We start from the raw sequence: 72,089 nt of genomic DNA, 5'->3' as shown, positions 1-72,089 counted from the left end.
AGACACCACCTGCTGATGGGGGAGCAGGGGAACGCCGCAGAGGTACACTCCCTACGTTCATCATGTCTCAAGTTACTGGGACTCGTGGTAGAGCACTGTTGAGGCCAGAACAGTGCGAAGAGGTGATGTCGTGGATTGCGGACAATGCTTCTAGCCATTTGTCCACCAGTCAGTCTTCCACGCAGTCCACCCATGTCACCGAAATCGGCACTCCTCCAGCTCCTCCACCTCAGCCTCCTTCCCCCCAGTCTGCCCCCTCCCACCAAAATTTGGCATTTGAACCGGCATACTCTGAGGAACTGTTTTCTGGACCCTTCCCACAGTCACAAACCACTTGTCCTGCTGCTGCTGAGCTATTTTCCGATGCCCAGGTTTTCCACCAGTCGCAGTCTGTGGGTGATGATGACATTAATAACGTAGTGGAAGAAGTGTGTAAAGAGGTGTCGGACGATGAGGAGACACGGTTGTCAGACAGTGGTGAAGTTGTTGTCAGGGCAGGAAGTCCGAGGGGGGAGCAGACTGAGGGATCGGAGGATGATGAGGTGACAGACCCAAGCTGGGTTGATAGGCCGGGTGAACACAGTGCTTCTGAGACGGAGGCGAGTCCTATAGCAGAACAGGTTGGAAGAGGCAGTGGTGGGGCCAGACGGAGAGGCAGGGCCAGAGCTGGTGCATCAGCGCCGAATGTTGCCCGTAGTCAAGCTCCCGTGGCGAGGGCTAGATTTTCAGAAGTCTGGAGGTTCTTTAAAGAAACACCGGATGACCGACGGACTGTGGTGTGCAACCTTTGCCAAACCAGGATCAGCAGGGGTTCCACCACTACTAGCTTAACTACCACCAGTATGCGCAGGCATCTGAATGCTAAACACCCCACTCAATGGCACCAAGCCCGTTCACCTCCGGCCGGGCACACCACTGCTCCTTCCCCTGTGTCATCTGCTAGTCAGCCCCCTGCCCAGGACCCCGGCCCAAAAACCTCCCGTGCGAAAACCCCATCTTCGCCTCCACGATCCTCCACAGCATCCACCAGCGTTCAGCTCTCCATACCCCAGACGCTGGAGCGCAAAAGGAGGTATAGCGCAACCCACCAACACGCCCAAGCCCTCAACGTCCACATCTCCAAGTTGCTTAGCCTGGAGATGCTGCCCTATAGGCTGGTAGAGACCGAGGCCTTTCGAAACCTCATGGCGGCGGCCGCCCCTCGGTATTCGGTCCCCAGCCGCCACTACTTTTCCCGATGTGCCGTCCCAGCCCTGCACAAGCACGTGTCAGAGAACATCCTCCGTGCCCTGACCAACGCCGTTTCTGACAAGGTCCACCTGACCACGGACACATGGACGAGTGCTGCCGGGCAGGGCCACTATATATCGCTGACGGCACATTGGGTTAACTTGGTGGAGGCTGGGACCGAGTCTGACCCTGGGGCTGGTCATATACTGCCGACGCCGAGGATTGCGGGGCCTACCTCGGTCCAGGTCTCAAAGGCCTACTATGCCTCCTCCTCCTCCCACCCCTCCTCCACCTCCTCCTCTGAATTACCATCCGTGGGCGTGGCACCATCAATCGGTAGCTCTAGGCACAGCAGCAGTGCCATCGCTAAGCGACAGCAGGCGGTGCTCAAACTGCTGAGCCTAGGCGATAAAAGGCACACCGCCCAAGAGTTATTACAGGGCATCACAGCGCAGACTGATCTGTGGCTGGCACCGCTGAACCTGAAGCCAGGCATGGTTGTGTGTGACAACGGCCGTAACCTGGTGGCAGCTCTGCAACTTGGCAGACTGACACATGTGCCATGCCTGGCCCATGTGTTAAATCTCATAGTTCAGCGTTTCCTCAAGACATACCCCAATCTGTCTGATTTGCTCACGAAGGTGCGCCGCATCTGTGCGCATTTCAGGAAGTCCAGCACAGATGCTGCCACTCTCAGGGCAGCGCAGTGCCGCCTCCAACTGCCCGCTCACCGACTGTTGTGCGACAAGCCCACGAGGTGGAATTCAACACTAACCATGTTATCCAGAGTTTACCAGCAGCGCAGAGCGATTGTAGACTGCCAGATGTCAACTTTCACCAGAACTGGTAGTCAGGTCAGTCAGCTTCCTCAAGTCTACAATGAGGAGTGGACGTGGATGTCTGATATCTGTCAGGTGCTGAGTAACTTTGAGGAGTCAACACAGATGGTCAGTGGTGATGCCGCCATCATCAGCCTCACCATCCCGCTGCTTGGCCTGTTGAAAAACTCTCTGGTCAGCATGAAGTCGGAAGCTTTGCGCTCGTCACAAGAGACGGGGCAAGAAGATTCCCTTGTTGATAGCCAAAGCACCCTTAGGTCTGTTTCTCAGCGCATATCGGAGGAGGTGGAGGAGGATGAGGAGGAAGAGGAGGAGAATGTTGGCGAGACAGAAGAGGGGACCATTGTTCAGTCCTTCACTGTTCAGCGTGTATGGGCAGAAGAAGAGGAGTTGGAGGAGTTGGAGGAGGAGGAAATGGACAGTCAGGCCAGTGAGGGGAGTGAATTCTTGCGCGTTGGGACTCTGGCGCATATGGCAGATTTCATGCTAAGCTGCCTATCCCGTGACCCTCACGTTCAAAGAATTTATTACAGCACCGATTACTGGGTATTCACTCTCCTGGACCCACGGTACAAGCAAAATCTTTCCACTCTCATCCCTGGAGAGGAAAGGAGTGTGAGAATGCATGAATATCAGCAGGCCCTGGTGCACAAGCTGAAACAGTATTTCCCTTCTGACAGCGCTAGCGGCAGAGGGCGTACTTCTGCGGGACAAGTAGCGAGGGAGAGTAGGCGACCAGGCAGCTTGTCCAGCACTGGCAGGGGTACGCTTTACAAGGCCTTTGCCAGTTTTATGTCACCCCAGCAAGACACTGTCACCTGTCCCCAGTCTCGGCAGAGTAGGGCTGATCTTTACAGAAAGATGGTGGAGGAGTACGTAGCTGACCATACCATCGTCCTAAATGATCACACAGCTCCCTACAACTACTGGGTTTCAAAGCTGGACATGTGGCACGAACTGGCGCTGTACACCTTGGAGGTTCTTGCCTGCCCTGCCGCTAGCGTGTTGTCCGAGCGGGTTTTCAGTGAAGCTGGTGGCATCATCACCGATAAACGTACACGCCTGTCGACTGACAGCGCTGACAGGCTGACGCTTATCAAGATGAATAAAGCCTGGATTTCTCCGCATTTCAATTCTCCACCAGGTGAAAGAAGCTGAACCTGAATAATGTATGCACTCCTCCTCCTCATTGTCCTCCTTCTCCTCCTCTTTTTACACTAAAGCAGAGGAAACTGGCTATTTTTTTGCCAGGGCCAACTGGCTCTGGCTATAGTACTCTATGTATTCAATTTTTCTGGAGGGCCAACTACCCTGTCCTCTGTTTTAAACAATTTTTGGGATTGCCACATACAGGCACTCAATCTATGTAGTTTTTCTGGAGGACCAGCTACCTGCTCCTCTGGTTTGAAAACTTTTTTGGACTGCCACATACAGGCACTCAATCTATGTAATTTTTCTGGAGGACCAGCTACCTGCTCCTCTGGTTTGAAAACTTTTTTGGACTGCCACATACAGGCACTATCCAAATTAAATTGTCTCCATAGCAGCCTCCACACGTCGTCTTTTTAGCTGCCTTCACACGTTGTCTCCATTGCTACCTCCACACGTCATCGCCATAGCTGCCTCCAAAAGTATTCCATATAGCTGCCTCCATACATGGTCCCCTTATCAAACGAGCTGTGTCAGGCAGAATTTTGGATTGTTTTTATGGCTTCCATGTTAACTTTGTCGCCACCCTGCTGTGTAATCCACAAAATATACTGGCAAAATTTTATCATTTACCAATATTATTTCAGCGCTTCTTGCGCATCTGTCTACATTCCCCTCACCCGCCAGAACCCAAACTTATAAGAACGCTACTACACTTGATCTTATACAAAATGTTCTTAGAAGTGCTGTTTGGGGAGTAGCCTAGAGACAGGGGCTTGGATTGGCGAAAGCTCGCCTGGCAGCGGAGCGCCAGCTCCATGCCAAGAACCAACTAACATAGTTTTAACTGCAGCACCTTTAATCTACTACTAGTTCACTGCCTCCATACATGGTCCCCTTATCAAACGAGCTGTGTCAGGCAGAATTTTGGGTTGTTTTCATGGCTTCCTCATCAAACTTGTTAACTTTGTTGCCACCCTGCTGTGTAATCCACAAAATATACTGGCAAACTTTTATCATGTACCGATATTTTTTGAGCGCTTCTTGCTCACCTCCTTTGGTTACTCTCTGCCACCCATTGGTTTTAAGCCTGAGTCCATTTGGGGTATGTTGCCAAGACACTCTCTAGCCTGCCGCTGCCTCTGCATAGTCCCCTATAGTGTCAGGGTCAATTATTGGATGTTTTAGATGCTATCTAGCTTCATTCTGTCACTCTGTCATTGCCATGCTGTTGCCCATACTTTTGGCATAATGGTGCGATTAAGCAGCCTCAGAGGCATCCATGCATGCTGCCCCTGCTGTTTCCTGTCCATTTCCGTGGTGTTTCCATCCTTTTCTGAGGTTCCCAGGTGTTTGGCCAAGCTTCCCTGTGCAGAGCCTTGGTCCCCTTGAAAAATGCTCGAGTCTCCCATTGACTTCAATGGGGCTCGTTATTCGAGACGAGCACTCGAGCATCGGGAAAAGTTCATCTCGAATAACGAGTACCCGAGCATTTTAGTGCTCGCTCATCTCTAGTTCTCACCCATTATCGTCCACATCTGGTTTTGGCTTCAAAAATTGCATCAGAAAAAACTGAACGTGGGAACGCACCCTCAGCCTAGTGCTGAAAGGAAAAACTCAGGGCATGTACTATTCTAATTTATTTTTGTTGCTCAGATAGTCCGATAAAAGTTGGGGTTGTAGGAAAAAATGGTTTGCACACGGTTGCACTTGGTTTTCTGTCCGTTTTATGGTTGGGTGCTAGGAAACAATCACACAACCTTATTGGGCTAACGCAATCACTGGCATCACGGAAAACATGGATTCCACGGGGATTACATGGTCTGAGTTTACAGACATACAGCCATGACACAGGTTAAATACAGATTACACATGACCCCCAAATATGGGCATCACGGCCGCAGACTGTGCGATCGAAAATTTATTCATCATTCATAGATAAATAAAAATACTGGGTCACATTTACTATGGACCTTGCTCCAGTTTTCTGTTGGAATTTGCACATTCTTTTAGTGTAAACTGCCTGCACAGGTATTTAAGAAGTGTCCACGCCACATTTGTGTCACACCCGACCCATCTGTTGTTAAAGATGCACCGAAAAAAAGTTGGTGCCCTCTGTCAGGGAAGTGCAGGAGACACCAGATTCATGAGGGACGGACACCAGAAATCCTGAATCTGGTGCCCCCTGCACACTACACAGGACACTGCACATAGTACACACTGCACATAGTACACACTGCACATAGTATACACTGCACATAGTACACAGGACACTGCACATAGTATACACTGCACATAGTACACAGGACACTGCACATAGCACAAAAGACACTGCACATAGTACACAGGACACTGCACATAGTACAAAAGACACTGCACATAGTACACAGGACACTGCACATAGTACACTCTGTGCAATACACAGGACACTGCACATAGTACACCCTGCACAATACACAGGACCCTGTACATAGTAAACAGGACACTGCACATAGTACACCCTGCACAATACACAGGACACTGCACATAGTACACACTGCACATAGTAAACAGGACACTGCACATAATACACACTGCACATAGTACACAGGACACTGCACATAGTACACACTGCACATAGTACACAGGACACTGCACATAGTACACAGGACACTGCACATAGTACACAGGACACTGCACATAGTACACACTGCACATAGTACACAGGACCCTGCACATAGTACACAGGACACTGCACATAGTACATAGGACACTGCACATAGTACACAGGACACTGCACATAGTACACACTGCACATAGTACACAGGACACTGCACATAGTACACACTGCACATAGTACACACTGCACATAGTACACACTGCACATAGTACATAGGACACTGCACATAGTACACAGGACACTGCACATAGTACACAGGACACTGCACATAGTACACCCTGCGCTGTTCTCAGTAAATGTGCCCCAATAATGAGCCATGTGACATGACTACATCAGCTCTGCTTCCCTATACTTAGATCTGTTAACCCCTACATTGTACATTTTTGTGATTAAAACGTTAATAAAGTAGGTCTTAGCAAAAAAAAACTGATACCAAAAACTCTGATGTTGGAGCAGGCACGGGAAGTAAATGAGAACATTTAATTTTAGGGGCAAGAAAAAACAGGATGATTAAAAAAACGCGTCTAACACGTGGACGTTCTCTTCTCCCTTAATGGCCTTCTCCAGCTCTGATTAAATCACAGTCACTTAATAATATTAATGGCCTAATTTAGCCTTTATTTAATCAGAGGAAAGGCAACCTCAGGGACAGAATGCGAGCAGAAGATCGGGAAATGGATAGCCCTGCCGTCCCCCCCTCCAATACATCTCCATGATTAGTGTAATGTGGAGAGACTTGATAGAATCGTATTTGGCGATATTTTAATTTTTTCCCTTGGATTAATGACCCGGGTTTCGTGGCGTGCCGAGTTCCGACTTCATATAAACTCAGTTTACAAGAAAAAGTACAAGAATTGTATTTACAGCCGAGAAGATTTGGAAAGATTTCCAAGAGAAATTGTCCGAGCGAATCCCATAGGATGAAATTAGCGGAGCTCCGTCTTCTCATACACTGGGATCATTTGGAAACATTTGTGGAGTCGTCTCTCTGCAAATATTTGTGCATTTGCTTTTATTAGCCGGTGTTTGTATTAGCGTTCGTTCCGATGTCTCCATGCGGAGTGACCGGAGGGATTTGTTGCGCAGCACATTATGGTTCTGATTATATAGATAATGAAAACCTTAATAGCCGATCTAATAATCCAGGGAAATCCTACAATGTAAACGTGTAGCCATCAGTCATCGTCTTTAGGGGGCATCTGCACCACCTTGTCCTCAATTACTCATTATAGTATAATTACTAGGGATGGAACACATCTACCTCTGCATTTCGGGTCCTATATTGTGGGCCCTGTGGGGGGATAGAGGGATAGGGATAGGCATTGTCACTCTCAGGAAAGTTGCAGAAGTGCAGTCCATAGATTTTTCTCCAAACTATTTTGCAAAAACAATTATTTTTTGTATTCTATGATATTACACCACAAAGTAATCCAAGGATCCAAGGTAAAGAAGAATAAAGACACTGAGAAGGGAAGGTGGTGGAATATTTAATGTACCGAATTTTATGTTTTCCTATGGGCTCCATGAATACCCCTTTGTTTTTGCATAATTACTTCTACATCAGTACATTATTCATGTATTCTGTACTGGAATATTATATGGGAATTTCTCCCGCATGTGATATCATCGTATTATGTGTTTTTTCCTTTTGCTTGATGTACAGCACATTAAAGGGAACCTGTCACCAAATTTTCCCATATACAACTGGTGACAGGTTCCCATAGAGCCCTATTCACTATATGCCACCCTTCTTTTAGCTAAAAATTATTTCCCTCACATCCCCAAAAAATAAAATTTGTTATCTTACCTGGAATCCAGCAAGATCCAGCAGTGAGTGAGAGGGGCTGTGTCCAGTGGTCCTTCCAATTCTCACTCAGTTCTAAGGTCCTTTACCCACTAACATTTGCAAAATATGCCTTCCATCCTCACTCAGTTCTGCTCCTTTCCATGCCCCATACCTCTTTTCACCATTTACCATTTCATGTTATGTGACCAGGGTGATGTCATCTAATGTACTTTGCCAACTAACATTTGCAAAATCTACCCCATGTATGTATCTGATCACATGAAATCACAGCATGCCTAAAGGAGGATGGGAAGGATTAGAAGTCCATGGAGGCATGTTGGGCATAGGACATGGTGGGTGGAGAAGAGGAGCGTTAGCACTTCTTCCAGGGGCAGATTAGGGACAGACAGTAGGTGTTCTCCTTAAGGAGACAATGCCAATTAAGGCCACCTTAAAGGCGTGTGGAGACTTAAAGCCATAATGCTCCACTAGGGAATTCTGGGAAGAATGCAAATAAGTTTTCCAGGGTGTTAAATGCAAAAGGAGGTATTGTTTTCCATTTAACACCTTGGAAAACTTATTTGCATTTTTCCCAGGGGCAGATTAGGACAGCCATGGGCTCTGGACTGTATGAATATTATAGCCCCTACAAGTCTGGAATCACTTTCTATACCTGGTACTATAATCAGCTTCTTGGGGAATGGTGGATGCTTTCAATCTGCAGTTTCAGGGACTTCAAAAGTTCTAAAGTGGCTCTTGTGTACATGTGTATTGAGAGCAGGAACAGATGTATAAGCATTTAGTGGATGAAGATCCTTCTAACTATCAAATTTGTTGGGTGGTTTTGGTGGCTATGGGCCCCCCATCTGGCTACCACCCAAAGCACCTTTATTATAATTCAATACTCCTTTTGCTATAGAAAGCAGTGGACAAAAATAGGACCTGCACAATGAATGGGTGCTATAGACAACTATGAAGACAGTGATTTGGCTGCAAACTGTGCGGCCTGATCACCGCCCAAGTACAGTCTTGTGAATGAAGCCCTAGTCCATTCCCTGAGGACCCTGCGTTACAGGAGATGAAATAATAAAATATTTATATGATTTTTCTCATCCTACTGCTGATCTTGGTGACATTGGGGTGGTTCTGCAATTCAAGCATTGCTCTTGGGTTCTGGAGTTACTTACTACACCCATGCCAATCCCTTAACATTTCCATTTATGGTGCCATAACTCCTTCGATAGAAGGTACAAATGGTGTGGAAAAAAACAGTCTGAGGAACATTCGAGACATGTCTGACCAAGAAATTCTTCTCGGGGTCTGTGATCTCGGTAACTTTCTATGTTAGAACTTCAGGCAACGAAATTGTCAATTCCTCCCTCTAATCTAATTTTGAAGGCATTGAAAGTTGTGGAGCGATTACCAGCCGCACATTTCATCACACTGTCCTGTCTTGTGAGCGCATAAACTTGGAATGGGAACAGAAAGATTCCTTCCTTCTAAACACCAGATGTTCTTAGATAAATTAGAGCGCGGCTTAATCTATATTTATTTTGCGCGGAGCAGTTTGCTTATCAATACTTACAATCTAAATATATTAAAGGAGTAATGCGCTAAAGAAGAAGATTTTGTGTTTCCTCCAACGGGGGGAACCTGAAATAGATTTAATGTGCGTGTGTGCGAGTCTTATGCAACCGGATCTGATATATATTATTCCGACACCTGCAATTTCATCTGCTGAAATAAAGGAGCTAATATACTGCTGGATATAAAGGAGGAGGACGCGAGGGAAGCGCATACATCTGCGCTGGATAATTTCAGGTTGTCAATACTGTAACCGCTCTTTAATTCTCTAGCGTGCGGATATACATAGTCAAGTTTGTCGTGTGGTACAATTATATTTCCTCCTCTGTTTTTCATAGGATGCCAACTGATGTAACTGCTGCAATCTTACTAAATTTGGTGACGCCACTTCTTACTGTTATGGCAAATCATTACAATTTCTTCCATCTGATAGCAGTGGGGACAGTGGAAATATCGGGTTTCAGCACTCAATTATCTTCTTGAATCCGTAAGATATTGGGGAACATTAACTTACCTGTCCTGACGCATTCCCCGAAAGTGCATTGACCGACCGGAATGCACTCTGCCGCAATCCACTAATATCGTGCCTCCTATATCCTGCATGTGTCGCTTCCCCGCTCAGGTCCCTGGAGTTCACCTTCTTCTTCCTGGTGCATGTAAGTGCATTGTCCGTGTATAATGCGCTGTGCGGGGAGTCACTAAGATCGTGCGCCCGATATCCTGCATGTGTCGCTTCCCCGCTCAGGTCCACCAGAGATCACCTTCTTCCTGGTGCATGTAAGTGCATTGTCCGTGTATAATGCGCTGTGCGGGGAGTCACTAAGATCGTGCGCCCGATATCCTGCATGTGTCGCTTCCCCCGCTCAGGTCCACCAGAGATCACCTTCTTCCTGGTGCATGTAAGTGCATTGTCCTGCCACACAACTCCAATCTTAAATCCCACGCTCAGTCCGAATCAGTTGGATCGTCCGATGACCCGCCCCCCGATTCCTGTTGCATGAAAGCAGCGCAGCTGCACCACAATCCGATCGCGTGTGTCACAATGTGGGGCGCCTTGTTACTATTAGCAACTGAGGGGAATGTGACTATGGACTACAAAGGAGCCCTGTGACTATGTGGTTCTGGGGGCACTATAACTATTGGCTGCTGTGGTGGCTCTGTGACTATTGTCTGCGGGGGGGGGTCTGTGGCCATTAGGAACTGTGGGGGGCATCAGGTTATTAAAATGTGTGGGAGGGCATAACCTTTGCTAGTCTGCAAAGTCACTGCTAGTCAGTGACACATGAGGGGGCATTGCTGTCCTCATGTGTCACTGCTCTTTAAGTTCACTGATAAGGGGCCCACTGAAGCTCTATCACCGAGGGACCTACTTAAACCTTGTGCCGGCCCTGCTCCATGACAACCTCATTCTCATATTTATACACATCTCAGTATTTAACTGAAAGGAGATGCAATACCAAGGACACCCAGAACACTATGCATAGCAGTGCGCTACACTTTTCTAATTTTTTGCAGTCTCTTCATTGTCTGAACCCCAGTTAATCCCTTTTAATAAACTGGGAAGCAATATGAGCCAAAAATACCCAAAAGATTGAAACGGCGCTACCCAAAAATTCAAAGATACAATCTAGAAGCTCGTTAGTATTTCATTTTAATATTATGGTCAAGATAAAGAATGTACAAAAAAGTTGAGTTACGATAAAATGGAGTAAAAAGATACAATAATAAAAGAGAGAGTTTTTGGGTAGCGCCACAAAAAGTCCTTATTTTCCATCTGATATCCATTGAGGAAATTCGATTCCCATATCCCTGGATCCACTTCTCTCCATATCTGAAAACCGGAGACACTTCACCCGGCAAGGACGTGGCAGCACCCGGATTGTGACGTAACATCGTTGTGCCTGTCTGCGCAACAAATAAAGGTGAGCGCAACAAACGCACAGATCTACGGGCACCTTCCAAGAAACCACATTTATTTGCACTAGGAAGCGCCTGTCTTTTTTCTGTCTTATTCTAGTTTTATAACAGCCAAACATAGAGATGATCACATAACCTGCTCAGGACCTGTGATGTGGACATGTGACCAGCGGCCATCTCCTGTCCTGTTTCTGCTCCGCAACGTAGAAAATCAACCGACTGATTAAAGGGCCATTTTTAATTCTTCATTACAGCATTTTCTGCTACAAGGAGCAAGATTTTAAATAACAACTAATAATATATTAACTTATATTTTAAGGACCTATTTGTATATGAATTAGGCTTATTCCTGGAACTCCCCTTTAAATATAGTTTTTCATAGTATTTTATACTAAGCTTTTTATATGAAGTACTTAAAATGTGCTGAGATGTAGAATACTGGCCGGTCACACGCTTGTTTGTATCATTACATATTTTTTGGAGGAAAAGAATTGTATTTTTTCCCTTCCTATTACGTTTAGGCTGATTGTGTTTGACATATTGTCTGGCAGGCTTCAGTACTGTTTGATTTCGTTGATATGCCCATAGGCTCTCGGTATGAAATGCCGGCTTATGATACAGGAGCTAATGATGACACTACAACTTCAATTGTACCGATGCCAATCATCGTTTATTATGGGAACAGCAGAGCCAAGGTTTCTATAAGATGGGGGAAAAATAAGCTATTCCTCTAAAAATACAAAAAAAAATGAACTCTAAATATAAAACAATCCGTAGTGAAAAAAATTTTACTCCAGAAACAACAAAAATTAACCACTAGTATTATTTCTAGACTTTTTGGAAGGAATTTTCTATGATCCGCTGCTTGGTAATTAGTATTTGCATCTACATGGAACTGGCGGAAGAGTTACGGAGTAGTAACATCATGATGCCCCGTCTGATATCAAATTTGATTGGCATTGAATTTTTCTTGTATTTGGTTTATTTTATTACTTCTATTTTGAATATATTTCTCTATGAAATGCTGAGCAGGAATAGAGAGTGATTCCATCTAACGTGTTTACCATCCATGCCATCCGGAATACTCGCCATATTTCATTATAGGCTGTCACTGCTAAGTCATAGTGACATTCTTACTATAAATACACGGTATAAGTGAATATTGCTGCCAACTCGAGTTTTACGATGCATAAAGTAGAATTCAGCAAGTAACAGACTATTCACATGCAACAGAATTCTTCTAGAATCGATGAACGCTCTATTGGAATGAAACATGCAGAAATACCCCCATGGGGTAGATGATCTCTGCCAGTGTTGCCCATACACACCAACTTCTTAGATGCCACGGTTCACAATTGTTGAAGTATCTAAGGTCTTAATAGCCATACTCAATGTCTGACTGGCCCACCAGAGCATCAGAGAATCCTCCGATGGGCCCCAGGTTTTAATATTTTGTAATGGGCCCCAAGAGTCTTTATTAGGAAGTGAATGGAGTATTAATTCTATATTATAATTATTGTTATCAATTGCATAAAGGATGATTCCAATATTATAGATCATTAGATCTTGCTGATGATTCATGATATGATTTTTCAATGGTATTTTATGGTTGAAGGGTGGGCTCTCAAGATCACCACCTCTGGTAGACCCAACATATGCCGGTATGACACTGGCCATACTCTGTGCCAACACTGGTCACTGCTGTTAGCAGCAGGTGTTTGCTAAGGATCTAACTATCTCCTTCTCCATCTCATGATGTTAAATTATGCCACATGTAGGGAAGAGGTCAATAAAACCTGAATCGACGTAATGAAAACCATAATGAACCATTGGCCAAAAGGAAATTAGATAAATATATTTAATTTCCACCGCAGGAAATTAGTGTTGACGTTGGCTACATCTTGATAGCAGAGGGTTCTGTAGCGCCTCATCTTCTTTGTGGCATTGTCTGACATGTGAAAAGTATCAAACACTTGAGAAAAACACTCTTCTGTCCCAAAAGTGTTGTGAACTTGTCACCATAGTCATCATAATTTACCTTATTGAAATGTGGTGTGTGCCGTATCCCATTGTTCCTCCTCCCAATAATGGGAAATGAGACACTTATTTATGTTCTAGTTTAAGATAAAGAAACAACAATGTCCGTTGTATCTTTACTGCACATTGACTTACAAAAATAAACGTTGATACCCTACAGATCATACCTTTGATAGCCTACAGATCATATCTCTGATAGCCTATAGATCATAGTCCTGATACCCTACATATCATACCTTTGATAGCCTACAGATCATACCTTGGCACCTGGCAAGTATATACAGTCTAGGCCCTCCTCAATCCCCATGAAAGAACTATATACAGCCTGGGCCCTCCTCAATCCCCATGGATTAACTATATAGAGCCTGGGCCCCCTCATCCTCCATGGATTAACTATATACAGCATGGACCCCCTTTAGTCCCCATGAATAAATTATATACATCCTGGACCCCCTCACGCCCCATGGATAAATTATAGGAAGCCCGGGCCCACCTCACCCTCGTAGGTGTAAATGTGGCCAATAAAAAAAGAAAACATTAATTCTCACCTCAGTCACCAGGTCCAGCCTTAGATCCTGCTCTCCTGTTATCTGGTCTTTTGCCCGCAAACACAAAGAGAAGGATAAAATGCCGGCATCCTGCAGTGCACATAGTGCTGCTTTATGGCACCAGCACCCAGGCACCGCCAAGCTGCTGGGGAATGAGATGTGCCTGCAAATGGGCCCTTCCAGCAGCATTGGGACCCACCCCTTGGTCGGGTATGCTGGGTACTGGCGTCGGCCGTGGTCGGAGTGGCGGTGCTGTACAGGAGGGGCATGTGTAGTGATAATCTTTTATGACATTGTCTTCTGCTGATTGCACAGCGACACAGAAAATTATCATAAGCACATGTCACCACCTTCATTACGTAAACACGGTGCAATTTTAATGGAATGTTAACATGATGTAAGCATAATGTGTGAACACAGACTCTAGATGAGCATAGAGAGATCACACTTTGAACATAGACAGCAGCTTCTCTGACACTGTCTACTGCTGATTGGACAGTGTTTGGATTATCATAACAAATGCCCCCTCCTAGGCTCCATCACCTCCTCTCTGACAGTGGAGAGGATTATAATGATCAGTTACGAGGACTTATATCTCAGCAACTGTAGAGGCTAGAGAGAAAATTTAAAGTGCCCCCAAATCTGTGCCGAAACCCCTACAATGCAATGATGATTTCCACATATGTCTTTTTTAATTTCTATGGAGTGTGCTGGCTTTTTTATACACTGCTTAGCTTTCGAGAAATAAATAATGTCCCCTGTTAAATTTGTTTAATTTTTTCATTCATTATGGAAAACCATATAATTTACAGGGGTGTCCTCTATTTTTCTTATGCCTATATACGTTACCTTTACTTGTCCTTGGGACTGAAAACAGGAACTTCACCCGGGTGTGAAAACTATTAATATGTAACATAAAATCCATGCATTGTTTAAATTGTGGCTCGCCTATAATTCAACTATAGTGGCATGTGATTAAATAAAACTTTCAATTTGAAGGGATTAATCCCGGAGTATTGAATCAGATGTATTTTCTCGGAAGCAAAGTCATGGATTAAAGGAAATATATTTGTGTTTGCTTCAGGTGCATAAAGCCGATGTATTAGTCATGCATGTGCTAAGGTAGTTAAAGAGAGAATATATTATTAAAATTAAGGGAATTGTAATGGTGTTTTTACCCGAAGCCATTCATGTTCATCTGAGCAGTGAAAGTGGAGGCTGCTTGGTCTTAGAATGCGTTGATTATATTCCAGTTACTTATTTTTAATGGGAATTACGGAATGTACAAGGAGCAAGGCTTTCATTTTTATCTGCTTCTCCCGCCTTCCCTTCCGTACAGGATGTCAATTTATTAGATGCCATAAAACATGTTGAGATCTGTGAACCAATTATCAAAATGGTCCCATTTATTTGGATCAACCAGAGAGCAATAAAAATATTAATAACAAGTGAAAAAAAAAGATCCTAATGAAATATACAAAATCTTGTTATTTCCCGCGGGATTTTCAGTTCCATGTTGGAAATTTCTCCTGAAAAAAAATGAATGAAAATTAAAACCGATTATAAGATGCTCTAGAGGTCAATACCGAGTCCCCAAACAAACAACCAAGTACATTAGTAAATTAAATGCTGTATAATTCCCTCACTCAGAGGTACAATAATAAACGGCCATTTCACTGGTCTCATGTCCGGAAAAAAATAGTACTTATTATACACAATGGGGGTCATTTACTAAGGGCCCGATTCGCGTTTTCCCGACGTGTTACCCGAATATTTCCGATTTGCGCCGCTTGTACATGAATTGCCCCGGGTTTTTGGCGCACGCGATCGGATTGTGGCGCATCGGGGCCGGCATGCGCGCGACAGAAATCGGGGGGGCGTGGCCGAACGAAAACCCGACGTATTCGGAAAAAACGCCGCATTTAAAAACCGAAAATGTGTCGCTTGGGGAGCGCTCACCTTCACCTTCTATGGGATGGTGCATTCCGGGGCGTTAAGATTATTTTCGGCGCTGCAGCGCCACCTGGTGGACGGCGGAGGAACTACCATCTTAAATCCCAGCCGGACCCGAATCCTGTGCAGAGAACGCGCCGCTGGATCGCGAATGGGCCGGGTAAGTAAATGTGCCCCAATATATTTATACAAGGCCTAAAGCTTCATGTCTCCATCTACACTCCCATATAGATTGTGACCTCACCTCGTGTCTCCATCTTCCCTCCCATATAGATTGTGGCCTCACCTTGTGTCTCCATCTACCCTCCCATATAGACTGTGTCCTCACCTTGTGTCTCCATCTACCCTCCCATATAGATTGTGACCTCACCTCTTGGCTCCATCTACCCCCCATATAGAATGTGACCTCACCCCGTGTCTCCATCTACCCTCCCATATTGATTGTGACCTCACCTCTTGTCTCCATCTACCCCCCATATAGATTGTGACCTTACATCGTGTCTCCATCTTCCCTCCATATAGATTGTGAGCCCTCACCTCGTGTCTCCATCTACCCTCCATATAGATTGTGTCCTCACCTTGTGTCTCCATCCACCCTCCCATATAGATTGTGAGCCCTCACCTCGTGTCTCCATCTACCCTCCATATAGATTGTGACCCCTCACCTCGTGTCTCCATCTACCCTCCCATATAGATTGTGAGCCCTCACCTCGTGTCTCCATCTACCCTCCATATAGATTGTGAGCCCTCACATCGTGTCTCCATCCACCCTCCCATATAGATTGTGAGCCCTTGCCTCTTGTCTCCATCTACCCTCCCATATAGATTGTGAGCCCTCACCTCATGTCTCCATCTACCCTCCCGTATAGATTGTGAGCCCTCACATCGTGTCTCCATCCACCCTCCCATATAGATCGTGACCTCACCTCTTGTCTCCATCTTCCCTCCCATATAGATTGTGACCTCACCTCTTGTCTCCATCTACACTCCCATATAGATTGTGACCTCACCTTGTGTCTCCATCTACCCTCCCATATAGATTGTGAGCCCTCACCTCATGTCTCCATCTACCCTCCCGTATAGATTGTGAGCCCTCACATCGTGTCTCCATCCACCCTCCCATATAGATCGTGACCTCACCTCTTGTCTCCATCTTCCCTCCCATATAGATTGTGACCTCACCTCTTGTCTCCATCTACACTCCCATATAGATTGTGACCTCACCTTGTGTCTCCATCTACCCTCCCATATAGATTGTGTCCTCACCTCGTGTCTCCATCTACCCTCCATATAGATTGTGACCCCTCACCTCGTGTCTCCATCTTCCCTCCCATATAGATTGTGGCCTCACCTTGTGTCTCCATCTACCCTCCCATATAGACTGTGTCCTCACCTTGTGTCTCCATCTACCCTCCCATATAGATTGTGACCTCACCTCTTGGCTCCATCTACCCCCCATATAGAATGTGACCTCACCCCGTGTCTCCATCTACCCTCCCATATTGATTGTGACCTCACCTCTAGTCTCCATCTACCCCCCATATAGATTGTGACCTTACATCGTGTCTCCATCTTCCCTCCATATAGATTGTGAGCCCTCACCTCGTGTCTCCATCTACCCTCCATATAGATTGTGTCCTCACCTTGTGTCTCCATCCACCCTCCCATATAGATTGTGAGCCCTCACCTCGTGTCTCCATCTACCCTCCCATATAGATTGTGAGCCCTCACCTCGTGTCTCCATCTACCCTCCATATAGATTGTGACCCCTCACCTCGTGTCTCCATCTACCCTCCCATATAGATTGTGAGCACTCACCTCGTGTCTCCATCTACCCTCCATATAGATTGTGAGCCCTCACATCGTGTCTCCATCCACCCTCCCATATAGATTGTGAGCCCTTGCCTCTTGTCTCCATCTACCCTCCCATATAGATTGTGAGCCCTCACCTCATGTCTCCATCTACCCTCCCGTATAGATTGTGAGCCCTCACCTCGTGTCTCCATCCACCCTCCCATATAGATCGTGACCTCACCTCTTGTCTCCATCTTCCCTCCCATATAGATTGTGACCTCACCTCTTGTCTCCATCTACACTCCCATATAGATTGTGACCTCACCTTGTGTCTCCATCTACCCTCCCATATAGATTGTGAGCCCTCACCTCGTGTCTCCATCTACCCTCCATATAGATTGTGACCCCTCACCACGTGTCTCCATCTACCCTCCATATAGATTGTGAGCCCTCACCACGTGTCTCCATCTACCCTCCATATAGATTGTGAGCCCTCACCTCGTGTCTCCATCCACCCTCCCATATAGATTGTGAGCCCTTGCCTCTTGTCTCCATCTACCCTCCCATATAGATTGTGAGCCCTCACCTCGTGTCTCCATCCACCTTCCCGTATAGATTGTGATCCCTCACCTCGTGTCTCCATCTACCCTCCATATAGATTGTGAGCCCTCACCTCGTGTCTTCATCCACCCTCCCATATAGATTGTGAGCCCTTGCCTCTTGTCTCCATCTACCCTCCCATATAGATTGTGACCTCACCTCATGTCTCCAACTACCCTCCATATAGATTGTGACCTCACCTCATGTCTCCATCTTCCCTCCCATATAGATTGTGACCTCACCTCATGTCTCCAACTACCCTCCATATAGATTGTGACCTCACCTCATGTCTCCATCTTCCCTCCCATATAGATTGTGACCTCACCTCGTGTCTCCATCTACCCTCCATATAGATTGTGACCTCACCTCGTGCCTCCATATAGATTGTGACCTCACCTTGTGTCTCCATCTACCCTCCATATAGATTGTGACCTCACCTCGTGTCTCCATCTTCCCTCCCATATAGATTGTGTCCTCATCTCTTGTCTCCATCTACACTCCCGTATAGACTGTGACCTCACCTCTTGTCTCCATCTACCCTCCATATAGATCGTGACCTCAACTCATGTCTCCATCTACCCTCCCATATAGATTGTGACCTCACCTCTTGTCTCCATCTACCCTCCATATAGATTGTGACCTCACCTCATGTCTCCATCTTCCCTCCCATATAGATTGTGACCTCACCTCGTGTCTCCAACTACCCCCCATATAGATTGTGACCTCACCTCATGTCTCCATCTTCCCTCCCATATAGATTGTGACCTCACCTCATGTCTCCAACTACCCTCCATATAGATTGTGACCTCACCTCATGTCTCCATCTTCCCTCCCATATAGATTGTGACCTCACCTCGTGTCTCCATCTACCCTCCATATAGATTGTGTCCTCACCTCATGTCTCCAACTACCCTCCATATAGATTGTGACCTCACCTCGTGCCTCCATCTACCCTCCATATAGATTGTGACCTCACCTTGCGTCTCCATCTACCCTCCATATAGATTGTGACCTCACCTTGTGTCTCCATCTTCCCTCCCATATAGACTGTGACCTCACTATATGTCGCCATTCACCCTTCCATATAGATTGTGACCTCACCTCATGTCTCCATCTTCCCTCCCATATAGATTGTGACCTCACCTCATGTCTCCATCTTCCCTCCCATATAGACTGTGACCTCACCTCATGTCTCCATCTACACTCCCATATAGATTGTGACCTCACTATATGTCGCCATTCACCCTTCCATATAGATTGTGACCTCACCTCATGTCTCCATCTTCCCTCCCATATAGATTGTGACCTCACCTCGTGTCTCCATCTACCCTCCATATAGATTGTGTCCTCACCTCATGTCTCCAACTACCCTCCATATAGATTGTGACCTCACCTCGTGTCTCCATCTACCCTCCATATAGATTGTGACCTCACCTCGTGTCTCCATCTACCCTCCATATAGATTGTGACCTCACCTCATGTCTCCATCTACCCTCCATATAGATTGTGACCTCACCTCATGTCTCCATCTACCCTCCCATATAGATTGTGACCTCACTATATGTCGCCATTCACCCTTCCATATAGATTGTGACCTCACCTCATGTCTCCATCTTCCCTCCCATATAGATTGTGACCTCACCTCATGTCTCCAACTACCTTCCATATAGATTGTGACCTCACCTCGTGTCTCCATCTACCCTCCATATAGATTGTGTCCTCACCTCATGTCTCCAACTACCCTCCATATAGATTGTGACCTCACCTTGTGTCTCCATCTATCCTCCCATATAGATTGTGACCTCACCTCATGTCTCCATCTACCCCCCATATAGATTGTGTCCTCACCTCGTGTCTCCATCTACCCTCCCATATAGATTGTGACCTCACTATATGTCTCTATTCACCCTCCCATATAGATTGTATCCTCACCTCGTGTCTCCATCTACCCTCCATATAGATTGTGACCTCACTTCATGTCTCCATCTACACTCCCATATAGATATAGATTATAGAACTCTGTCGGACCTGATCGTGGAAGCGATCGCGCGCAGGATCTTTGTGAATCGCAGCAGGGTGCATTATCGTCGGACAACGTGACAGGACCGGGTAAGTTAATGTGCCCCACTGTTTCTAAGTTTCAGGTCCTGCTTTGTAGCAGCTGACTGCACCTCTGATGCTGCCCCATCTTGTTGTAGGTGGTGGTGCCTGAGCCAAGAGGGTCAACTCTCCCTCTGATAAGGAGATTGCAGAAAGTCATAATAAATGACAACTTAGATCCACCCCTTGATGGGTAAAAGGGATAAATGACACTTGGGAATAATGAATTATGGGAATTATGTGCAACTTTCTGAATGAAACGTTTTATTTTAATGATCTAATAACATATACAGGCAGTCCCCAGGTTACGCACAAAATAGGTTCCGTAGGTTTGTTCTTAAGTTGAATTTGTATGTAAGTCAAAACTGCATATTTTATAATTGTAGATCCAGACAAAAAATTTTTTTTCCCCAGTGACAAATGGAGTTTCTACATTTTTTGCTGTAATTGTAGCCAGACACCTTACAGTTGATCAAAGCTTTCAGAGATCTTCACCAGAGCTCACAGTGGGCAGAGGGGTCCGTCTTTAACTAGGGATCGTCTGTAGGTTGGGTGTCCTTAAGTAGGGAACCGCCTGTATGTAATTCCATACCTCAAAATGTGTTCAAAGGGAATATAAATAATCTTCTATACGGGTGGGAGTTTAAAAAAGGTTGGAAAGTTACTGAAATCATTTGCATTCTAGATCAGTTCAGAAATTCTGTGTAATTTTATGCGGCGGGGGAAAAATCCAATTGCATCAGCATAGCATGTAACAGCTCTGATCCCCTATGTGCAACTTAATCAGCTGAGAATACTACATGATTATAGATACAACACAAGCTCGGAAAGTTCACAGCTTGATTAGTAAAGTACATACCCCAATCATCAAAGCATGCAAGGCGAATGGCTAACAGGCGGCTGACTGAATACAAATACATTGCTGGAGCATGACTTCTGCTTTCTGCATGTGCTTCACTATAATTTGCCGTCGGTAAATCTTGTGTTTGCATTTAGAAATGATTTGGAAGATCGATATCTAATATCACTTTTCATACATCAGAATTCTGTTGAGTGTTTTTGAAAACATTGACATTTTTTGGTGTTTGTCAATATGAGCCGGAACAATATTTATTCCAACATATGTATTTAATGGAAAATGTAATGGAAAAATTTTTCAATAGTGATGAGTCGACCCAAACCAAAATGTAGAATTCGGGCTCAAGCAATATAGGTGGGGGTGGATATCCAGGGGAGGAGCCCGAACTAAAACTGAAATGGTACAACTTTAGCCTTTTTATGGGAGTCATTCATTTTTTTCCCTCTTTTTGTGTCTTTAGTGAGTCTTGTTTCATTTTTTGCACCTCATTGGGCTTTGTAGTCTGAGCTCTTTTTCAAATGTAGTGTTTTTGAGACTTTTTTCTGTAACTCCTACCATTGCCTTTCATAAGCATGGTCAGGACTAGAGTGGTTTTGTGCAATCATTTGTGCCCTTTTAGGTACAAATCAATGTTAAATAAGGTGCAAATATCTGAAAGGAGAAACACAAATACAAAATTAGGTGCAAACCAGGAAACTGCTACATGACAAACTAGAGCACTGCTGGGAAAAAATGTGTAAATTCCCCAATGCACCCAGAAAGGCGCAACATTACAACCAAAAAAACATGCATCAGACTAAGATACATCTGCCCTTAGTTGTGGTAAATCAGAAAACAGGTCAGTATAAATTGAGACTTATTAGGGCACATCTTTAATTTTTTTTATTGCCACATTTTTCTTAAATTTTTTGCGTCTTTTTGGGGCAGAATTACTTTTTTTTGTGCCTAAGACAACCTCCATACAATGTTTAACACCATCACTTTTGTTTTAACCTTATTACGTTTTACTTTAATTAAAAAATCACAAAAAAGTGCAACTTTTTGCTCAAATAACACACAGTCCCCGCCAGATGTGGCAGATAGATCAAAGCAGATTGCGACTTTTTTTGTCACACTTTTTTCTTGGTTTTCTGCTGATCACATGTAAATTAGTGTTTGAGAAGGAAAAATGGAGCAGCACTTGCAGGAGAAAATATGGGTGGGTGCTTTCTAGAAGAATCACCTAGCCTTATTAATGATACAATATAATCTCAGTAGAAGCAACACTCCAAAAAAATCACCCTTTTAATTCCACCAAAAAAGCATGACGGTGACAACTGACAGCTCCGGCAACACTGGAGAAAACTCAACCATGGCAAACTGAGAAGTTTTCTTAAATGCTAAAAAGGCACAAACTAACCACTGTGTCCAAAAAGGTCAGAAAAAGTAAGAAAAACTAAAGTAAAAAAATTATACGGGTGCCCCATTGATACGTTATGACTACTGTATTTAATCCAGTTTTTCATTCAGTGGTTTAATCCACAATAATATTTAAGTTTTTGCATATTCCAACAGATTTAGTTTTGCTTCAATTTAAGAGTCTAGAAGTTTATGGGTTAAATGTAAAAAATGTTGTTTCATTCTTCCATATAAATGAGGTTTTCCTTCCCAGAGCTAAGTTCAGGTCAGTCAGAAACTCTTTAGTTGGGATGAATTTCTGTTTCAAACATCAACGCATTTGAGGGAACCCCTTTTCCAAGATAACGACCCTTCTTGTTAGGAAGTGGAAAGCGTGGATCAGAGACTAGGAGAAGTCCTGTTACCGTGATATTAACTTACAACTAATAAAAAAATCCTAATTAACATAAATTGAGATCTGGTTTTGCGCTTTCTTTTCCAACCTGAATCTATCGGTATCCAAACTGACATGGCCACAATGTTGAAGGCTATTCCTCAGTGATCTGGGCAATTCAACAGCTTGGGGCACATTTACTAAGAAATGTTCACATGTGGCTTGCCTGTGCGTAATACAGGGGGCGCCAGATTCAGGATTTCTTACGCCAGTTCTTTATGAATCTGGTGCTCTCTGAATGGGCCTGACAGAGTGCACCACTTTTTTCTCGTCTATGTTTAAAACGGGGCGTGCAACACACTTTTGTCAGACTTTGCATGCTAAATTCGGTGCACGGACCGACTGAGCACCGGAATGCCCCCTCATTTGTGTCTCATGATGCCTAGTGGAGCTGCGCCACTAAAGACTCGCTTGCAACACAAATGTGGTGTGGACACTTCTTAAATAGTTGTGCAAGCAGTTTGCCCTAGAAAGAATGAACAATGGGGGGGGATTTACTAATTCTGGCGCAAGCACGACAGCCGGCATCGGAGATCAGTCTCCAGGAAAGCACAGCCCTATGTATTAAAGTGGTGAATAGCTGTTAGTAATTAATGGGAAGACGCTAGAGAAGAGCGAGTATACTCGTCCGAGCTTGATGCTCGTTCGAGTATTAGCGTACTCGAAACGGCTCGTTGCTCGGACGAGTATTTCGCCTGCTCAAGATCGAGCTTTTACTTAAGAAAACACAGTGAAGAACAGTGACACCGTTCTGCACTAATGTCTTCTGATAAGTTAGCAGATGTACGGAAACATCTGCAATGTGTTCTTCACTGAACTAACTTATCAGAAGACACGAGTGCAGAAAGGTGTTCTTCGCAATAGTATGTGAAGAACAATATGTGTGAAGAACACATTGCAGATGTTTAACACGGGTCATTCTCCTTTTGAAAGTCCAAGAATATTCCATTGAATTATAAAAACCAAACAAACAGGACTGACTTCCTTATTTCTCAATAAAATGACACATTTTATTGCAGAGCCTTGGTCCCCTTGAAAAATGCTCGAGTCTCCCATTGACTTCAATGGGGCTCGTTATTCGAAACGAGCACTCGAGCATCGGCAAAAGTTTGTCTCACATAACGAGCACTCGAGCATTTTAGTGCTCGCTCATCTTTAGTAGGCAGAACTAATCAGTCGTGCGGCAGAAAAATGAAGTGTGCACCCAAATCTTACATGGACCGCGCCTTAATTTTGCTCTCTGACCATTTTATTCCTGGTCTATGGTTCGCCTAAATTTGTGCAAAAAAATGCAGACAAAATACACATAAATGTGACAGCTAATGTGACAGCTACTTGCGCCTAAAAAAGACGGAGGAGTTGTGATAGTCGGAAACATCTGTTCTTTCTGGTGCAAACTCATTATAAATGACACAATACACTTTTGCGCCCCAAAAAACCAACAAAACCGACAATTTTTGGGCGCAAGTACGATAATACATCTGCCCCAAAGTCTGAAAGAAAACTGGTGAAAAGCCCTTAGTAAATGTGCCCCAATGCGATGTCTTAGTGTATATTCCTACAAGGGGAGCATTTGTTTGGACCAATCCATTGACCATCAACTTGTTTTCATATTCATAAGTGTTTTATTACCTAAGATCTCCATTCAATAAATAAAAATTTAATGAATTCAATTATGTTAATTGACATCAAGAGAAATAAAAAAAGAATCCTTTGCTTGTCTGCACTGCTAAGAGACAGGGACCGTATCCCTTGGAACACACCCCCTTCCGATTTATATTGCCACCACAATGGGGGTCATTTACTAAGGGCCCGATTCGCGTTTTCCCGACGTGTTACCCGAATATTTCCGATTTGCGCCGATTTTCCCTGTATTGTCCCGGAACTTTGGCGCACGCGATCGGATTTTGGCGCATCGGCGCCGGCATGCACGCGACGGAAATCGGGGGACGTGGCCGAACGAAAACCCGACGGATTCGGAAAAAAAACGCCGCATTTTAAAAAAAAAATGTGTCACGGGACTCGCGTTTACCTTCACCAGGTATAGGCCGGTGAATTTCAGGGCATTCCGGCGGGCCTCTGGGGAACTTCAGCGCAGCAGCGCCACCTGGTGGATGTCGGAGGAACTACCTTAGTGAATCGCCGGAAGACCCGAATCCACCGCACAGAACGCGCCGCTGTATCGCGAATGGGCCGGGTAAGTAAATCTGCCCCAATATGTCTGAATCACGTTAGGATTTTTTTATTCCGGATTGCCAATATCAGACTGTGATTGTTAAGGACAATATCTTGCATTTATTTATTTAGCCACACCGTACTGCTCTGCACCCCATAGAAAGACAGGACATCTCCTACCTTTCAACAGAATACGGCGCCGTGCATTCCTATGGAGCGGGACGGGGGTGAGCAGCGCTCTACCCACCTCCTCTCCCCGGCACTGCCGTGTGCCCGCCGTGCTATGGTATGGGGAACGGCAGTGTGAATGTAGCCTAAGAGTGATGATTCAACATTGAGGATATTTTTGCTTATCTAAGAGACATTGAAATTAAACATCAAAATCCATCCTGATAAACCAGGGACATTACTCATAGTTCCAGGCACCGGGACTGTGGTATCTTCTTATATTTGTTATCCATGGCCTCCTTCCTTCAAAAATCAACTTTTATAATTATGGTAATGACTTAGAAGGGCTTTGGGGTGTTACCTGAGTCCCTAAAGGGCAGCTTAACAGACTGTTACACTGTGCATGAGCATTTCCTCCCTCCCACTGAAATTAAAGCAGACAGAGAAGGGGGAGTGCTGTGGGAACAGGTAGGAGGGGTGACAGTGTAACAGCCTGTGAATATGAAGCACGGAAGGGTGTCGGTTACACCCCCCACAGCCCTTCTGGCTCATTAGCATAAGTTTTTTTAGAAGGAAGGAGGCCATGGATAACACATATAAGTAGATACCACAGTCCCGGTGCCTGGATCTACGAGTAATGTCCCTGGTTTATCCTAAAGGATGTTGATGGGAGATTTCCTTTAAAAATTCTAATTTCCCCTATTATGATCTATTCCACAGAGATGACTGAATACCTATTGTTTATTTAAAAAAAAAAGATAATAAAACTCGAAAAATCCTGAATTTGCAATTATTGGGACTCTTATTGTCTCAGTGTAAGGGGTCCCTGGATGGTTTTAATGGAATTATCACTGAATTTCCCCCTTCGAGGATATCGTGATGGCGGCTTAGTAAGAACAAGAGAAACAATTTGCTATTTAGGATGAATAAACACCTTCCGGGGACGTGATAACATTCTGGAATTAAAACATTTCCTGCAGTTTTCTATCATTGTTATCTGTATTATATGTATAAGTAACAAATATAGTATGGGATTCAAGTTGTATTCAGTTGTATTCAATGAACAAGTAACGGAAAAATAATTTTTTTTTTTTTAAATTATAAAAGTTTTCTTTTTTTAACTATTTAGTTTTTTTCAATAATAATCCTTGAGCATTGTAGTACCGTATTTTTCTATAAGGCGCACAAAAAATCCTTTGATTTTCTCAGAAATCAAAGGTGCGCCTTATAGTCCAGTGCGCCTTAAATATGAACCGTACTTACAGACAACAGCTGCCACCTGCTGGTCATTCATCCTTACAATCAGGTTCACCTTATAATCCAGTGCGCCTTATATATGAACCTAGATGTTTTAGCAGGCATTTATTGATGGTGTGCATTATACTCCGGTGCGCCTTACAGTCTGGAAAATACGGTATCTTTGATTTATCATATGATTTCCACAACTTTTTTGGTGTGAAAGGCGGTCATGTACTTTATTTTTCCTGCTGTATTTTCTTTCATTTTTGAGACTTTTTTTGCGCTTTTTTGTGGACATTTCGAAATGTCAGCCGGACATTTGTTTTTTGTCAGTAAGACACATTTATCTTCTATTCCAGATTTGCTGAATGGCACAAAAAACTCCAGACAAAACCATACTTAATGAAAACTTATCAAATGTGACCTGAGACATTTGTGTGACATTTTTGCAACACTTGTAAGAAATGTCTCAAAAAGAGATCAGAAAAAAATAAAACATTTAACACAAGGAAAAAGTGAGATTGATAAATTACCAAAGAAGCAGACAGAAAAAAAAGACAGGTAAAAACAAACCAAAAGAAACAGAGATAAGATAAATGACCCCCCAAAAGTTGCAAAAAAGTTTTATTACTGTTTTGCCAAATAGTTGTCCGGAGCATTTCATGCCAATAAGATATAAAAGCATCTTATCTCTGATTGTTTTAGCTAGTTTTTGGTTTAGTCTTTTCTCTGTCTACTACTTTGGTCATTTATCAATCTCACTTTTTCCTTGTGTTAAAGGGAACCTACCACCACGAATCTACCTATAAAGGTAGATCGGGTGGTAGGTGGATCAATAGGATGTGAGTATAGCCCTTTTAAGGGCTAATCCTCACGTCCCCGCAATGTTTTGAAAAGTTTTATTGCCCCAATATTAAAATTTCCTTATGCGGCTACAGGGGCGTGGAGTAGCCGCATCTGAGGTTACACGGGGCGGCTACTCCACGCCCCGGTAGCCGCCCAGTCCGACGAATCTGCTGTCTGCGTATGGGCAGAACAGCAGGCCCGCGCCTGTAACCTCAGATGCGGCTACTCCACGCCCCTGTAGCCGCATAAGGAAATTTGAATATTGGGGAAATAAAACTTTTCAAAACATTGCGGGGACGTGAGGATTAGCCCTTAAAAGGGCTATCCTCACGTCCTAATGATCCACCTACCACCCGATCTACCTTTATAGGTAGTTTCGTGGTGGTAGGTTCCCTTTAAATGTTTTGGTTTTTTTCAGAAATTGCAGACTACAGTGCACATTTTAAAAGATCCCCAAAAAGGCACAAAAATTGCAATGCCAAATGGCAAAAAAAGTTGCAAAAAGGCAAAAAATTGTTTTTTTTTAAAATAAAGCTAAATGACCCCCATTGACTGACACATGTATCATTCTACCAGTTAGTGTAAGGCTGGGCGAGGCTGGTTTTACGAACTGTGACTTTTTAAAAACTCTCCCAAGGAGTCCTAAAGCCATTCCAGCCCACCCCTGCAATAATTAAAAAAAACTCTTCAGTTTAAAAAATCCCCAAACTGTGAATAATGAAATGCTCTTCAAAGTTTGATTCCCAATGAACTGCTGTATCGGCACATGGTCGGGCGTTGAATAAAAGAAGTGACCCTCGGCAGATTTGCAGATTGTACAGTTTTACCCGTATATACTCGAGTATAAGCCGACCCAAGTACAAGCCGAGGCCCCTAATTTTACCACAAAAACCTGGTAAAACCTATATATTTTTTTACTCGAGTATAAGCCGAGTTAGGGTTTTCAGCACTGGGTAGATGGAGATCCGAACTTCTCGTTCAGGTTTTGGGTGCGCTCTACGAATCTAAGCCATGGATAGTTGCTAAGAGCGTTAATTTACCACATTGACTGTTCAGCAGCCAATCTGGCGATATGTCCGGGTCTCACAAGGCGCACCAGAACCCTGAACCCAAACAGAGAGTTCGGATCCGCTCATCTCTAAAGAAGGTAGGTGCACCATGCACAATGTAGAGTAAAAGAATTTTGTAAAGTGGTAATTGTTTATGTTTATTGTTATGTTTATATATTTAAGAAATTGGACATTTGAAATGGCACATTAAAAATTGTCACAGATGTGCCCCGCCTCCGACCCTGCTGTAAAAAAAAAGTTATCACTCAACACCCTGTCATGCAACTTTTGTGTGCGATTTGACAACACTTAAAGGGGTATTCTCGTCTGGGCACTCACATTTAGTTTCACTAATCTTCCATGTATAAACATTTCTTCAATTGGATGTTATTAAAAAAAATGTTCCTGTGTGAAGATAATTTCTCATAAATGTATCCATGTTGTCCCTTAGAAACCAGATAGTTTCCTCGGATACGACCACGTCACGCTCTGGCAGCGGTGGCCAGACTTGCGCTATAGAGTCCTGCCGGACCTCCTGGATTCAGCGATCATTACCACAGGACGGCTGCAGGACATGCTATAACTCCCGGACATTTCATATACAAAAACTTTTTGTTTATTTGTGCAATCTCTCAGGCAGAAGTGGCCGTATCCAAGGAAGCCATCTTGTTTCTAAGGGACAAAATGACTACATTTATGAGAAATTATCTTCACACAGGAACATTTTTTTTTAATAACATCTAATTGAAGAAATGTTTATATATGGCAGATTTATCAAACTGAATGTGAGTGCCCAGACGAGAATACGCCTTTAATGTGGAAGCCTTGTTTATATTGTGGATAGTGGGGAGTTTACTATAAAGTGTTAACAGAGTTATCAGGAGTCCTAGTGGCCAAAGCAGGGGTAGCAAAAAAGATGACTTCATCTGCTCCAGCTCCTGATTTCAAGGGTCTCAGAAGTCTCCCATTCTCCCATAGTTCAAGTTTGGCGAGAACTCTTGGTGGTAACGAGACTCCCTACGGCCAATCAATGGCTGCCACTGCCCCTTGAGACTTCAATTGGAATAACTGGACACCTCTGCTGGATAACTGGGAGTCTAAGCAGGGTAAGTACTGCTTGGGTTTTTTTTTTTTGTGCTGAAAAACTAGGCTTATACTCGAGTATATATGGTAACTTTCTCCATATGAGGAGTGTCTGTAGCTGATTCATGAGATTTTTTAACTTTTTTAACTTAAAAAAATCATCAATTTTTGTTTTACATTTTTAGCCATTGTTTTGGTCGCTTACCGTAACATAAAAATAATATTTTACCTTTATTCTCTGGTTCACTACGGTGATGCCTCATTTATATTGTTTTTCTTATCTTTGCTCAATTTTACTGAGCAAAACCAAAATCGCATTTGTTTTAGTATCAACAACTTTTTAGAACGTTCGTATTTATATGTTGACAGATCTGGTTGAGGGCTTATTTTTGCAAAAAGAGTTGTTCTTTTCAGTGGTAGCATTTTGGGATACGTAACTTCTTTTGATCGCTTTTTGGAACATTTTTTGTGAGGGTATTTGATGAAAAATTATATATTACGAGAGGTTTTATTTAACGCTGTTCACCGCACGGTTTCAATATTTCTTTACATTTATTGTAGGGATTGCTATGGGAACAGTCATACCAAATATGTATAGGTTTTTTTTGTGTTTTTGTGCTTTATATACTTTGTTTTTGTTTGTACCTGGGGTGATTAGAGGACTTTCATTTTATTTATTTATTATTATAAAATGACCTTTGCTTTTTTAAAAAGCTTTTTAAACTTATTTCACACTTGGCTTGGAGAGACAATACTATGGAAAATGTTGTGTGCACCGCTAACATTTATATACACTATGGGCCACATTTATCACTTTTGTGAGCCTAAGTGTAGTAGTTGCGCCTAAATTCTGGCGCACTGTTTTGCCAGAATTATCACAAGCTACAACCATCTGTGATAAGTTAATTTCCTGCCTCTTATTAATCACTTTACTTTAACACAGTTTAGGCGCAATTTTGGCGCAGTTAAGGCGCAATGTTAGATTCGGGCACTTACATGTGATCCTGCTACAAGCTCCTCTCTGCTTCTCCCACAGCCCAGAATGAAGATAACACTCACAGCAGCACCCAGGTGTGTGACACCCAGCACCCAGTGACCTCCTCAGCAGCACCCAGGTGTGTGACACCCAGCACCCAGTGACCTCCTCAGCAGTGGCTTCTCCTGGAGGGGATCCCCCAGTGCCGGTCTCCTGCTGCACCCCTGTAATTCTGCACAGTATCCCCCTCAGACACACTGGTGATACTGTGCAGAATTACACGGGGGACACTTGTCTGTAGTATCTGCAACATTCTGCAAAGTTCTCTTCTCTCTTGGTCTGAGCTCAGGATTCTGCAGAATGTTTTGTAAATAGAAGGTGATGAACTGTAAATAGAGTCTGCAGCTCCTGTCTGTAATGTATCTAATGTATCTATTATATGTTCTAGTGTCTGCAGTGTATCTAATGTATCTATTATCTGTTCTAGTGTCTGGCTGAGCTTTGCTGCTAGAAATGAGCTGCTGTGCAAAGGGGCTCAGTGCTTTCTTCTCAGTTTACGCCACCTTCGGGCTGGAGTGTTTTTGCGCCCGTTTTTGCGCCTAAATGAAAAAGTTGCAAGTGATGAATATAATTAGGTGCAGCAAAACATCTGGATTGCTAGGATAAATGAGGGAAAGCTGCTTATTTTTGCTGCGCAGCTAATTTGGCATTTAGTCTCAAAAATGGCGCAAAAACGGTGCAGCTGAATAAAAAGGCGCAAAAACAACAGAAAAAACGAGTGATACATGTGGCCCAAAGCCGCAAAACCACTGCATATAAATAAAACAATGTTACCAGATTTATTAAAGTGATAAATCTAAGTGGCATTGGAGGAACAATGGGTTCTTTTATCATCTCTGTTTGTTTTGGCTTGTTTTTGTCTATTTTCCGTCTGCTTCTTTGGTAATTTATCAATTTCACTTTTTCCTTGTGTTAAATTTTTTTTTTCAGATCTATTTTTGAGAAATGTGTTACAATTGTCGCAAAAATGTCTCACAAATGTCTCAAGTCACTTCTTTCCATTTTCTAAGTTTTCCTTAATTAAGGTGTCATCTGGAATTTTTTTGCGCCAAAAAGTATCTCAAATTTGAGACAATCTGAAATGATAAATGCCATTTGCCTCATTTAGCTCATCTGGGATGGAAGATAAATGTGTCTTACTAAAGAAAAACAAATGACCGGCGGACATTTCAAAGTCTCCCCAAAAAGACGCAAAAATTGCAATGCACCAAGAAATGGCTAAAAAATGACAGAAAAAGTAGGAAGAAAAATAAAGATAAATGACCCCCAATGGCAGACATTGGGGGTCATTTACTAAGGGCCTGATTCGCGTTTTCCCAGCGTGTTACCTGAATATTTCCGATTTGCGCCGATTTTCCCTGTATTGCCCCGGGATTTTGGCATACGTGATCGGATTTTGGAGCATCGGCGCCGGCATGCACGTGACGGAAATTGGGGTCGTGGCCGAACAAAAACCCGATGGATTCGGAAAAACATTTTTAAAAAAAATGTGTTGTGGGACTCGCGCTTACCTTCACCAGGTATAGGTCGTGCATTCCGGCGGACCTCGGGGAACTACAGCACAGCAGCGACATCTGGTGAACGGCGGAGGAACTACCGAATCCACCGCACAGAACGCTTCGCTGGATCGCAAATGGGCCGGGTAAGTAAATCTGCCCCATTAAGTAACAAGGTGCTTGCCAAATGATTAAATGTCCGCTCAGAATTTTTTTCATAAGCTTTTCTAAAAAATTGAGTCCTGGTACCCTAACCAAACTTTTGTTCATACAGGCCGTCCCCTACTTAAGAACACCTGACTTACAGACAACCCCTAGTTACAAACAGTCCTCTGGATGTTGCTAATTTTCTGTACTTTAGCCTTGGGCTACAATAATCAGCTGTAACAGTTATCACATTTGTCTGGAATCAAGCTTTACTGTTAATCCTGGTACTGATGACAATCGAACATTTTTCAAATCCAATGGTCAGAGACCAAAACCAATTTTGGCTGGGGTTACACTTACAGTACATACAAATATACAGTTCTGACTTACATACAAATTCAACTTAAGAACAAACCTACAGAACCTATCTTGTACATATCTCGTGGGCTGCCTGTATTTCGATTCAGCCAACCCTGAACCAAAACATGTCCGTTCATCAAGAGTGTCTTTGTTTTTCTAAGAAAACTTAGCCATCTTTTGTTAAATTCCTTAAAATACTTGATAAAATTGTGCATATTCTGATGAATTTGAAATGAATGTATCAGGGCGATGTACAAGAAACATAAAGAAAACTAAACACTTCCTTCCCCCGTAAGATCAGATCAAAGTTTTAACCCAGATACAATGTATCTAACGCCACAGTATCATGAATCCACATCACATAAGAGATTAAACTTCATGGTATAGTCAAAGACGAAGGCTTTTACGCTCCGCCGATACAATCAAAAATGTCTCCTTTTCACGCATTATGTGATAATTACATCCAATCCAGCATGAGGTTTTCTTTTAACATCTCCACTAATATCAGAACTGTAATCTACCTTATTGCCGACTATGGCGCTTCCCTTCTTCCCTATCTTACAATTTCTTATCCCCCATCTCCTTTGAATTTTTAATTCTTTTCTAATATTTTTCACCCTGAAGGAATAGTTGAGAAAAAAAAAAAAAAAAATGTGGCGTTGATAAAATATATTTGATATTCATGGACGTCGAGTCACTTAAATAGAAAACAAGACATGTGCTACCATAAGATAACATATGCCTTCAAGGCAGTATAAAGCTTTTCACAAAGAGTGCCCTCCGTATCGCAAAAATGTCATTTATCTCACGCTGTCATGCACCTTCGTACTTTTCTCCATTTAGACTAACCTAAAAGTTTAAATAAGTTGAAGTCGCTGGCTTAGTTTATTATGAAATAGTTAAAAAATTTTTTAAAAAAACACAATACAGGCAAGATAGGTTCCAAAGGTTTGTTCTCAAGTTGAATTTGTATGTAAGTCGAAACTGTATATTTTATAATTGTAGTCCCAGGCAAAAAACATTTTTGCCCCAGTGACAATTGGAGTTTTAAAATGTTTTGCTGAAATGGGACCAAGGATTATCAATAAAGCTTCATTACAGACACCTTACAGCTGATCATTGCAGCCTGGGACTATAGTAACATCCAGAGAGAGGTCACCAGAGGTCACAGGGGGCAGAGGGCTCCGTCTTTAACTAGGGGTCGTCTATAAGTCGGGTCTCCTTAAGTAGGGGACCGCCTGTACAAGTTAAAGTAAATAAACTAAATTAAAAAAGTGTTGGCCAGGATGCTATATGGACTTTTGTTTTGTTTTTTTTAGCGTTGATGGTTCAACCTCCTGAACCCCCACTTATCAGTAAAAGTTAAGTGCAAACATGGACTTTCTAAGAAAATATCAGGTTTTATCAATAGTTGTAGCCTAGGATGGAGTAATGTTTCATGGTGAAAAAATACATTTTGAGGGTTATTTTGAAACTTTTTGGAAGGTAGATGGAGATCCGAACTTCTCGTTCAGGTTCAGGTTTTGGGTGCGCTCTATGAATCTAAGCCATGGATAGTTGCTAAGAGCTTTAATTTATCACATTGACTGTTCAGCAGCCAATCTGGCGATATGTCCGGGTCTCACAAGGCGCACCTGAACCCTGAACCCAAACCTAGAGTCCGGACTCGCTCATCTCTAAAGGTAGGTGCACCATGCACTATGTAGAGTAAAATAATTTTGTAAAGTGGTAATTGTTTTTGTGGCTCATCGAAAAGTGTTGGACTTAATAAATTTGACATTTCAAATGCCACATTAAAAATTGTCACAAATGTGCCCCACCTCCAACCCTGCTGTAAAAAGAAGTCATCACTCAACACCCTGTCATGCAACTTTTGTGTGCAATTTGGCAACACTTAAGGTAGAAGCCTTACGTGTGTTGTCTTGTTTATATTGTGGATAGTGGGGAGTTTACTATAAAATGTTAACAGAGTTTTTCAGGAGCCCTGGTGGCAAAAGCAGGGGTAGCAAAAAAGATGACTTCATCTGCTCCAGCTGCTGATTTCAAGGGTCACAGAAGTCTCACATTCTCCCGCACTTCAAGTTGGGCAAGAAGTCTTGGTGGTAACCGAGACTCCCTATGGCCAATCAATGGCCTCCACTGCCCCTTGAGACTTCAATTGGAATAACTGGATACTGTTGCAATGCTAGAACTGGAAGTCTAAGCAGGGTAAGTACTGTTCCTTAGCAAAGGTCATTAATATCAAATTGGTGGGGGGGTCTAACACATAGGAACCCCAAACAATATACTGTTTGAAGAGACTGCTGCACTCAAAGGAACACTATGGCCTCTTCATTTCTCAGTGATTTAATGAACTTTACATTCTACAGTGACTCTGCTTGTTTTTGAACATCGTGACTGAACATGATGTCACCGGCTTAAGAAGTCTACACCTTGGTGCATTGCTACTTCAATCAGTAGAGCTGCAACTAATTTAATCATGATAAATAAGAATGGTTGTACCCAATGGAACGTTCACTGCCACCGTTAACACCTGCAATTGTTGTTGGCCGTTAATGAGAATATTTTCCCAAGAATCATTCCTAATGGGGAACGACAATCCAAGAGTAAATGGTGGCAGGCACGCATTGTTAAACATTCATGATCAAAGCCAATAGCAATTGTGGGTGTTACCACAGGGAGGGCAGAACATCAAACTCGAACAGCCAGAATTCCAGGTTCAGGTTTGAGGACCTGAACCAACGATGTTCAGCACAGACCCAAAGATTGTAATTTTGGTTTGTCCATCTCTATTGATGACCTATCCTAATTAGAGATTAACGGACTTGATGTTCGCTTTCGAGTTCAGCCCTAGCAACTAGGCCTGGCCAATCATAACCATGGCTAGTAGCTAGCGATTTGGATGGATTGTCGGCTGAACAGGTCGCATTGCCGAACCTGGATCCCAAACCTAAATGCGGACATCAGGTCCGATCATCTCTAAACCTAATGTTTTTTATGTGTATGTCTGTATGTGTACCATGAAAGGTTCTAAATGTGTTGTATTTTTTTACTGAATATAGTTTTCCTATTCATGACTGTTGTTACTCAGTAATGTCTTATTTTATTTATATGTTCCCCAAAATCTGTAAAGCGCTAAGGAATTTGATGGAGCCATATAAATAAATATTATTGTTATTATTATTATGTATCCAATCATAGGTGTCCAGACTATCATATAAGAGCGTTGGTTGTATTTTACTTTTTTCTTCTCTTCTATTTTTGTCAGATTATTTTGCTGGAAGGTTTTTTTTGGTCATTTTCTACATCTGTGACCTGCTGATTCCCTGATAAATTAGCTGGTCAATTAGAATCTAATTTGGACCGATTTAATGGCGAATGCCATGCTTACAAGCAAAGGAAATGTGTTTTTAATTAAGAAAACTTAATGACTCATTTTGTTGTTGTGATTTATTCCATTAGTATTTGTTCTGTTTACTCTAATAATTTATTTTAATTGCAAAATTTAGATATGACATGTAGACGTATGGAAGAAGGTTAAAGACTTTATTAAGACTGTTTCAATATTTAGTTCTCCGTGATATCTATATTTTATAATTAGAATTCTATTGTTGTTGATACAGGTCATTCAAATGACCCCTTAGTTTGGAATTGAGTTAATTAGTAACACAATGCTAATATCAAAAAGTATTGTAGAATTTTATACCAAACATCAATAACAATAGTGACAAATTTGGAGAATGAGTCAACAGACAACCTGAGAATAATACCAGGTAATGTCCACTAGGACCTCTCACTATGAACTAAACAAAGCAAACAAAGAATTGAGATGAAAGAATCCCAAAATGAACCAAAATAAGGTAAACCAACTTTATTGGGTATATAAAATTCATAAATATAGACAAACGTGAAAAACACAGAAAATGGGACAAACTATGTAGTGAGTCCAGAAATTAGTAATAGCATAACTGAAGTGCAGACATAGGGGCTCATTTACTAAGGGTTTGCAGATCGCATTTCCGTCTGATTTTCCAACGTGTTAGGGGATCGCGCCGCTGGGACAGGTATTTAGCAGGCGATTGTGTCAAACAAGAACAGATTTTGCCGCAATCGCGGGGGCGGGCCATCGGATGATCCGACGGATTTGGACAAACTTCAGAATTTACCATAAAAATTGTGTCTGTAAGATATAGATTAAAATTCCAACAGACAAATTGTTGGTGACATTTAAACCATTAACACCTGTGATCGGTACCAGAACAAATCAGAATTTCAAGCCCTGGTTTGGATAAACATGGCAACTAAATGTATTTAATGCTAAATTACTTTCAGAGAGAACACAAGGCTTCATGGGATCTGTGGGCAAGCTAACTGGCCTCAGCTTGGGGGCATAGACAGACAGACATTAGTCTCCGCCCTACTTCACCTCTGGTGAGAAAGATTTTTGTCAAACACTTTCAGGACAGAAAATGCAAAAACTTTGGAAAGAAAATCTGTGGAATAGCCTGCCTCAGGCGCTGGTCACAGCAGGGATAGCAGAGAGCTTCAAGAAGGGGAATTGTTTCCCCTAAATCCCTTCCTCATCGAATCCCTTCCCTTCCTTGGTGGAACTTGATGGACAAGTGTCTTTTTTCAACTGTATAAACAAAAAGGACATGCAGCACCAAGGAGGCATCAAAGGGGGAATCACATATAATAATTTTTTAAAATCATAACTTTACAGTTACGCTTTAATAGTTCTGCTCATCACTAGGACATTAGTAATGTGGAACTTAGTTTTCAGTTTCTAATTATTAAAAAGTGTCAAACAATATGGCCAGTGACATATTCATAGAGGTTACAGTGATACCAGTGACCCATGAGACAGGGGGTCCTACAAGCTGCTGTGCAACATTTTGATCTCCTTGGATATCTTTGATGTAGTTTAGGTATCATAAATCTGTATTCTGTGCACTGCGTCAACAGGTCATGTAAATGTCTAGGAATGAGGAAAAGTTGAGCGAGGACCAACAGGTTAAAGTTTTGCCCATGAGTTTTAGTCAAAGTTCATTACGCAAAAACTTTTTTCGTCTTCTCCAACTAATTTCTATGTCATTTTTCCATTTGGAGTGGATTTCCTCTTCTCTTATTCTTTTGGACGTCCTCTTCACTGAATACAATGTATTAATGGTGGAATGGACAATACATGCTGCTCTTTTCACACGTTTTATGTAATTTATTCCGATCTCCCACTATAATAATGACTTTCCTAATTAATGTAAGCGTGTTTGTGAAGATCACCCTGACATGCGAAAGATTAACCACTGGAGACGCCGCAATGTAAATCACATCACAAGATATTGCCTTGGAAATTCATTATTGCTTCACTCACTGGAGGCTCCTTGTTAGCTTTGGTGTATTCCTGGAAGATGACAGGGAAGTCAACAGACTCATAGATGTGTGTCACATATGGGATCATCTCTTCTTATAGAAGTTGTCAATACAATATATGACCCATGGAAGCAGCCAGGAACTTGTAATGAGCAATAGAGAACCGGCAGTGATTAATGTGCACTATGCAAAAAGAGACAGAAATGAATTATTTATGTTAAAGTCCAGGGTTTTTTTTTTTTCTTCACATCATCTACAGTTTTGAATTCCGTCTATTAGTTTCCTGATATAAATAAAAACATGTAGTCACCATAGGATTCAGTATAATCGCTTACCAAGATGCTGGTTCGGTTGAGGAATCGAGAACTCCACGACTGTAAATTTTACAAAAACTTTGAGTATTTCCGATTTTACTAAAGTTTTTCCATGTTTTATTTTTGTTGCAAGATAAAACTTTGATAAAAAAATCTAATATTTTTTTTTATTACATTTTGAGGTGAAAAGAGTTTTCCAGGCTCTTCTTTGTTGACAGGAAGTTGACCAGTGACCCAACAGGAAATGCTCCCCTTCCCTTCTGACACTTGAGATACCTATAAATATTACCTCAAATTGTTATACTAGATTGCAGACAGAATTTGCTCTGTGCATCCTTTTCATCAGAGGCAACAACATTTTATGTGGTGATGGTGAGCAAATGCTCCATGAATGGTATAATAAACATGAGACATTGGAAAACTGTTTTAAACTCATGTTAAATTATTTATGTCCTCTCAATTTATCCTATGCATATTTTTTCTTAATTAAGAATATCTCTGGGTATCCCAAAGGCTTAGCTGTGCCCCCTCCCTCTTCCTCATATCCATGTGTCTGGCTATAAGACCAGCTAAAGTAGACCCACCCCATCTTCACCCACAAAACCTATGGGTAGGTCACAAGGTTCTAGCCCATTGTTAATTCTACAATAAAACACAAGAGTAGACTGTTTGTTTCAGGAACCTAGAAAAAATTCTAAAAACTGAGTCCAACTACAGAGGGAGGATTTAGCACAGCTTACACGCCAGTTTTCTGATGTGTGGTGGAAGTGAAGGGTCTGTCCCTGGCTGTGTAGTGGCACCGGTAATATTGCAATTCTACACCAGACAGGACCAGGAGTAGAAATACCCGGCTGGCTGCTGGATAAATCAAGAGGCCATGGCCAGTAGAATTCGCTGGCACACCGCGCCGAGAGTGTGAAAAATCCTCCTTATATTTCTCATTTACTTTTGCGCATCATCTGTAACAGACAGATCATGGTTGTCAGGGTGGAGCTTTGGGACAGGTACGAGAGAGGAACGAAGTCTCCAGAGGTGGCTATCAAAGAACTTTAATCATCACGTCCCGGCACAGTACTGGAGCTCGTAAATCCAGGTGACCAACCGGTTGGCCATGTCATTCCTCATTCAAACATAAAGTGACCTTTTTGACGCATTGTTCTCTTCCTCTTTTCTCATTAAATCGTAAAAATATATAAATTCTACTGTCAAATAGGAGCAAACTGTTGAACATAATGGGGCACATTTACTAAGGGTCCGTTGGACGCATTTTCTTCAGGTTTCCTGACTTTTTACCGCTTTGCGCTGAATTGCCCCGGTCTTTTGGCACGCGTGATCGGATTGTGTTGCATCAACGCCGGCTTGCATGCGACACAAAATGGGGGGTGTGGCTGTCAGACAACCTGACGGATTCAGACAAACCGTAGAATTTAAAAACTAAATTGTGTCGCAAGATCAGCACTGACATGCAACGGGAAGAAGATGGTGAACTCCGGTGGACCTCAGCGGGGGAAGTGATGGATGCAGGAAATCAGGCGCATGAGCTATGTGGATCGCGTAAGATCCGAATCTTTGTTGGACAACGCGCGGTGGGATCACGGGTAAGTAAATGTGCCCCAATGACTCAACACACACCATATTCACTGTATAATAATGGTTACAGATGGTCGAGGGTCGCCATAGAGGTCATTATCTCAGATCAATGAATTTCATGCTTATTTCTCTCTTACAATTTTTAGTTCTTGTTTCCTTAATTCAATACATTTAGGGTAACAGAGCCACCACCACCACCACCACCACCACTGTTGGGCCCCTTTGCGCCTCAGGATGTACTAATGTTCTGCCTGGCCCTGCCATTAGTCACTTTACATTGAGTTTCAGAAACCAATCAACAGACTTAGAATTTTAAGGGAGATGAATAAATCGCTTTACTCACTCATTAATTGATTTCTATTGTCCTATTTCTTCTATATAATTTTCCATAAATCCCATTGTCAATCACTCAGTCGGGTTATTTGTTTGCCAAGTGATTGCTTTCCATCTGAAACATAAAAGATGTCGTTGTTCAGTGAAATCACGTATATTTATGCAATTATCCTATGAACAAAATTATCACATTATGGAGGTTCAAAGAGGTTAATTGGCAAACAAGGCACTTACATATGCAGATACGGAATGAAAGATGTCATCCGCTAGAAAGCGTTACTAATAGCGCATTCACGTCCCTGCCGGTGATTTTATACTCCTACCCAGGTGTTAATCATTCGACCTCCATCTATTGTCTTTTACTGATCTTATTTTCCTGTCTATTATAAATTCAGTTTGAAGGTTACGTTATTTTAAAAGCTGAAAGTCTACAGTAGAACAATTTTTCAAGATAAAATACTAAAATGAAAGTTACAGAGGAATTTGGTTAAAACCATAGCTCATCATTTATATACTGGATTATTTCAGTAACAAGTTATTTAGGGGTATTTAGATGTAGTGTTTGAAATTTAAATAAAATATTACATCTGTCTGAAAGCCACAAAAAAAAAAAAAAAAAAGAAAAAATCAAAGCCGCATATCAGCCACCGTTGGTGGTTTGGGTACCTGTGCCTGAAGCCGGCGTCACTTTGTGTGCACAAGGAAGCTGGTTATGCTGGTTTCATTGTAGCAAACCGTTGGTACCAGAGTCAATAGTGATGGGTCTAATGTGGCTCATTGGTCCTACCCCTAGGTAAATGTTTGTTTAAGTATTATGGTCATGGGCAGAGGTTAGATAAGCTGATTAGGACCTGTGGGTCATTTAGTTCCCCAGATGGCTCCTGGCTGGGGTTGAGCAGACCTGAACCACAATGGACTTCAGCCATTGGCATTCTGCTTTCAGCCTGACCACAATCGCAGGTGGTAATGTTCAAAATGCCACCGGTAAAGACGGTGTTGGCAATGAACGCGGGTGATAACCCTTTATATTGTCGTGGCATTTAAAGGGTTAACGCCTGCAATCGGTGCCTGGAACAATTGTGGACTGACGGATGTTCGGCCAAACTCGGCAAACCTGAACAGGTCCGCTCATCACTTGCCCTTACAGGTTCACTTTAAGCTACAGAGCTTAGTGATGACCTCAGCAATCGAACAATCTCAATATTAGGGTAAATACAGCTGATTTGTAGTGGTACAGGATGTATCTCACATCAGTCAGATATTATGATCAAGGTCATCAATATTTTTAAACCAGAAAATTAAAATGTTATTGTAATGCCCCCCCCCCCCCTACCTTCCCCACTATGAAATATGTCAATAAAACACTGGTTTTAGTATTTGGACTTAAAAATATTGTAATACCCCGACTTCTACAGAGAAATTTGTCAAAAAACCCTAATATTGGACCTAATATTATTGTTATGACCACCCCCCAGCCCCCCCCCCCCATTATGAAATTTGTCAATAAAACGCTGCTCTCAGTTTTTCCCTTCACTTGATCATTTGAGAATACATTTCACAACAATCCCGTTTGGCATCACTTCTTAAAAATAGCTTCTACATTTTACATGGCTCCGACCTTTCGATTTTGTGTTTCAATTAAAGTCTTGAATGCAAATGTATTGTCCCGGCTCCTGCTTTATACTTCAGCTAAATGTTACTGCTTGTTTACTTCTTCTCTGCATTCACAATCTAATCTTGAGGGGTCTTGTTTAGCATTTTTTTCTATTCTTTGTAGAAAATGCATTTAAAATGAACCAAAAAGGAAAAAAAGTTTGATGGATCAGTAGCTGAGAACAAAGCAGAACATTTATGTCATGTTTCTCTTTGATTCCACGTTGTGGTGGCTGATTTCTGTTTTGGTGGAGTATATACTATAGGATTTGCTGACTCTTAAAGGAATCTTTCCATCTGGACATAAGTATCCCATACTTCACCAAGACCATGCTAATTTGCATGTAAAATATATAAAAATTTGGGGGGCACTGGGGGCATGTATTATTGACTTTCAAACAGAAAACTGGCAGAAACTTTTTTTTCCCATTGATTTACCTCAATTATGAAACGCGGGAGGCACAATATTGGTGGTTTTCCAACTGGTTCTTTTGTGGCCCTGCTTGTGAATCCTATTCTTTTCCGGTCCTTCTATTTCTCCAACTGGTTTCGTGGCAAAAGTTGGCGCAGAATTAGAGCAGCTAAAAGTCGGTCTAGGGAGTTTGATTTCATTAACCATAAAGAAGGGTGCAGGATAGTGTTTGAAACGCGTAGGTTTTTCTCAGTATCGCATTGTTTTGTGAGCACTGGTGTATACCCTTGAACCTATGTAAATTTCTAGATCTTGTAGAAAGCTACAAGCCATGTTTTAACCAAATGCTGAGTCTGGTGCTGGATAAAATCTTTTTCTGCTGAGTTCTTTTTCACCTTCATGGCTGGGGTTACAGTTCTTAACCTTTTTTGTTTGTGCACCAAATCAGTAATTTCTGACACCACAAACTTACCGTATATACTCGAGTATAAGCCGACCCGAGTATAAGCCGAAACCCCTAATTTCAACACAAAAAACTGGGAAAACCTATTGACTCGAGTATAAGCCGAGGGTGGGAAATGCATTGGTTACAGCCTCCCAGTATATAGTCTTCCAGCCCCTGTAGCATACAGCCTGCTCAGCCCCTGTAGCATACAGCCTGCTCAGCCCCTGTAGCATACAGCTTGCCCAGCCCCTGTAGTAGGAAAAAAAATAACACTGTACTCATCTTTCCGACGTCCCCCATAGGTCCTTTTCTGTCTCAGACTGTCTCAGACAGAAGAGGACCTATGATGTCAGATGATGTCAGAAAGGTGAGTTTTGACTTTATTTTTTAGTTGACTCGAGTATAAGCCGAGTTAGGGTTTTTGAGCACAAATTTTATGTTGAAAAACTAGGCTTATACTCGAGTATATAAGGTACATCCCACTCAAAAGTATAGCACACTTCCTGCGCCCAAATTGATAAATGCCCGCACATTTGTGTAGATCGCCAGAACAAAGAGATTTAAAAAGTAATAATATTGTTGTACTCACACAAAGAGCAATACAATTGTGTATAATTCATCATTAAATCAATCTGGCTCAGTTCTTGAGATGCTAGATGCGGATTGCACTTTCGTCAGACTGTTCGCTGTTTTAGGGATTTGCACAGCTAAGACAGGTATTTAACAGGGGTTTGTGCTGGGATTGTGTTGCACGCGATCGGATCGTGGCGCAGCTGCGCTGCTTTCATGCGACAGAAATCAGGGGCCGTGCCGTCTGACGATCCGACTGATTCGGACTAAGCACGGGATTTAAGATTCAAATTAGGTCACAAGCCCGAGCACTTATATGCACCAGGAAGAAGAAGGTGAACTCCGGGGACCAGAGCTGGGAAGCGACACATGCAGGATATCCAAAGCACAATCTTAGTGAACCGCGGCACAATGTATTATCGGTGGACACTTTGTGAACTCCGTAGGAGCGGATAAGTAAATGTTCCCTATTGTCCAACACTGAAGTTCACCAGTTTCATCTTCTTCCAGGCTATTCACTGACTGCCCCCGACCCTACTAGGCTGACACGTTTACAACTATGCTGAAACATTTTTGCTGGTGGTCAGTTGGCGACCAAGGAAAATTGACTCCTAACTTTTTTTACTTTCACGTGATTATTTTTGAAAAAAGTTTACTTTTCTTGGGAATAATTCACTTATGCCAAAATGTTTATTTTAAATTAATACTTTTCTGAGTATTTTTGTCTTATATAATAACTTTCCATATCATAAGCATATTATCATGGGGGGTGTAATACCCAAAACCTCCATCTATGACAGCAGAGCCTTCAATGTCACTACACACAGGAATGACCCAGAAGAAGACGCCTCTGTTCATTGTTAATCAGCCTTTCCAGGACCAACTTCATTAAATTCACAAAAAAAAAAAATCATAAACGTTGCCATGAATTGGACATCAGTATGCTTTGCCAGGACAATACATTAGTAAAAAAGACTAACTGTAATCTTTATCAATGGGCATCAAGAGATGGGACTTCGGTTTTTGGATATCTACACATTGGGGCAGATTTATGAAGTTATCTAAGAGTAAGAATGTTCTTAGTTGCCCATGGCCACCAATTAAAGCTCAGCTTTCATTTTACCAGTGCACATGAATATTTTAAAGGGGAGCTGTAATTGGTTGCCATGGGCAACTAAGAACATTCTTACTCTTTGACAGCTTGATAAATTTGCCCCAGTGGTTGTAACTCTGGAGAAGGAAAGGAGGGGATCTATCCTTTTAATTCAGTAGACCTTCTTTAACCCAGGACAGAGGGTCGACTGCAATTACCCTCCTGCAAAGTATGTAAAATGCCTCCCCCCCCGATTATGATGATGTGGCAACTTTGAACTAGAGTCCTCATTTACCTCTGTACTCACGTACTATATTATATACTATAACTATGGTCCTTATGATATCATATAACAGAATTGGGAACTGCATTCTGATTTTCACTGTTCTCTTCTCTATATACATTGCCAAAATGTACAAATTCAGATCTGTAACCGAGATGAGAAAATTCCATTTTTTTGTCTTTTTATTCCGCCCTCGATCCCAGCATTTCTCCTAATAGAACCATTACGGATTAATATATCCCTTATTGGATTCTAGCTCTCCCGTCTTTCATGCCACATTTACGCTCATCACACTTCAATCAGGCGGCGCTGGAAGACCCATCCATTGTCCTTTATAAAATGGGAATGTCATTAATCCTTGTTCATTGGTATCTGGGGGATGTTGTCGTTAATAAGGAAAGACTGGATATGGTTAATAATTGATCTCCCTGTATTTCTAGCTGGTAACAGATGTGAAATCCTATATTCCGATCCAGACACAGCCCCGGTGATAAAATGATTCATAATTCATGATGACATAGGAAATTTGGCTACCACATTAGAGATAAGGTGGCCGGTGTCACAGGCGCAAACGGAGGAAAACATTCATCACATTTAGGTTTTTCCTTGTTATGTTTCGGGAAATCAATCTTCTTTTTTTATTTTACTGGGCACCTTTAATTCCTCCTTTGTCGAGAAAGTCAACATTTTCCCGGCCTTGTTATTAAGCCTGTTACTCTGTACACAGCCGCACATTTCCCCGAGCCTGCAGCCTTTGTTTGCTTCTCCATTGTACCTTTAAACATTGCAATTTCTTCTCCGTTTTCCATTTTTTTTTTTCTCCGTCTCTTTTTGTACTGAAAACATTTCAACGTTCCAAAATCTATTAAAAGCCCTTGATTGTGAAATTGGTGCAAATAAGAATCAAATATGGACTCGAATTAAAACAAGCAGAAATGTGTATTTTTTACGAGCTCTGTGTTAATTGAATGTCATCCGTTCTTTCTGCTACATTCATTTTTATTTTGATTCCATATTTATGGAGACACTCATGGGTTGTAGGATTTAGTTAAAGGGAAACTCCAGAAATGATATTTTCTTTAATTCAATCTTTGTGTAAATATGATTGGGTCATCGGTTGGCAGGATAAATTTTGAGGACGCCACCAGATTCGAAGATTTAAAGGGCCGGTGCACCGCTGACTGGAGCTGGACACTTCCAAGTTTCCATAAAGACCGGTGGCTCCCATCATTCCCAGGAGGATCTTTGCACTTATATGCCGCAGAGCAAGCTCTCCCTGCAATTCCCCAGTGTTCCCAGTGTACCCCGGACCTCCGACCTTTGACATTGCATCTCTGCCACCTGCCCTGAGTGCCTGTGCCTGACTACGAGACTGCCCGCTGTACCTGTACCTCGACCTTGGCTGCCACCACGGGCTAGTCTGTGGAACGACCTGGTGGCACCCCACCGCAACAAGTCCATCCTGCTTTAAGGTGGACTCTGGTGAAGACCAGGTGCCACTTAGACTCCGGTCCCAGGTGTCGGCTAGGACCATCTCCCGCGGTGGTCCAGGGGATTTACTGACCCCGAACCCGGGCAGTTAATCACATTACTAGTGAAGGGCTGATGGGATTGGAGTGGGGGGGGGGGGTTATTGATAGTCTCAGTCTCCATTTTTGGATGTTTTTGCAATGTAATTTAAAGAAGTTTTTCCAAAATTAAGTTCTGAATAGTGATGAACAAAGCCAATCGCTGTTATCTGGATCATGGGTGTTACATTTTTAAATGCCACTGGTGGAGCAACAATCTTTAGGAAAATGGCAGCTTCACCGATGGCATTTAAAGAGTAACACCCATGATCGCTGCACAGGTTTCGGGAGTCAGCGATGGTGGGGGAGCAGCTTCCAGCCACACTTGAACCTGAATGGGTCCACTTATTCCTAATTCTGATTATCTATGCTTCTCACAGGTCATTAATAGGTGATCAGGGGTGATTGGACACAATACAAGTCAGCAAAAACTGATGAGAAGCAAAGGCAGTGCTGGATTGATAGGGTATTGAAGAGATACAAATAGGCTTATTGTTTCATTCATGGAATTTTATAAAACTAATAAAACTTCATGTAAACTTTACTTTTTAATTCCAGAAATCAAAATTAAGAAGCAACTTAATTTAGCTTGATCCACTGTAGGAGAAAAATAGGAAATAAAATAACTCTATTTCTCAGGTTTGCATTATCTCTTTATTTTGGGGGGGTCTAGGCCATATTCATAAATCGGCACTAAATATGAGGACAGCACATCAGGGAGATGCATCAAGATGTCTGTGCCGGAATTCTGGAGTAAAAATCACTGTCTGAAATGTTGAGCACCACATATATTAAGGGTTTTAGACACTTTTCCAACTTCCATGAGGGTGGCTGCCGAAAAGGGGGTGTGGCCTCAAAGGGAAAAGTTTGTGTGTCAAAAAAATTAAGTTGGAGTGCCCAAAAATTCATTATAGTGGGGCAGAAAACTACACCAACTAATAGGAGGTGTAAAGCACAACTTGCCAGTCTAATACCAGATACAGTATCCAACACTGATTAATCTGGTGCAGCAGAAGACTAGTTTAGTTCTACTCTGTAATGGTCTAATTTGAGACCTATTAATGCATCTTCCCCGAATGTCACTGCTGTTTTCCTAAGCCTTCTGTGCTTATTAAGAAGATAACTTAGGATATTTCTATATAACTCTAGAATATATTATATTCTTACTCCAGGAGCATTTATTATGATAGTAGATAGGTTTCTAGCGTTATAGATCTTATCTCCTGCAATGCATTAACATTAGGATATCAAGTATTGTGCAGGAGAAATAAAACAGCTGCAGTATAAACCCAATAGCCAGACCCAATTTCCATAATCATTTTTTTTTTAGTATTGGTCCAAATATGATCACTAGTAATGATGCACGGACCCCTTACAATTAGCCAAGTCTGACGCCATTCAAAGAGTTAATGATGGGCGAGCTGAACCCAAACTTCTAGATGAAGTGCAGATTCGGACTTGCAAACTCTCATTCACTAATCACAAGTACTTTAAGCAGTGGCACGGGTGCCAGGGGTGGCACTCAGAGCCATTTCTGTGGACACTCAGGCCATTGCCCCAGGACAGAGTTCACCAAATAGGTCCAAATCTTCCTGCAGTCCCAGGCAACTTAAGCAACACTTCATTGGCTGCTTGGAAAAGTATGGAGGTGTTGACAAAACTTCATTATCTTTGGAGCTCATCCTGCTGGACCCACCATTCTTCCCCTACAGAGAGACCCTGGAGAGAAGCTACAATGAGAATGTGAATTTGCCCTTCTTCTTTCAACTGTATTGGTGGCCTCAGGGGGTCCAGAGGTGGGGTTGAAAGATGTGGAAGAACAGATAGCAATGAGTTGCTGCTTAAAATGCCATGCTGGCACTTCACGGTAAATAAGTGGATTTTGGTTGTAGTTTGGGCACTCAGTCTCTAAAAGGTTCCCCATCACTGTTCTAGGGGTTCACTTTGATTATCCTACAAACTTCTACCATAAGTATACAGTTCGGGAGGCTAATCTAGAAGCTTCCTAGTTACTGTATGAAAGGAACCTTTCTAACTATTATTATTTACACTGATTTGTCATAAGAGTCTTTTGATAGACAAAAAGGTAGATATTTAAATCTTGTACATTTTGGTTAGAGTGGAATATAAGTTTCCTAGAGTTGTAAATATTCTCCCACGCAAAGCATCAGCATTAGGATTACAAGTAGTTATAAAAACAGATGTAATGTAAAATTGGTAGTCAGACCCAATTTCTAGAACACAGAACTCCTGAATTGGTTCTATTTTGTTGCTTAGTTCTGATTACATTCATTTACATAGGAAACAATGAATATGTAATGAGTTACAAAGAGATAACAGGCTTGGCTTTATAGTAAAGGGTTAAAGCACATTATTTGCCATGTCTGATCAGCAACTTAGAAGTAAATTGTAGAATTTAGACTTTACAAATACTTTTTGATGTTCCAAACTGAGGTAGTGCGCTGGCCATAGGACTTGTAAGGAGGTTGAAATATGGCAGGTCCTAAAGAGCACAAGTGTCTCTTTCTCTACTTACTTTGGCTTGTATTACCCCCCCCCCCCCCCCAGCACACATTATGCTATTCTCATCACAGCTTGGCTATCTCTAGCAAGAACAAGAATTTCTAATGTCCCAGAGTTTCATTATGAAAATCTTAGTCTTAATATTTTTCTGGAGTTGCATCCAGTAGGATCACCCTACTAAGTTCTGTAACTGAATTCCAGCTTTCTAGGGTGTACATCCCTGTTTTCTACAAGCTGTCCCCTAAGAACTCCTCCTACTAGGTTACATAGTGTACACCTAACACCTAGCACAGTAGCATCTAGTGCAACAAGTGCATATACTGTGTGCAATATGTGTCTAGTTATGCATATTCATGTATTCTAATTAAGGTTATGGTTAAAATATCACTTTGTATCAATGCAGGCTGTCCTATTGGCTAGTACCCTGGAACTTTCCAGTTGCTGAGGTTCTGGGTCATTGCCTTTCTTGACTTGGACCCATACGAGCGACGTTGCTATCTTGTGCTTCTGATGCAGCAGAGTTGACACAACTTCATTTCACTGCTTCAGGGCAAATGTCCAGTTCCAACCCCTCCAACAAGGGAAGCTTATCTGCACGTCTCATGGCCAAATCGGACAGTCATATGTATGCCATCCCAGTGGAAAGTTATCCAGTCTGTTACTGCTGCTAAACTTTTTCAAGATCTCAAAAGAAAGAAACAGTGATGTTTTTGTATCATCCTTGTTTCTCCGAGTCTCTGGCTAAAGCCACTAACATCAATGGCCTCCCTGATACCTATTATCACCAATAGTGGTGTATATTGAACAAGGAACTTGATAGGCACTACTGGCGTGACTATACTCTGTGCTGAAAGCCGTATTCATATATATTGTAGTCCCTGTGGATACTAGCAGGAGCTGGGAGACTCCTTACAATACAATAATGGCGCACTAACGATAAACTAGACAACCGCTAAAGTTAAAGCTAACGACATTGTTTCAATCTGAAGAAAATAAAATTAAAGTTTTCTTCCTTCTGTTGTCATAATTGCGTAAAAAAAGTTTCCTTCTCCTTACTTCCTGTAATGTGGGAGTAGTCAGAACATATTATTGTGTTACAAAGACTTGTAATTAGATGCATTAGTCAAACAATTGCACTATTCACTGCATAATCACGTACCAGGGCAGAAACTACAAGGAAAATAGAGGAAACATATTGGAAAAACATATTTGTGAGGTAGGACAATGGAGATGGAACGCAGACTGGAACATGATGGTTGCCTTATCTCTAGGTGCATTGCATATAAGTCTAGTTAGTGTCACTTATCCATACGCTGTTAAGGCGCATTTATACAAATGTATGCCCGCTGAGCCGTAGCTGGGCTGGCATATGTCCGTCATGATGGAAAGGAAGAGGGGGGACCCCTCCCATCTCCGTAGAGATGCACGGCGCACGTATGGCTCCATGCTCCCATTGACGTCTATGCAGGATGTATGTACCGCCACAAGCTTACGGCCGTACATATGTCTCCCATATGGTCGTGTATCTCCATTGAAACCACCTGTGGATGGAATGTGTGAATATTGTTTGATCTAAACACCATTTATCTGACTATAGCTCTGATTTATGACCTCCCTAGTGTTTCCAATTTTAGTACCTTGCTGCTCACTTGTTGTGACTTTGGCTTAGATTTTGTTTGACACTGATTTGGTTGGTGATCTTGTCGTAGACCACTCTCCTGGTTTGACCGGGTTATATGACTATGGTTTATTTGCCCTCTTCCCTATCCTTCCACTTCAAGATGGGGAACATCGCCGAGACTGGGGCCAGTCATAAAGGGCAGTTTTCCAGTAGGTCGGGACATCTGGGGAGAATTAGTTGTAGAGCTCACTTACCTCTTCTTCATTGCTGATCTTAAAACCCCCTTAGAGTTCCCTCTTACTAAATTTACGTAAATTCAGAATTTTTCGTTTTTGTTTCCCAAAATCCCCTGAAGTTCTATAAATATCTGAAACATACATCATATCACCTTCTCCCGTTTATCTGTCTTGTGTACAGTCAAATCAAATTCTTTTTTTTTTTTGCGGTCTTTATGAAACTGTGAATAACAATTTCATTCATATCTGAAAAAAAAACCCAAGACATCTAATATTCACGATAACAAGAGTCTAAATTTGGTTTCATTTCAGAACATTTGCTAATAAATTGATTTTTTTTTCCTGTTAGACATTTATTTAAACTGCCGCGATTTATCTCAATTGAGTGAACATTTATTTTCCTGGAGATTGGATTTAAGACCAAGTTAACTTTGTCCCAGGCTCCTCCAGCAAGAAACGGTAATAACCGGCAGAGAGTTGCATGCTCCTTACTTTCAAAGAAACTTTGCTTCGACACAATATATTACATTTTTATGTGTCTGTCTTACAAATTGGTATTCCAAATTGTGTCAGAACAGGAAACGCATTATACAGCTGTGCGCGGTTAGACTCCAAATCAATGGTGGAACATGAATTTTGAATAGGAAATGGCTTCTGTAAACAAGGAAGAATGAATTATTTGGCTCCATTTTGGAGGCAAATGCAAATGTAAACCCCATAGTGGAAAACAATCTCCTAAGAGAATATGAACATCGACAAAAACAATGTTTTCTCCCGAAAGTGGTCAATAATGAAGAATAACAAAGTGTTTTGCATTATATTTAATGGTTGGATGGCTACTAGAGTAAAACACAGTAAAAAACTGTAGTACAGTATTAAATAGAATGTGCACTGGACCTTTTTCTTATTGATTTCTGTGTCATAAGGCTCAGCACAAGGATCTAAGAGATGTAACAGGTTTCAGTTGTAATTTACCCAAATTTTATGGTTCAAATTATCGGAAAGGACATCTACCATGATGCTGTTCTAACATACTTGCTAGTTTGGGTTCCTAAGGGATGGCACCGTTTTGGCTTTGTCCTGGAACAGCCGGATTCTTGTAAAATGAATTTATAAAAATATGCAAATGAGACGGTGGAATTACAGCCCAGATTATTGGAGCGCCTCTTGGATCTGCCAACACCGGACAATTTGCAGACAGCAAGTTACGTCCGTGTCTCGTGGATATCAGTGTGGCTAAGTAAAGAATTCAAAAAGCAGCTTCATTGAAGGACGACTGGTATCCAACTGGCTGCGCGAGAAAAGTATGATCCTGCTTGTGCAAGACTTGCAGACAGTAAGGTGACGTAAACAGCTTTCCATAGATTGGCAGATCGGGCAGGACTGGGGGAATATTTAGAGAGATGGTAGAGCCAAGAGGCATTCCAGGGACAAAGACCAGAGCATCTCTGGGTCATTTTCATAATTTTTACAAGAAGTCAGACATTCCAGGAAAAAAACAAAAAAGTGGCCATTCCCTAGGACCTAAACGAGCAAGTGAGGTCAAGTAGTCTACCATCAGTAAAGCTGATGTTTGATGTCCTTTAAATGTTTTTAAGTTTCCACAACCCCATCAATGTATTACCAATACTATACTCTGCTTCACCTGCTTTCCATTGAAGTAAAATGGGCAGCCGAAGAAAGGGTTAAATTAAAAAAAATTTGTGCAAAGCCAAGTGGAAGAAAATTGTGACTTTCATACCAGAAACCAGGCAAAGGTTTTGATGTAGTCAGTGTTATGCAGTAGGTGTGGACCCCATGAGTGACTTAAAGGAACACTCCAGTCATAGCTAATTCATTGAATAATGCATGATGCAGGGTCCTTAGGAAGGAGCAGGAGACAGTTTTATTGTATTCCTAGAACCTTGTTAGCACCTAGAGTCATGCTCCTCCCTTCAGGCCCAGCACAGGATATAATTCAATGAAGCAAAGTTTTGCTCTTGGCTCCACCATAGTACTTTGTCTAAGGGAACCCAATGCTGTAGGGATAACCCGACAAGAGGAAGCGTTTCACCTCTTCCTGAACCTCGGGAAGAGAAGAAATGTGTCCTCATGTTTATGAATACATGAATTCAAGAGGAAAACATCTGAATCATCACCATGAGTGTCGGGTCATTCATCTTACAGTGGCCAAACCCCAACCGGAAAGTCAGTCCAGGTTTTTGTCTGGGTATCGGTAATTCCCGTGATCGGGTTGTACTTGCAGTTACGTAAAGATAAATGGCCAATTATCAATGAAAACTAGAAATGAGTGAATATTGCGTGATAAGAAGCTTTGAAACAATTTTTTTAGGAGGATCCAAAATAAATTGGTCCAAAGTGCCCTTGTTGTCAGGACTTGAACCCAGTGACATGTGTGTAAAGAGCTATGTAGCTCTCGAGACAGCTCTAACTCCGCCCTAATTCTCTAGTTTTCAGTTCCTGTTCTCCTGGTTTGCTCCACCCCTTCCCTGATTGAACATCTCATTTAGGCCCAGCCGAGCACTTCCTTTATTGCAAAATTATTGTGCTCTCAGCCTATAATCTATCTTTTCTCTGCTGCTTGTATTAATGACTTCTGGCTCCCAACTGACCCAATTGACTATCTGCCTCTAATACTGAAACGCTCTTCTCCTCTGGCTCCTTGGACAATGCTTCTTGGCCACAGTTACCCCAATAGTTACAATATAAAGACTCCAAACCCAAACTGGACCATTACAGTTGCTCCATCCCGGAAATTAGTATATTAACCCCTATGACCCTATAAAAACTTATTTGCCCCTGTCTCATTTCTATAATTTGTAAGGAATCTTTGTACAATTTATTTCCCCTCCCTTATCCCCCCTCCCTTATCCCCCCTCCCTTAGCTATGGGATGAATGACAGCCACAATTTTGAAATATTCATTTGAAGCGAATCATAAAAGATTTGGATTACATCCAGTGCCTGAAAAATTGAAGATTCGGACCAAATCTCCAAACGACATATCAACTCGCTGATCTCTACTGCAAACCAAGTCATCAAGATCAGCGTGGAACAAGTTTGTGAGGATTAACCAGATGAGAAAATCATGTATAAATCTTTAGTTAAGCCAAGACAATGGGGCACATTTACTTACCCGGTCCAGCCGCATGTTGTCCAACGAGGATTCGGGTCTGCCGGGATTCACTAAGGTGGTGCGCTTGATATCCAGTAGGTGTCGCTGCTGTGCCAGGGTCCGCTGGAGTTCACCTTCTTCTTCCTGGTGCATGTAAGTGCGTGATCTTGCGACACAAATCGTTTTTTAAATTCAGTTTTTTTTCTGAATCCGTCGCCATGCCCCCCAATTTCTGTCGCATGAAAGCCGGCGTTGATGCGCCAAAATCCGATCTTGTGCACCAAAATCCCAGGGCAATTTGGCGCAAAAAGGAAATATTCAGGAAACCCGACGAAAGTGCGGCATTCGGATCCTTAGTAAATGAGCCCCAATCTCTTTATTACTGTAAAGGCTCCGATTCAGAGCAGCTCCTCCACCTACATTTTGGATAGAAGAAGGTACCTTGCAGCGATACTGTGTAACATAAGACTGAGCAGACAGTTACCTAGAGCTGGATAGTCCTGACCCAGAACATGGATGAAGCCAAACTCCCTCAGAAGTGTCCTCCTTGACTGACTGGAGTTTCGGCTCTGACAGTGTACAAACTCCTTTATCTTCAGCTGACTCTTTCTTCCTCGCTCTTCCCATGCTGGCTTGATTAAATAGTCAGCAGGAGGTAGAAATTTTACTAAATTAGTCATGTGTTGTAGCTGTGAGCTGCTTGGGGAAGCGCAGACCTCTCACACTATGCATCTGCTTTCATCAGCAGCCCAGTCCTTTTCCCTTTTCTTTCACGATTTCTATCAGAATGAAGGCGACTACTTAAAGAGGAATTCTAGCCTCAGATAAAAGTTCCTCTACCCCGTGAGGTCCACACTGTCCCTGGCTCTCACTGTATTATTAAGAATTTCTTGGTCTCATGCTGCGTAGGTGGAGGATGTAGCGCGACACAGAGAAATAGGCACTTCATAGTCTGTCATATGGGGCTCTGTACAGCCATATACTAAGGGATTATTCTCCCTCAAAAAATTGTGAAAAGGAAGTGCTGCTACATCATGTAGTGTCCTAAAAGAGATGAAAAACAAACCTCATGATTCATTCATTTGGATTACCAGAAACTCATATATCTAATACTACAACTACTACTACTACTAACACTGCTACTACAACTAGTAACACTTCTATTACTACTGCTACAGCTACTACTATTAACACTGCTACTACAACTAGTAACACTTCTACTACTACTACTACTACTACTACAGCTACTACTAACACTACTACTACAACTAGTAACACTTCTACTACTACTACTACTACAGCTACTACTAACACTGCTACTACAACTAGTAACACTTATATTACTACTGCTACAGCTACTACTATTAACACTACTACTACAACTAGTAACACTTCTACTACTACTACTACTACTACTACAGCTACTACTAACACTGCTACTACAACTAGTAACACTTCTACTACTACTACTACTACAGCTACTACTAACACTGCTACTACAACTAGTAACACTTCTACTACTACTACTACTACAGCTACTACTAACACTGCTACTACAACTAGTAACACTTATATTACTACTGCTACAGCTACTACTATTAACACTACTACTACAACTAGTAACACTTCTACTACTACTACTACTACTACAGCTACTACTAACACTACTACTACAACTAGTAACACTTCTACTACTACTACTACTACAGCTACTACTAACACTGCTACTACAACTAGTAACACTTATATTACTACTGCTACAGCTACTACTATTAACACTACTACTACAACTAGTAACACTTCTACTACTACTACTACTACTACAGCTACTACTAACACTGCTACTACAACTAGTAACACTTCTACTACTACTACTACTACAGCTACTACTAACACTGCTACTACAACTTGCAACACTTCTATTACTACTACTGCTGCTACTACTACTGCTAACACTGCTACTACAACTAGTAACACTTCTACTTCTACTACCACTGCTACAACTAGCAACACTTTTATTTCTACTACTGCTGCTACTACTACTACTAGTACAGCTACTACTACTACTAACACTGCTACTACAACTAGTAACACTTCTATTACTACTGCTACAGCTACTACTATTAACACTGCTACTACAACTAGTAACACTTCTACTACTACTACTACTACTACTACTACTACAGCTACTACTAACACTACTACTACAACTAGTAACACTTCTACTACTACTACTACTACAGCTACTACTAACACTGCTACTACGACTAGTAACACTTATATTACTACTGCTACAGCTACTACTATTAACACTACTACTACAACTAGTAACACTTCTACTACTACTACTACTACTACAGCTACTACTAACACTGCTACTACAACTAGTAACACTTCTACTACTACTACTACTACAGCTACTACTAACACTGCTACTACAACTTGCAACACTTCTATTACTACTACTGCTGCTACTACTACTGCTAACACTGCTACTACAACTAGTAACACTTCTACTTCTACTACCACTGCTACAACTAGCAACACTTTTATTTCTACTACTGCTGCTACTACTACTACTAGTACAGCTACTACTATTACTAACACTGCTACTACAACTAGTAACACTTCTATTACTAATGCTACAGCTACTACTATTAACACTGCTACTACAACTAGTAACACTTCTACTACTACTACTACTACAGCTACTACTACTACTAACACTGCTACTACAACTAGCAACACTTCTATTACTACTACTACTACTAGTACTACAACTACTACTAACACTGCTACTACAACCAGTAACACTTCAATTACTACTACTACAGCTACTAGTATTAATACTGCTACTACAACTAGTAACACTTCTGCTGCTACTACTACTACTACTACTACTACAGCTACGACTACTACTAACACTGCTTCTACAACTAGCAACACTTCTATTACTACTACTGCTGCTACTACTACTAACACTGCTACTACAACTAGTGACACTTCTATTACTACTACAGCTACTACTACTACTACTACTACTAACACTGCTACTACAACTAGTGACACTTCTATTACTACAGCTGCTACTACAACTAGTAACACTTCTATTACTACTACAGCTACTACTACTACTACTAGTACAGCTACTACTATTACTAACACTGCTACTACAACTAGTGACACTTCTATTACTACTACAGCTGCTACTACAACTAGTAACACTTCTATTACTACTACAGCTACTACTAGTACAGCTACTACTATTACTAACACTGCTACTACAACTAGTGACGCTTCTATTACTACTACAGCTGCTACTACAACTAGTAACACTTCTATTACTACTACAGCTACTAGTATTACTAACACTGCTTCTACAACTAGGAACACTTCTATTACTACTACAGCTACTAGTATTACTAACACTGCTTCTACAACTAGTAACACTTCTACTACTACTACTACTACTACAGCTACTACTAACACTGCTACTACAACTAGTAACACTTCTACTACTACTACTACTACAGCTACTACTAACACTGCTACTACAACTTGCAACACTTCTATTACTACTACTGCTGCTACTACTACTGCTAACACTGCTACTACAACTAGTAACACTTCTACTTCTACTACCACTGCTACAACTAGCAACACTTTTATTTCTACTACTGCTGCTACTACTACTACTAGTACAGCTACTACTACTACTAACACTGCTACTACAACTAGTAACACTTCTATTACTACTGCTACAGCTACTACTATTAACACTGCTACTACAACTAGTAACACTTCTACTACTACTACTACTACTACTACTACAGCTACTACTAACACTACTACTACAACTAGTAACACTTCTACTACTACTACTACTACAGCTACTACTAACACTGCTACTACAACTAGTAACACTTATATTACTACTGCTACAGCTACTACTATTAACACTACTACTACAACTAGTAACACTTCTACTACTACTACTACTACTACAGCTACTACTAACACTGCTACTACAACTAGTAACACTTCTACTACTACTACTACTACAGCTACTACTAACACTGCTACTACAACTTGCAACACTTCTATTACTACTACTGCTGCTACTACTACTGCTAACACTGCTACTACAACTAGTAACACTTCTACTTCTACTACCACTGCTACAACTAGCAACACTTTTATTTCTACTACTGCTGCTACTACTACTACTAGTACAGCTACTACTATTACTAACACTGCTACTACAACTAGTAACACTTCTATTACTAATGCTACAGCTACTACTATTAACACTGCTACTACAACTAGTAACACTTCTACTACTACTACTACTACAGCTACTACTACTACTAACACTGCTACTACAACTAGCAACACTTCTATTACTACTACTACTACTAGTACTACAACTACTACTAACACTGCTACTACAACCAGTAACACTTCAATTACTACTACTACAGCTACTAGTATTAATACTGCTACTACAACTAGTAACACTTCTGCTGCTACTACTACTACTACTACTACTACAGCTACGACTACTACTAACACTGCTTCTACAACTAGCAACACTTCTATTACTACTACTGCTGCTACTACTACTAACACTGCTACTACAACTAGTGACACTTCTATTACTACTACAGCTACTACTACTACTACTACTACTAACACTGCTACTACAACTAGTGACACTTCTATTACTACAGCTGCTACTACAACTAGTAACACTTCTATTACTACTACAGCTACTACTACTACTACTAGTACAGCTACTACTATTACTAACACTGCTACTACAACTAGTGACACTTCTATTACTACTACAGCTGCTACTACAACTAGTAACACTTCTATTACTACTACAGCTACTACTAGTACAGCTACTACTATTACTAACACTGCTACTACAACTAGTGACGCTTCTATTACTACTACAGCTGCTACTACAACTAGTAACACTTCTATTACTACTACAGCTACTAGTATTACTAACACTGCTTCTACAACTAGGAACACTTCTATTACTACTACTGCTACAACCACTAACACTTCTACTCCTACTCTTACTACTATATCTATTTTCTACTATTGATTTACACTAAAATGTTTACCAGTATTGTACTACTACTATTTTGTGTCATTACAACTATTGTTCTAAAACTTTTACTGCTACTCATACTGCAATTATATTTCTATTACTAATACTATAGTATTCATAACTATTGCACTGTGCACAAGTTTTAGGCAGTGAAATAATTATTCTTTCAAAAACAGAAATTCAAAAATGTGTTCTGCAGCCGGACAATAAACTCAGACTTCCAGCCAATGTGATTAAAGGGGTTTGCCCATGCAAGAAAGTTCTGCCTGACAATATCCAAGCAGTGGTTTATTAGATCAATTGTTAATGACAGGTTCCCTTTAAATGGAGAGATAAAATCTAGTGGGGAATATTTATAGTTCAGCAGGACCACAAATTGTGGAAGGAACATTCCGGACTCATCAGGTAACCTAGAGGGTTGTAGAGTAATTAGGAAGATAATTTAGGATAATAAATGGGAGGGAATTCTCTCTCAGTGATGAGTTGTCATCTCTTCACACATCTAGACAGGGTCCCATGTACTATGCTGTGATACTTATGTATTTATAGCCTTTCAAAAATTACAGATATTATACTTTAGTGAAAACAACAAAACAATTTTTCAGATTGGAGCGAGAGACGGCAAGTGGCCCAAATGCAATGGCTCTACTCCCGAGTTGTGTCTGACTGGTGCATTACTACCTCCTGCTACAATGTTACCCTATGATCACTCTTCTGCCTTCTTCCCATGGTAGTGAGTGGGGAACCAGTGACACTTGTGTATAAGTGCTCGATTCACAGACTTCCTGTCCTTCTATCCCCACAAAGTCCTGGTACCGGTAGCCATGAGTAGCCCAAGTGATCAATATCTTTCCCTTATTTGGTGGATAGTAAAAGAGTTGAAATAGCGAGACAACTCCTTTAATACTGAGATTTAAAGAAAAACTCTAAAGTTACTGACACAATATACTTTCAGCACAGCTGGAGAAAGCCTTTGATAACGATTCCAATGATACCTGTCTCATGCTGCTGGCTTCTCCCTAACCTGAGATATACCTGGTATATTTAACATTAGATTCAGATTCAGCTATTCCTGAATTGATTGGACACATCTGCTCAGGGCAATGAAGCCAAAACAGGACAGCATGTTTTCAATTGGCCGATTTGAAGCATGTGATAAGTCACATGCTTGTGACATTACTGAAGGTCCTTTGCATCACACTAAGTTCTTTCAGATGAGACAGAACAACTTGTTTGTAATTGGCCAACCTGGAACATGTAATGAGTCACATGCTTGTGACATCACTGAAGGTCCTTTGCATCACACTAAGTTCTTTCAAATGAGACAGGGCAGCTTGTTTGTAATTGGCCGACCTGAAACATGTGATGAGTCCCATGCATCTGACATCACTACAGGTCCTACAGCCCATCTCAACAAGCCTACTTGCACTTTTATACTCTGGCACTTTATGCAAGTCACCTCTAACACCTTTGGACATTTTGGTTAGTTTTACATATTTTCATATAGTTCTGTCCCTATATTCTGGTATACACCTCAGTAGATACCCCTATGTATGTTTAACCCTTAAAGGAGCTCGCCCTTTTTTGTTTTTTCTTTTCCATTTTCACTCCCCACAATCATAAATCTATAACTTTTTTTATTTTTACACGTACAGAGCTGTGTGACGGCTTGTTTTCTGCATAACAAATTGCACTTCATAGTGACAGTATTTATTATTCCATGCTGTGTACATGGAAAGCAGAAAAAAAATTAAAAATGCTGTGAAAATGGTGAAAAAAACGCATTTGCGCAGTTTTCTTGTGGGCTTGGATTTTCCGGCTATCACTGTGCTCCCCAAATGACAGGTCTACTTCTTTGGGTCAGTGCGATCACGGGGATGACAAATTTGTATAGGTTTTATAATGTTTTCATGCATTTACAAAAATTAAAAACTCATGTAGAATTTTTTTTTTTTTTGCCATCTTCTGGCGCTAATAAACTTTTCATACTTCAGTGTACAGAGCTGTGGGTGGTGTAATTTTTTTTAACTTATGATGAAGTTTTTGATGCTACAATAAGTAGGACTATACGACCTTTTGATCACTTTTTACTGATTGTTTTATATTTTTCAAAATGGCAAAAAGTGCCATTTTCGACTTTGGGCGCTTTGTTCCGTTACGGGATTAAATGCAGTGAAAAACTGTTATTATATTTTGGTAGATCGGGCATTTTTGGATGCGGCGATACCTAATTTGTTAGTGATTTACACCGTTAATTTATATTTATATCAGTTCTAGGGAAAGGGGGGTGATTTGAATTTTAAGGGTTTTTTTAATTATAATTTTTTTCTTTTACTTTTTTTCCATTTTTACTCTTACTATTTCTGACTCCCTAGGGTACTGTATGGCAGTATATGGGGATTTTCCTCCTCATTCATTACAATGTGCTGATAACACAATGCTTGTGACATCGCTACAGGTCCTACAGCCCCTTTCAACAAGCCTCCTGCCGTCTCTCGCTGTACTATACAGTTTCCCATAGTAACCAGAAAGCATGGCAAATAGAGATTAGCCTGGGGGGGGGGGCAAAGTAAAACCTCTGCTAGATGTTAAACAACTGCAGGTAGCTAATTATAATTAGAGAATTGCTTGTTTTTGCTTAGTGCAGAGTTACGCCAAAGTTTTGATACTTTATAGTTCTACATTACCATTTCAAACCTCTACCTAAGAATAACGCGTGAGCAAAACGACCCAGCCCTGTACACAGTGGCGTAACTTGAAGCTGATGGGCCCCAGTGCAAAGTCTGTACCAGGCCCCCCGACTATAATGTATGGTTTCTAGTACTAGTCTTCTCATATGGGAAAGTGACACTTTATGGGCCCCTTAGCCTCCAGGGCCCAGTTGCCATCGCACCCTCTGCCCCTCATCAAGTTACGCCCCTGCCTGTACATGTATCATGTCACGCAATCTGCTCTATCTACGAGAAGCGAGAGACGTTGATTGACCGCTCTCCGCCCGATTCTATACCGCCGTTCTGTTAATCCAACACTTAAAATTGTATTTCATTTTGTTTAAATGTGAAAATAACTAAAACTTTCCGTGTCACTTAAACTCGGAAGAAAGCGGAGTGACACGCGTCGATAGGAAAATGAACTCCTTCCATTGAACAGTTTCATTTTAGTCCTCGGCCCCCGCTGCTTTGTATTCATACTTCTCAGAAATGCATCGACGCTACAGAAACTTGTATTGATTACATAGTAGAGACTGTTAAAATATGGAGAAAGCCCCGTCAGTAATTATAAGTCTGTGTTCATGATTCATCGCGCATAGAAATTCTCGACATCCTTTCTGGGCTCAGAAAATGGAAGGCACCGCTGCTTTCCCGTGGAATCGATAGAATTTGACAATACGCAGGTCAACAACAATAGAACTTTTATGAGCAACAAGGAAATGACAAAGGAAAACTATTCTTACATTAGAAATTCAAAAATAAAATTCCCCCGTTCAATATTACATTTGAAAATTGATATTGATCAGGTTGTGTGAAAAACATGCAATTTTCTCCAAGTGTCAATGGAACCAAGCAGAAATTATGGACAATAACAAGGGTTTTTTTTTTTGCATTATTTTATTTTTTTTATTTTTTTTGCAAACACTTCATGTAGATGTTTTATTGATGGCTTTAGCCTTTTCTTTGTCTCAAAAAGCTTTTTACTGTGTGCGCCCAGGAAATGTGTAAATGCATTACGGATTTCGGATAATGAAGAAGCGAAGCTTATCTAGCAGATCTATTAGAGGGGCGAATACTCGTCTTATGATATCACCGTCTTTTCCTTCCAGGTAAATTTGTTTGCTTGGCTAAGTCTGCATTGTTTCATTTTTTATGAGTATATTAATATTATTAGTATTTTGTAAATAGTTATTGTTATTTATCGATATTTATTAACACCCCTACCCACCAGCGCCCTTTTTCGAGATTGCATCTCAGTTTTTTGCTCACGTTCTTTGAAGGACATCTATCACCAGGATGAAGTATTGTACACCAAGCACACTGACATACTGGTGTGTGCCCCCTATGTCAGGATCTGCTCTTCTTAAAGCTTTCTATGCTCTTGTTCTTTTAAGAAAAAAGGGCTTTAAAATTATTCAAATGAGCCTGAGGGGCTCCAGGCTACATTAACATCTATAGGCCCCTCATGCTCATTTGGATAAATTAAAAAGCCTTTTTTTGTAAAAATAACAGGGATAAGAAGCGAAAAGAAGAGCAGATCCGGCCAGAGGGGGCACACACCAGTATGTCAGTGTGCTGGATTTACAATTAGAGATGAGCGAGCACTAAAATGCTCGGGTGCTCGTTATTCGAGACGAACTTTTCCAGATGCTCGAGTGCTCGTCTCGAATAACGAGCCCCATTGAAGTCAATGGGAGACCCGAGCATTTTTTTAATAAAACTGAACAGTAAAAGAACAGTGCAAAAAAAAAAATTCCAGATGTTTGCAGATGTTTTACTTGTAAGAACACATTGAAATAACACTATTCTTCACTTTGCAGGTGTTCGTGCGTGTCTCCCGCTAAGTTAGGAGATGTGCACGAACATCTGGAATGTGAAGAATATTGTTCTTTCAATGTGTTCTGCACTTAAATGCTCCTGTATTCACTGTTTTTAATGTTTTAATTTTATTCTTCACTTTGCAGGTGTGCGCGCGTGTCTCCTGATAGGTTCGGAGATACGCGCGCACAGCTGCAAAGTGAAGAATAGAATTAAAACATTAAAAACAGTGAATACAGGACCATTTAAGTGCAGAACACATTGAAAGAACAATATTCTTCACATTCCAGATGTTCTGAACATCTCCGAACCTAGCGGGAGACACGCGCGAACACCTGCAAAGTGAAGAATAGTGTTATTTCAATGTGTTCTTACAAGTAAAACATATGGAAACATGTGTAATATTTTTTTTTTACAATAAAAATACTTTTATTCAATTTATTTTATTAATTTACTGCTCGATCTAGAGCCGGCGAGATACTCGTCCGAGTAACGAGCCGGTCCGAGTATGCTAATACTCCACCGAGCAGTATACTCGGACGAGTATACTCGCTCATCTCTATTTACAATCCCTCATACTGGTGGTAGATGTCCTTCAAAGAACGTGAGCAAAAAACTGAGTATATGCCTGACACTTGATCACTGGAGAATAGGATATGTAGAACTAGGCCAGGAAGGATGCAGAGAATCATTATGTGTGATAGGAATTATATTAACGAGCTGCTACAGTAAAGGAATTTTGATAAACGTTTCATAAACAATCAAGTTTCTATCATGGTAATGTCAAAATGTAAAAAATTATACTCAAGTATAATTCGAGGTCCCTTATTTTACCACAAAGTACTGGGAAAACCTATAGACTCAATATAAGACTATTGTTGGAAATACATTGGTCAAAGCCTCCCCTCACTAACAAAATGTCCAGAAGTCTTCCCTAACTTATGAAATACCCAGGCCATCCCCAGTAATTAAATACAATATACAGCCTCCCGAATGCATTGAAATGCCCAGCAACCTCAGACAGCAATGAAATGCCCCAAGCAGGCTCCCCCCAGTAATAATATGCCCCATGCAGCCTCCCCCAGTAATAATATGCCCCATGCAGCCTCCCCCAGTAATGATATCCCCCATGCAGCCTCCCCCAGTAATAATATGCCCCATGCAGCCTCCCACAAAAATGAAATACTCTATGCAGCCTCCCCCAGTAATGATATCCCCCATGCAGCCTCCCCCAGTAATAATATGCCCCATGCAGCCTCCCACATTAATGAAATACTCTATGCAGCCTCCCCCAGTAACAAAATGCACATCAGCCCCCCCAGTAATGATATGTTCTATGTAGCCTTCCCCAATAATGATATGCCCCATGAAGACTCCCTCAGTAATGATATGCCCCATGAAGACTCCCTCAGTAATGATATGCCCCATGAAGACTCCCTTAGTAATGATATGCCCCATGCAACTACCCCATTAATTATATGCCCTATGCAGCCTCCCCCAGTGATTATATGCCCCATGAAGACTCCCCCAGTAATTATATGCCCCATGCAGCCTCCGCCAGTAATGATATGCCTCATGCAGCCTCCCCCAGTAATGATATTCCCCATGCAGGCTCCCCAGTAATGATATGTCACATGTAGCCTCCCCCAGTATTGATATGCCCCATGCAGCCTCCCCCAGGAATGATATGCCTCATGCAGCCTCCCCCAGTAATGATATGCACAATGCAGCCTCCCCCAGTAATGATATGCCCCTTGCAGCCTCCCTCAGTAATGATATGCCTCATGCAGCCTCGTAATCATATTCTCCATGCAGCCTCCCCCAGTAATGATATGCACAATGCAGCCTCCCCCAGTAATGATATGCCCCTTGCAGCCTCCCTCAGTAATGATATGCCTCATGCAGCCTCGTAATGATATTCTCCATGCAGCCTCCCCCAGTAATGATATGCCTCATGCAGCCTCGTAATGATATTCTCCATGCAGCCTCCCCCAGTAATGATATGCCTCATGCAGCCTCCCCAGTAATGATATGCACAATGCAGCCTCCCCCAGTAATGATTTGCCCCATGCAGCCTCCCTCAGTAATGATATGCCTCATGCAGCCTCGTAATGATATTCTCCATGCAGCCTCCCCCAGTAATGATATGTCACATGCAGCCTCCCCCAGTAATGATATGCCCCATGCAGCCTCCCCCAGTAATGATATGCCCAGAAGCCTCTTGTTTTATGAAAAAAAAAATCATACTTACGTTCCAATCCTCCTTGTGGCTCCTCTTCCTTCTCTTCTTCACTCATAACATAGCGGGCAGAGACGTGTCCATGCTCTCTGCTAGCACACACACAATGACATCAGCAGTAGTGACACCACAGCGTCATAGTGTGTGTGCAGGCAGAGCGCATGGACGTGTCTCTGCCCGCTCTGTTATGAGTAAAAGGTAGAAGGAAGAGGAGCAGCAAGGTAGCGGAGAAAGGTGAGTATAGGCTGAGTTGTTTTTTTTCTTCACATTTTTTGTGGTGAAAAACTGAGCTTTTACACGAATATATACAGTATAAATATTTTGATATTTCACCTTTAAATCCAAAGAAACGTCCAACGTTTTGTGATACCAGAATCCTCCTTATATTCTAGAACCTTAAATATGATTAGTTATAATAAAAAGTGCCGGGCGCTGCAATGCAAGAGGAATGTAAAGCCGCGCGCAGGACACCCTGGGACTCGGAAGACTTAAATTACCTAAATTCTATTTAGAGTTGGGAGAAAAGAATTTCAGCTCGAACTGAGAGGTTTTAAGTTTTAATATTTAAGACTCCGGGGATGTCACAGTAGTCACTGGGAGATGAGATTAAATGATTTACACAAAGCCAGAAAGTAGATATTAAATCTGAAAGTCTGACAATATGGTAAAGATGAGGGAAAAGTACCATGAGAAAGCGACGCACGGTACAGGCTCGCGCTGCGCATCGACCGCCAAAAAGTGCAATTTGTGGTCGGATCTCTGCAGTGACACATCTCCAATTGTTTCTATTAGATACAAATTGAAAGTGATCCTGTGACTGTCACAAAAAGATCATCAATAACTATTGCAATGCCAAGAATTAGGATTGTTTCCCACTTTTCGCCTCCTCCGCATAATAAGTGACCATCAATGGGTTAAAGGGGTTTTAGGAGTAGGAGGTCTGAGTGGTTGGGGGCTGAGATCAGACCTGTACAATCACTATAAGTATATTGCTCCATACTCTGGGTAGTGGCCAGAAGCTGTCACCGCAGTAACAACTTCCGTCCACGACACAGACCCAACTGGTCCAAGCTCCATGCGCTGTGTTTGTGCCACAGTTGATCGGTGATGGGTGTCAATCTCTGGATGAAAAAAAAAATTCTCTCTTTATGTGGGAGTAAGATAAACTTATCCCCTTCTCACTTAATGGACTTTACTCAAGGTTTATAATGAGAATCTGGCTGTGGACACAAAGGCTGAGTGTTCTTTAGGAGTAAACTACGTGCACATGTAATTATAAAGTGTCCAAAACATGTTTGTGTCACGGCTGCACTATACCCAACGGGACACAAAATTCTGCACCGAAAGGGGCGTTCCAGTGCTCTGTCGGTCTATGCCCCACATTTATCATGCAGTGTGTCGCACATTCTATGTTAAAGCTGCACCAAAAAAAAGTTGCTGCACTCTGTTGGTGCAGTGCAGGAGGCAACAGATTCATAAAGAATGAGTGCCACAATTTGTGAATCTGGCACCCTCTGCACACTACGCAGGTAATTGTACATAGGACAGAGATGGGACACATTAACTTACCCAGTCCCTTGCGCAATCCCCAATTCAGACTGTCCGACGAGGATGATATCCGCCGCGATTCATGAAGATCGCCGATGCGCCTGATGCGCCCGATTTCTTGCATGTGTCACTTCCCCGATCAGATCCACCGGAGTTCACCTTCTTCTTCCCGCCGCATATAAGTGCTTGGCTTGCAACACAATTTTGAAATTAAATCCTGTGGTTTGTCCGAATTCATCGGATCATCCAAAGGCCCTTCCCCCGATTTGTGTCGCATGAAAGCCAAATGGCAGTTGCGCCAAAATCCGATTGCGTGCGCCAAAAACCCTTTAAAATCCCTGTTCCAGTGGTGCAAAAAATGAAATTGTCGAGAAAGTGAAAGTGCGTTCCGCCAGGCCCTTAGTAAATAAGCCCCACTGCGTTTGAAAAATGTGGGCCACAAAGGTCGGAAATTTAGGTCCAAATACACCTCATGTGAAAAACTACAACTGCCCTCATCAAGTTTACATCTAAAGGGGATCAGTCAACACTGGAAACTGAAGTAAGTTACTGGCGTAATGATAAATCTGGTGATTTTGGTGTCTCAATAGGTTGATGTTCACCCAAGTGGTTTGCTTCAAACCATAGCCCAAATTTATTATACTTTTTAAGTAGAACAAAAGTGTCAGTAACCAAGCTGTGTGTGCCTTTATTAGTCGTTTTTTAAAGTATTTTATCCAGAGCAATGCTGCAGGAACCACAGTCCCTAATTGGACACCATTATTTCAAAGAAAAGTTCCCTTCTATTGCATAGCACCAGGCCCGGTAATCTTACTTGAGTTTTTCTTTGGCAGTAATAGCAGTAATTTTGTCTTGTCGTTTTTTTTATGTTTCTTCAAAAAAATCGTAAAACTTTACAGAATGAACTTGCAAACCCAGCAGGTTTCCAAGTAACACAAACCATTAAGGCTATTTGAGTAATGACGGCTATTTTGACACCGAGCAACTCATCCGCACTCAAGACAGAAGCACTCGGACAATTTCCATCACTGGTTTTCTATTACAAGTCTTGATATCTCAAGAGAAACCCGAAATGAGTCCAGTTCTCTTCATTGCTCCCCAGCCGGCCAACAGATCAACACAGAAGATATTGCATCTGTCATTCCCTCTGCCAATAGACGGGATCTATGTGAGGACCAAATCGTATACAAAAATAATAATAATCGTAGTCTGGACGCGTTAAGAGATATTTAAAGCCAGTTGCCCTGAAGAGACACAGCAGTGGTGATGACTTCTACAAATTATTTATCTTCCAAGCCTCGGCCAGCTGAGAATGGCGGACGACCCACGGGGCCCGTAGAAGGGTAATTGACAGCTATTGTTGCAGCAATCTGACCCCTGTGTCTCGGAGAAGATATTTAAGTTTTGTCATCCATGATAAAATCATATGCTGGAGGTAGCCGAATTGATAAAATGGTGTATACAGCTTTTATTATCCAATAACGGAACCATCATCCACCACCTTGTACATTCATTAAGCTTACTCAAAACATGGACAATTGACTCTTTTTGCAAGACAAAAACAAATCAGTGGAAAATGAAGTGGAAAATATTATACTTAAAGGTACTTGTCACCACATTTCCCCAGCCAATAAAAGGTTTTCTTAGAGCCCCAGAAAGTAACTTATCCCCTTCTTTTAGCTAAAAATTTTTACTATACATTCCTATAAATTAACTTTATGTTATATCATCTAGTATCAGAGGGGGTATCCTCCTCCTCATGTCCATTGTCTCCACTCAGTATTCAGCACTTAATGTCATGTGAGCAGGATGAGGTAATTTAAGGTCTTTTACCTAGTTATATTTACAATGTCTACCCCATGTATATATCTGATCACATGAAATCACAGCATCCTATATGGACTTCTACTCCTCCCCATCCTCCATGGAGAATTGCTGTGATTTCATGTATTCAGATACACACATGGGGTAGATGTTTCAAATGGAAAAGGACCTTAGATGACATCACCCTTGTCACATGACTTTAAATGCCCAATGATGTAACAGAACTCAATCTCAAAGTTCCATACAGTAGCATGTCCTAGCCGTGACACATGTCAATCAGGAGCAAGGAGGTGGGACAATGCAAGTAAAACCTAATATCCAGGAATCACTTAGTGTCAGGTAAGTTGCATATAAGTTTACAAACATATTTTTTTAACATTGCAGCCATGGAATTGAGCCATTTATGGATAAGGACAGTGCTTTTCGATCATAGTTTTTAATTACGTATTTATTTTGGGTGGATTAATTTAAATGGCAGGTTCTTTTTAAAGAGGTTTTATCATTAAAGGGGCTGTATCAAATTCAATTGTTATCCCTTATTCAATATGATTGGTGGGGATCCAACTGCTGGGAACCCTGACGCCAGAGGAACTGGCAATTATAATATTCAGCACTCAGTAAGCTTCTTGTAGTTGACTGGAGAGGGTTGAACAAGCTCTCCCACCTTTAAGCCCCTTGTTTCTTTAAACCAAGGCTTATATCTACTGTCTAGAGAAAGTAAACACAATGCTGTGTTTTAGTATGACACGCACATGACAGCCACCGCTCTTAGAACAACTTCGCAGCCTGACAAGGTAAGGTCTGTGCCAGCTTGAAAGGACTGAGCTGAGGGCCAATATCCCACTATAACATCACAGGGTGCACTCTTTTATACTGACATAAGATGATTCAATAGATTATGACAGAACCTGTTCTGTTAAACGCGGATACATGTAGAAACCCCCCTAAAGAGTGGAGAGGATGTCGGCAGTAATTTTGCATTGACGTCACTGATCATTTTGCTCTTCTTTTCACCTGTCAGTGTCCGCTTTTAATTGGTCAATAATCCATCAGTATTGCTAAAGCCAAAAACAAACAAGAGTTGATCCAGAATACAGATGAGCAGTAAATGGGATACTTGCATGTCCTCTGTGTTCTGTATCCACTCCTGCTTTTGGCTATCAATCCTGAAGCTTTCCATTCCTTCTGACAGATGAAATGAAGGGGAAAACCAAACATAGTGGCAACATCATAGAGTGATGGTGGGTGAAAACAGCATTATGGAAATCACAGGGTGTTCCAGGGAGACAGCAGTCAGTGGCAGCAGCATGAGTAGGCTGCAGAGTGGCACAATGACAAGTTATGGAGGTGGCAGAAACATGGTAGGCCACAAAGTGGCACATTGATAAGAGTGTGGAGGTGGCATCAGTAGCAGCAGCAGCATGAGGCCAAAGAGTGGCACAATGACAATTTATGGAATACAGATCTGGGGAATGCAGAACCCCCTAAATGGACACCCTGGACTTTGAGAAAAAATCACTCCATCAGCTACTGAGTACAAGCAGCTGGATGCTACAGGCAGCACATGCCGTGTGAAATGACGGGACTGCAAATAGCCATCTGTTTTTATAGGGCTGTGACATCACATAAGCCTGCCGGTCGTTGATTGGTTTACAGGTCTGCACATGTGATTGAGGGTGTTCCTTTCGTCTTCCCAGAGTTTGCCCCATGTAACACGTTGTGCTCGCGCCCATTTTGCTAATAAGGGGGGGAAAAATCACCATAAACTCCGGATTCGTGCCAAACCGAACTTTTCCTGAAATTCGAAACAAATTCAACTTCATTAGAATCGATTTGCCCATCTATAATTACATAGTTAACTGTTTTGTCATGTTTAATGTATCTTTTGCAGACACCTGTGCGATGCAGGGTGTTTCTGATTGGCTGGTCACCTGTAAAGTTCCTGAGCTGGAGGAAATGAAAGTAGGGATCTGTCATCCCTCTTGACTACAGTCTGTCTGTCTTCTCCCCAAAGACTCAAGTATCCTAGTGGCTGTTAGAGCTGCTGCTTCAGACATTTTTACCAAAGATTACCCACCATACTGTGGCTTTTCACCATATCTGCACTTAGTTTTTATGGAAAGTAACCAAGTTCATTGTAAGGAAAATTATTGCGCAGGGGAGTATCTGCCTGGTAGGGCTGAAATATTTATGCACATAATTTTAGAAATTCTCCCCAGCCCTCTACGTCCCCTCTGGCAGCATCCTGCTGAATGGAATCTACTTCCCGGTTGTGCGAAGAGGGGCAGGAGCAGAGCACTGTGACTGACCTCAATGCTGCCCTATGAGGAGCAATGTAGAGCTCCATGCAGCTGCTGACCCTAGGACTACTTAGTAACCATTGGTAGACACTAAAACTGTTTTATTATTAATTACTAGGTCTTAAAGTCACAACGCGTTTCGGGGAAAAGTACACTTTTCTTCAGTGAAAAATACTAATGCTGGGGCATTGCCATTGGTGAAACTTTGCCTAGGAGGTATCTCTGCTTCACCCCTGGCATTAGTCCTTTTCACTGGAGAAAGGGGTACTTTTCCCTGAAACGCGTTGTGACTTTAAGACCTAGTATTCAATAATAAAACAGTTTTAGTGTCTACCTCTGAGTGCGCCATTCAATAAGACCACAACCACAAACAATATCCACTTATCCTGTATAGTTTGGCGACGTACACAGGAGATTTCTATCTGGAGGCAGCACCAGAAATAACCTATTTGAAGCTTATAATAGTGTTGTGCCTATCCGAAGCACAACCACACACGGTGACCACAATCTTCACCTTCACGTTTAAAACTATACTGGAAGATGTCACACAATTAGCGCTTTCTCCCTGTACTTTCTTGCCACTATCGTACCCAGGACATTGCATGGGGCTGCCTTTAGTGTAGGTGCGGCTGCTCTCTCTGCTAATAGTGTCGGCTGGCTTTCTCCTGCACCCTCCGGCCTTAGATCACTCAGCCCATCGGGAATTGTCACGGTGGAGTTAATGGCCAGTCCTCATAATAATCATAATAAACAAAATTTTGAACATTGCCTATTCATGGGATACTGCATAGGACTTCCAGAAATGATTGGCGACCCAACTCAATAAGGAGCTCTAGGCTTTCTCCACCATCAGAACTTGTATAAAAGGGACAGAGCCGGAAATCGAGCCCTGTAACTCTACTCCCCACAAGACTACC

The 72,089-nt window shown here is 41.9% G+C and overlaps 1 long non-coding RNA gene across 3 annotated transcripts; it reads right to left on the bottom strand.

Annotated features, from left to right (window-relative positions):
• Positions 1-14,982: 14,982 nt before the first annotated feature.
• On the bottom strand, positions 14,983-54,650 carry LOC140134945 (uncharacterized). Of its 3 annotated transcripts, none has more exons than XR_011856436.1 (3): positions 53,632-54,650; positions 40,103-40,207; positions 14,983-15,278 (listed from the first exon to the last, which is right to left on the bottom strand). It is a non-coding gene; the product is annotated as an uncharacterized lncRNA (long non-coding RNA). The 3 variants fall into 3 exon arrangements; XR_011856441.1 differs by lacking the exon at positions 14,983-15,278 and adding an exon at positions 36,476-38,038; XR_011856446.1 differs by lacking the exon at positions 14,983-15,278 and adding an exon at positions 36,476-38,038 and having other exon boundaries at positions 54,095-54,650.
• Positions 54,651-72,089: the final 17,439 nt, after the last annotated feature.

Source organism: Engystomops pustulosus, chromosome 1 (genome assembly GCF_040894005.1).
Source record: "Engystomops pustulosus chromosome 1, aEngPut4.maternal, whole genome shotgun sequence".
NCBI lineage: Eukaryota > Metazoa > Chordata > Amphibia > Anura > Leptodactylidae > Engystomops > Engystomops pustulosus.
The sequence above is the reverse complement of the archived record's forward strand: the minus strand, read 5'-3'. Positions and strand labels throughout refer to the sequence as shown.